The following is a 69,228-nucleotide window of genomic DNA, read 5'->3' on the forward strand; positions in this document are numbered from 1 at the left end:
CCCCGGACATAAGGGAATAATCCTGTTTTCACCACCCTGCCCTCCAGCAGTGTGGAGCCTCCAGGAGCCTGTGTAGGGGTGGGCCGCGTTCCTTCTTGGGTGGCCAGGGCCACTTGGTAGGCTGAATTCTGCCCGGGGCGTTGTGGGTACCCCCCCCCTCGCAACACCGCTGGGGAAAAGTGTGCTTAGCCTATTGCAGTTGGAGAATCCCTTCCCCAATCTGGTGGTCCTCCTGACACCACCACCCCAGAGCCGGCATCTGGTGATGAGAGCCCTTGGTGGTGGGCTTTGGCTGGGTCCAGGCCTGCAGCCCCGGTAGGTCTTGTCTGGTGATGAGAAGTGGCTGATTGCTAGTCCCCGGGAAATGGGCCACTCCCTTGCCTGTAGTTGTACCCCTTTTGCCACCTCTGCCCAACACCCTGGAGGCTCCCAAGTTGGAGGTGGTTTGGACTTTGTAAGTTCCTGAAGTATCTGGCTGGACAGGTCAGGACCTGCTGGCTCTGGAGGCTCAGAGGGGCCTGAAGACCAGGACCACAAATCTCGGTGACCACTGGTGTGTAAGGCCCAGGACTGGGCCTGGCCTTCCCCTGTGGGGAAGCCTGTCTGTCCTGGGAGGACCCTACTGCCAGCTCCCATCCCTGCCTACCCCCATTTCCTGGAGGGTTGATCCTCAGGTCTCATCCCTGGCTCCACTAGGTAGTGTGAGCTCCCTTGGGACAGAGTCAGGAGTTCAAGGCTGAGGCTTAGGGGTTCAGAGCTAGGCTTGCCTGGGCCTGAGGGTACCAACCCAGGTGTTTTTTTTTTAGATAGACAAATTGAGAGGTCCAAAAAAGGAAGTGACTTGCCCACAGTCACACTGCCAGGTAGAAAGAGAGCTGAGCCCAGGACTCAGATGTCCAGGCTCCTGCCGCTCAGCTCTCTTCACTGTTCTCCACTTGGAGCCTTGATGCCTGGAAGATTCGTTTTGGATGGAACTGGACTGGAGTGGGTCGGCACGACCCCTTCACTCTCCCTGACCCCCACTATCGAAATCCTTCCTCAGGGAAGGGCACTTTACAGTTTGCACAGTGTGGTGCTTGGCTGTTGCCATGTCAGGTGGTCCTGGAAACTCAGTTGGGGTGAAGTGTTCAGGTGGGGATAATTGGCTCCATTATAAAATTCAGGAAACTGAGGCCTTTGAGAGGTTGGACAGTGGCAGAAGAGGGCTTAAACTCAGGCCTGTGGACTCCTTTGTCTAGGCCTTTCCTGGGCAGACCTTGGTGCTTGTGGACAGGACTCTTTCCCAACTTCTAGTTTTTGTTCTCTCAAATTCTGCTGACCCCAGTGATTGGGCAAAAATCCAGAGGCCTACCCTCCCACCCTGAAGAATGTCAGAGATGGAGAGGTCCTGGGAGGTCATTCGGGTTCAGACAGGGAAGCCACTGGCTGGAAGTCACGTAGTGATTCTGGTCCTTGCTAGGACAAGAGTTGTGGCCTTTTCTCGCTTTTCCTCTGTGAGACCCTTGGGAGGACAGTGAACCATTCTACCCTCCACCAGCTCCACTGGCCCAAGAGGAACGGCAGTTGCTGGTGGTGGGGCTGGGGCTTGGGCTGGGGTGTAACAGCCAACATTTGGTGGAGACATGGGTTTGTCCCAGGGGCTGAAGAATAGGCAACCTGCAGTCTTAGGGGACAGAACAAACTGGTTCCAGGTAGAAGGAAGGAAGCTGGTGTGGGAATGAGGTCTGGCCTGGCACTTCCCTGGGCAGGTACTTCAATGCGGTGCCTCTCCATTCATTCATTATTCTACCATGGGTTAGTTTATTCATTCATTTGTTGCTAGACCATTCATTTATTTTTCCATTGTCCATTCACTATTGGCTAGATATTTCAGTAGTCTATGTGCCTGCCACTCACCCATGCATCCATGCATCCATCTATCCATCTATCCATCCATCCATCCATCCATCCATCCATCCATCCACCTTATCTGTGGCTCACCTAGCCCCAGTTACATGGATGTGAGCTACAGGTATACACCTCCAGGGCTTGAAAGCCCATGAGGAAGAAGAGGTGAGTGTGCAGGTGCATAAAGCACTGGCCAGAGCAGCGTTTCCTGGGTGTCTGCATGAGTCCCCAGGGAGAGTCTTCTGGAGAATAAAGAGGCTCCGAAGCACCAAAGGAATTGTCACAGTGGTGGACTAGGCTTCCAAGATCAAGTACGATTTGAGTCACATGGCTTCAGTGGCTTTCAGCACATTTTTTCCCTCTTTCAGCCTTCTTATCCTCATCTGTGAAATGGCAAGCACTCCCTCATGGGTTTGGGTAGTGATAACAGTGCAGTGTGTGCTCTGTCTCCCGGCCCTGGCCAGTGTGTGGTAGGGGCTCAGAGTACACACACTGAATTAAAAGGATTGTTAGTTACTGTTGTAGGTCCTTCCTTGTAAACCAGGGTGGTGGTTTTAGAATGAGCCAAATGATCTGGGGACCCTTGAAAGCCCCGCTCTATTTTGGCATTCCCTGTTGAGACTCACTGTTTCCTGGACGCTTAGAAGAAAAATAATTGAGGTCCTTTCTGGGCCTACAAGACCCTTTGTGGTCTGGGTCCTGCCCGCTTTCCAACCTTAGCCTCCCGGCCCTGCCCCCATTCTCACTACCTCTGATCACTCTGGTTTCTTTCTCCACCTCAGATTTACAAAGCCTGTTGGCAGGGTCTTTGTATATTCCCTTGCCTGGAATGCTGTTCCCTAAGTCTGTGCATGGCTGGCACCATCTGAATATCTTCTCCTCTAAGGGATTTCCCTGACTGTTTTCTCTAAAATTCAGTAGTTTCTTATTGTCACTGTCTGTCACATGGGCCTCTTTTTTTGTTTTCTTTTGCAGCTTTCAGCATCTGAAACCTTTTCATTTATTTGTTTGTTTGCACTTCTTGCTGTCTACACCACAAGAACGTGCTTAAGAGCCACATAAGCTTCTAGTATGGTATGGCCAAGGACTTAGTAGAGGTGAGACGAGGCTGGGGAGTCCATGTGTGGCACAGCCCTGGTGGCCTGGCGGTGCCTGAGAGATGCAGTTACACTGAAGTCTGTCTCCTCCTTCCCCTAGGAGGCCCAGGGTGGTTGTTAGGAAATAATGAAATGATTAAATCATGGAATCTAATCGTCCCAGCTTCTTCCAGTCTCAGAACCTTAGCATCTGAGCGGCTTTCCAGCTCAGAACCTTTGACCCTTGGAGTTTTCACATGATCCAGGCTTGGGTTTAGAATCTTATAACACTCACTGCCTTATTATTCAGCAACACAGTGTTCCCTTTGGGCCAGACTGCATTGTACAAGGTCTTATAAATATGAACATATTTAATCCTCATTGTAATTACCCCCATTTTGCAGATGAGGAAACTGAGGCATGGAGAGATTAGGTAACTAATTGTCAGAGGCATTGCTGGGACAGAAACCCAGCATCACAGGGCTCCTTGACCCTTCAGCTACAGAGGGGAAGCTCAGCCTCATCTGACCCCTGCACAGAGCAGCAGTCCCCTCCCCACATCCTTAAAAAGGGGTCTCTGATATCTGTTAGGAATTCCCCTCTAGTGAGCTCCCTCCTTACTGACCCCCAGCTACCTGTCATCAGATAGTACTCACTGCCAGGAAGATTTTCTTCTCATAGAGTGTACAGTGCTGCACCTCCCCAGTGAGCAACATCTGGGAAACGATGTTACAGCTACAGTTCCCGGAGCTTTTGACCTTGCGGTTTCGTGCCTTTGGTAGCTTCTTTCTCTGCACAGGGTTGGGAACTCCATGGGTCAGGCAGCCTTAGCACTTACTGTTGAGCGGAATGAACGAACGAATGAATGAGTGAATGAGCATACAGTGACTGCATGAACACTGTGTTCTTGAGCTCTTTGTCTCTCAGAAGCACCATGCTCTCACTCTTTGGGACATCGGGACAGGCCTGGTGTCCTCAGGGAAAGGAGACATGTCCCTCTGCACTAACACGTATATGGTGATGTTTGTGCACCCGACCTTGGAGAATCATCTGGGACCTAAAGCATGTAAAGTTGGAGAGGTGGATGCAGATCATCTACTCCATCCTCCGTGTGCCCACTTAGGAGGCTGCACTGGGCAGGGAAAGGAGCGAGCCTTGCTTAGCCCACGGACTTCCTGCTCCCAGCAGGCTGCCACAGCCTTTGCCTGGGGTCAAGAGCAGGGGAAAGCCCTTGTTGGGGCAGCTGCTTCCCCTCAAGCACCCGTTTCCTGGCCTCTGCCTTGGGGTGACAGTCCTAGAGGCACGAGGCTGTGCCTCACACTTGAGGGATGCGGAGGAAGCTGGCGGTGGAAGTGGGTTGGGTGCTCTGGTGGTGGGGATGGCTTTCTGGAACCAGGGCCGGAGGTGGGCCTTTTTCTGAACTTTGGGGAAGGGCCTCCGGTTCCTTGTGGGAACAGGCTAGCAGTCTAGGTTTTGGGGTTCTGCGGGGGACACTGGTGGAGGTGAGCATGCTCCCACCACACTCAGACGTGCACATGCCCACACACACAATCAGCTGTCGCACTACTACCCCTGACCCTACACTACCCCACCTTTGCCAGTTTGGGTTGTTGCCCAGCTTTTCCTGAACATGGCCACAGATGCCTTGACCTGGACCTCCAGGAGCCAGGCACGCAGGAGGCCTGTCTGCTGAATGTGTGTCCACACGCGTGACACACAGACCACACAGGGACACGTGCACACATCCTGCTACCCCCAGAGCCACATGCCTGTAGTACACCCCCGCACACCCTTCCAGAAAACGGTGCCCAGCCCTGTGCCTGCTCGGGGGTGTGTTCTCACACTGCTGATACTCATCCTGAGCCTCTGTACAACCCCCGCCTTGCCTGCCTGTGCATGTGCGTGTTTGTACACATAGGCGGGAGATGCACATGCATGCTCATTTGCACCTGTGAGAGTGTAGTTTCACATACAGCCTTACACACAACCCCGCATGCACACCTGTGCACCCCTCTGTGTACCCATACCCTCTCTACATCTGCTTGAAGGTGGGCAGGCACTTCATTTCTCTCTTCCACTCTCATACAACAGTGTTTCTTGAGCATTTACTATATCCTAGGCCCTGGCCACATTCAGAGGCAGAAATAAAGAAAATGGATACAGTCCCTGCCCTTTCAAAGAAGATAAGATATCACAGAATTGTTCACATGCCTGAGTACAGTGAGTGCCGGGGAGGAGGACCTGCTTTTCCGTGAGAACTCCCTACAGCATCGTGCTTGAGATTTACTGTGATGAACGACCGTGATGGTGGGGTGGAGGTCAGAAATGGTGGGAGGAAGTGACCCCTGAGCTGTCACCTGAAGCTGCCCAGATGAAGGGCATTGGAGGCAGGAAAACTGAGGAAGCAGAGGAGGTGGCAGTGCTGAGACTGTGATGAGGTATGAGCCAGAGGAGGCAAAGATCTCAATAGCTCTTCCCGGTCCTGTCCTCCTTATCACCAAGGGCCCCCAGTCCTCCTGGCTGCTCTCTGAACAGCAGGCCTCCCCTGGCTCAAGGCCTACCCTACCTGTGGACTGAGCTCTCTGGACCTGCCCCTCTGGCTGCTAGTCTGGGAGGGCCTGCTGCGGGTTCACTGCCCAACACACCTGTAACTGACTGGAACCCTCTGGAGGCCAGGCCAGAGCTGGAGTTCAGCAGCCGGCCTTCTTATTAAAGTTTGAGCTGACCCCAGACCTGGATTTCTCCCCACAGAAGGCAGGGTCTGACTGGTTATTCAGATCTGCGTGAAGGCCTTTGCTTGTTGGGAGAAGCTCCCTTATACCAATGGCAGTTATGCTGACACCAGCAGTCCTTCCTATGCCAGGTACCATCCTAAAGATTTTGACCTAATGATTGTAATTCTCACAACAGTCCTGCAGAGATGCCATTATCACCCCCAATTTACAGATAAGAACACTAAGGCTTGAGGATTTGTAACCATCCCAAGGCCCCGAGTTTGGCTGTCTGGTTCCAGAATTTGTTAGTTTTGTTCCCTTAGTGGTGACATTGCTCCCTTGGGGGTTCAGGGTCCCAAGCTGTGATTTAGTTGAGCCCCACCATTTTCTAGAGGGAAGCAGGCCCTGAGAGGAAGTGGACTCATCAGAAGTTTCCATGGCCCTCACCTGGGCACGGCCTGGGATTCGTATGACCCGCACTTCATTCCTGACCCCACCAAGGAAGAGATTGCCAGAGAGGGATTGCTGTCTGCGGCCTGGGTGGAGTGCAACAGAAGGGATGTGGGGTGAGGACCGCTAAGTGTCCTGAATGTGCGCTTTGTAAAAGTCAGCCGGCTGTGCCTGGGCCTCCTCACTGTCCCTGAGTGGGAGCTGTGCTTCAGGATGTGCGCAGCTTCTTCCTGATGGGTGATTCGGGGCTGAGTGAGATGCATGTCAAGCACCTAAAAGGGAACATGTTCACGAACTGTCAGCTCATCCCCATCCCTTCATGGCAGGAGTTCCCATGGGATGAGAGCTAGAGGTCCCAGAAGCTAGAAGTAGAGAGGGGCCGGGGTTCAAAGCCTGTAGAAAATTTAGAACTAAGTGTTGTTCTAGAAGAAAGCACTGAGGAAAGCACTCCCCAAGAAGGTTCACTGCCTGAGTTCCTGGGTGGCTAGAAGTGGGGGTGGTGGGTTCCTGAGGGTGCAAGGATGGGGCAGTGGGAGGGCAGGGAGGGAAAGGGGCTGCCTCCCGGCTTCCCCTGTGGAAGCAGACAGCAGCCCCCTCCCACTTGGGTTAACTGCGTCACAATGAAAACAGCCCTTCCCAACCCTGCAGGGCTGCGGAAACCAGCCTAATTGGATCCAGGACCCTCGGGAGCCGAGCTCCTCACAGGAAGTTCCCAGGCGGTGTTTCTGAGTCTGGCCTGGCCAGGGTCTTGGGGGCAGGGGCAGGGGCGGGGGTGGGGTACAGCAGCTGGGAAGGGCTCTGCGCTGTATGGGGTGGGAGTGTATGGAGGGCAGAGGGCCATGGGAGGTGGGCTTTGAGCTTGTGGGAGTCTCAAGGAGCCTCAGATTCTGCCTCCTAGACTGTGTTTGCTTGTTCCCTCCAGGCCATTTCTCTAGCCCCACAAGGAAACCTTGACCACATTCCTCCCCTGCTCAGGGCCTTCCCGTGGCCCCCATGGCCTTTCGGCTAGGCTCCATTGCCTGCACTCTGGCCACCAGCTCCCACTTCCCCACGAATCCCTCCCTGCACTGTACTAACTCCAGGCCAAACAGGCTGCCCTGTGCTTCCTGCTCCTGGACCTTTGTACGCGGAGTTCCTCCTCCTGTACGTGCATCCTCCTAGGCACGTTCCCTGCCTTTGCGCACGCTGACCCTGTGCAGTGCACGCAGCCCCTGCCTTCCTGCTCCTCTGGCAGACTTGTCTTCGGGAATTCATGGAAAGACCCTCTTGCCATTGACTCTCCAAGATACAGAAGGGTGGAGAGGACCCAGGGAAGTGTGTAACAAGTGACCCCACGCCTGGAGGGAGAAAGGTCAGAAAGCGGCCTCTAACCTGCGGGGCCAAGCGAGTGAACAGGGAGTGCAACCAAGTCGCCCTGAAGCTCCGGCTTTGCCCTGGTCGAGCTTACAGCTGGCTTGGGGGACCTGACAGGCCATTCACCCAGTGCAGCAGCACCTAACTGAGAGGCTATTCCTGAGCGTTCCAATAGGGTGGCGTGGCCCCCAGGTGGGTGGCAGAACCTGTGCAGGGCACTCGTCCAGCTTGTTTTGAAGGTGGTGTAGGGAGGCGTCAGGATGCATGTGACCAGCAGGACCTTCCTGGCAAAGGCCTTGGGTGTCCGGCTGTCAGGTTAGTACTATACCTTCCAAACACTGGGGACCCAAGAAGGATTTTCAGTAAAAAATGAGTGACCTGGGCAGGCTGGGCTGTCCCTTGCCTGTCCTCCTTGCTGGAGCTGCTGGATGGGATGGGATGGGACGGGACGGGTGGGATGGCTTGAGCGTCCCTTCCTGACCATGCTTTCCAGGCTGGGGCTGGGGGTGGGGCTTGTGTTTACTGTGGGATTCCAGCAAGTTCCTGCCCTCCCTGAATGACTCTCTCCTGGGTAAACTTGCAAGCTTCAGACCAGAACTCTATGTAGGGCTGAGGCAGGGGACTGGGGTGTCTTGCTTTGCCAATGCTAGCTGAAGCTTTACTTTTATTTTTAAAAATACCTTCAAAAAATCACATAGCTACCCCGCAAAAAGTCATAAAATGGGGAAATTCAATAAAAATCCACATCACTGCCTACACCGTGCCCAGAACACCGTCCCTATTAGCACTGGGGAGTTTTCTAACCTCTCTCAGCACCCCATTTGTATAGAGGTGTCATTGCTCTATTTATACATGTAACTTTAAATCTTCCGCTTTCCCCCGACATTGTACTATTTTCTAGATGACTGCAGTGTTCTCTGATTCTTCTTTTTAATGGGTTCAGTGTCCAAGTAGAAAGTCTGGGCTCCAGAGGCCAGCGCTCTGTATTTGAGTCTCATTCTCCCGGGTGACTTGGGGCGATTTCTCTAATCTCTGTGCCTCAGGTCCTGATAGGTTGGTGCGCATGTTAAATGAGTCGGGGCAGCGCCAGTAGCACTGGCTATACTTAACAACTGTAGACCGTCGCTGAGTAATATGATTTACAAAGCTGTCTCCCTGCTGCTTAAAATTTTGTCTGTTCCAGGTTTTTGCTATTGTAAAAAACCACTGAACCAAACAGCTTTGTGCATATAACTTTGTCTATCTTTGGGTTATTTTCCAAGGATGGATGGCCAAGAATGGGATCAGTAGGCCAGGACGTCTGAACACTTTCAGAGCTTTTGACACATTATGGCCAGATTGTTTTCAGAAATGATTGTTCCAATTTACACTCCCACCGATAATACATAGGAGTGCCAATTTCCCCATGCCCTCACCAGTATTGGATGTTATCGTTTTATTTCTTTTTGCTCTTTTGACAGGTGAAGTTCATTTAATTTTGACTTCCAGGGAAGCAGAATCGCGGGCTTGTTTATTAGCTGTTAACACTGTTTTCGGGCTGCTAGGCTTTACAGAGCAAACACAGCCCCTTCCCAGATCACTTAGGAAGAGAGAGCCCAGATACAGGAAATGGCGAACAGGGAACAGTGAAATGCAGGGAATCCAAGAGCCGGAGAGGGTGGAGGGCAGGATCATGAGGGGAGCGAGCTTTCTTCTGCCAGGCTGTGTCACTTGCAGTTCCCTCCACCCAAGCGCCCATTCATTCATTCATTCATGCACTTAAAGAGATACTGTGCTGGCTTAAAATGTAAACAACTCAGTCCTGATCGTTTCCTGACGTGAGCTGGGTCCAGCAGCAGAGATGGATGAGAAAATGGACAGAAAATGCAGCAAGCAGCACTCCAGTGGTAGAAATGCAGGGCGCGGGGGGACAGGCCGAGGGGTGGAGGAGGAGCGGGCCATGCAGACTTCCAGGAAGAAGTGGCCTGCAAACTGGGAGAGGGGAGAGGTTGGCATTAACCAGTGAAATGGGCACAGCAAAGGACACCAAGGAGAGGATATAGCTTACTTGAAGCTGAGGAAGCAAGAAAGGAAGTGGAGTGTTGTAGGGGAGAGAGACTGTGTGGCTGGGCAGAGCATAAAGGGGACCAACACACTAGGTCAGAGGTTAGGAGGGGTCAGAATGTAAGACCTCAAGGACCCTAGAGGGAAGTAGGGAGCCATGGGAGGTATCATGTAGGGCAGCATGATCTAACTTAGCCTGTAGACCTGCCTATCATGGGGACTGCAGTAGAAAACAGGGTGGAGGATGAGGGCGGAAGTGGGAAAACTTGGGAGGAGGCTCCAGCAATAGCTGAAGCCAGAGCTGAATGGTCTTAGACCAGAGCAAGGGATGGGGCAGCGCCTTTCCCCCTGCCTGTGGAATCCTAACGGAGTTTAAGGTACCGGTCACACAGCACCTCTGCCAGGCGGCCCTGTCTCCCACTCCCCAGCAGGCCACGCAAGCCTGGAGCACGGGGCTATACAGGGCCTGGCACACAGTGGGCACTCAGGTGTCACCATCAGCCGCCCCTGCCCTCCTGCTACTGCAGGCTGCCTCTGCCTTAGGCTTCCAGCCACTTTGTTTCACTTTAAGAATAAATTTATTGTTTTCATTATAAAAGAAACTTAATATTATTACTGAGAATTTGGAAAGCACAGAAACAAAGACAAAACCTTAAACTAGCGGGGCTGCCGCCTCTGTGCCCGGCCTCCCTTTGGGCGTGGCTCTTGCCGCCTGCTTTCTCTGACGCATGTTTTATTTTTGCCTCCTGGTAATCATAGTGTAGGACTGTTCTGGGCCTTGCGCTCTCCCCTTTGCTTTGTTGGGAGTGACTTCCCATGTGGCCACAGGGCCTGGGCACGTTTTTGGTGTGTGTGGGATGAGCTGGGCTGGGTCCGGGAGGGCTCTTAAATTGCACAAGTGCCCACCTCGGTCCAGTGCAGTGGCCAAGGCTCCTATAACCCATTTGCACTGCCCACTCTCTTCGTGACATCTGTCTAGGTCTCTGCCTCCCCAGGTGGCAGGACCTGGGACATGGTGTCCCCCTTTCTCAGTCTTTTCTCCCTGCCCCTATGTGGAGTTAGCTAGGCTGTGCTCAGAGGCCACCCTCCTGGGCAAGGGTGACCTGCTTTTAAATCCAGACTCAGCTCTGTAACCTCAGGCAAGTTACTGAACCTCTCTGGGCCTGTGTTTCTTCATCTGTACAATGGATCGACTGTAACAGTAAAAAATGGCTATAAACATCCCCCCACAGTTCCTAGCTCATTGTAAGGAACCACCTTGAGCTAGATGCTGGCACCAGAGAACAAGCACCAGCCCTGGCTGTGAAGAGCTCAGTCTGGTGGGGAAGGATACCCAGGTACAGTATGAGGAAAAAAAGAGAACCAATCAAAGTGTAATTGGCCCTGAAGGATAGGACCAGATCTGGTGGTATCTTAACTCCCACTCTTAACTAGCTGTGTGACTTTGGGCAAGTTGGTTGACCTCTCTGACCATTCTTTTGTTAAGCGCCCATTTGACAGTGTCATTGGGAAGATTCAGGGAGCTGAATCATACTCAGCATATAGGTATTGAAATCAATGGTAGTTGCCATTTATTATGATTATTGTTATTGTTATTCCCATATACAAGGTGCTGTTGGGAACACAGAGGAAGTGACTGACTGGGGGTTCAGGGAAGGCTCCGTAGAAGAGGGAACACTTGAGCTGGGTCTTGAAGGATGAGTAGAAGTTCACCAAGTGGGAAAGGACACTCTAGGTAAGGAGCCTGTGATTCCAGGTTGCAATCTGTGAATGAGGGGTGTGTTCTTTGGGGGATTGAGGCATTGTGTTCATCCCATTGTCCCTGCGCCCCTCACTGCTGCCCTGCAGCTGTGCCTGGGTTGGGGGAAGGTCCCTGCCACCTTCCTTCGGCAGCTGACTCTATCCTAGTGGTTGGGGCCTCCCACTCATGGCAGTTGCTGTGTGCCCGTCAGTCCTGCTTGTGGCGACGGATCTGTGTCTGTCCCCTGTGTCCCGGTTTGGTTTCGTCTGTCTGCATGTTGCTGTGGCTGTGTTTGTCCCTGTCGGTATCTAGAGACCTCCCAGGCCGCACTGCAGGAGCGCCTGCAGCTCTAACCAAGTGGCCAGGCCTGGGTGGTCACTGTCCCTCAGGCCCTGGTGCAGCCCCTCCTTGCTCTTCCCTTCTCTGGAGCCTCCTGAGGGGGACCCTCCTGCTTCTGTGGTCCCTTCAGTGCCCAGCAGTCAGGGGTCTTTGGGAACCACACGCTGCTCCGTCATCCTGCTTCCAGGCCAGACTCCAGGCCTGGGGCTTAGGGACCCACTTCCCTGGCTCGGCCCCAGCTGATGCTCCAGCCCTGTCCCCCGTCTCCCAGCAGCCCTAGGACAACTGTGTTCCTCTCCACACCATATGCTTCTCATCTGTGGGCCCTTGCTCAAGCTGTCGCTTCTGCCAGCATGTCCCCACCGTCTCACCCTTTAAGTCCAAGGCAGCCTCCTCCCTGTGAAGTCTCTCTGATCCCCCGTCTGGGTTAGCCCCAGGCTTTGGGCTGCTGACCCCTGAAGTGGGGGCAGGGGCAAGTGACTTGCTCAAGATCACACAGCTGATGACTTGGAGCCCAGATCTGAACCGGGCAGGTTGGGCTCCAAACACAGCAGGCTATTCCGTGGTGCCAGGACTGGTGGGGAGGGGTGGATGGGTTTGAGAGATTCCGGAAGTGGCCTCCTGTGGATGTGGCTGGTGGCAGGCGTGAGTGGGGAGCAGAGGGGAGGGAGGGACATGCTGTGGGTCATGTGTGTTTGGGCGGGTGAGGTGGTCCTGCTTAGGGGTGGGGTGACTAGCGGAGGGACAGGAGGAGGCCAAGTCCAGCGCAGTCTGCTGAGGCTGAGCCGCCTGTGAGATGGCCAGAGGGAGGTGGTGGTGGTGGTGGTGGTGGTGGTGACAGGCCAGAGCTGGTTGGCTTGAGGAAGCCTGAAGTTGGCTGGTACTCAGAGTCCTAGAGGGGATGGCCCAGCCAGGGGCTGAGGGGAGGAGAGAGGAGGCTCCTGCCCTGTCCTCAGGAGCCCAACTGGGGGGCATCAGGGGTGGGTAGTTGTGAAAGAGACAGAGAAGGTGAGGAATCCCAGGGTCCTGGCACACAGCACCCCCTAGTGTCCAGGTGGCAGGGAGGGCATGAAGGGCAGGACCAGAAGGTGACCCATTGGCTCTGACCCGTGGAGGCCACTGGTATGTGGTGAGGCTCATGGGAGGCAGCTCTGTTTTGCAGAAGCCTTTGGGTTACTTGACTACTCCTTCCGCTCAGCTTAGAGGGAGGCTCCTCCCACTGGCCTCCAGCCCCCAGCACTGTCCCAGGTGTGGCCAGGAGGATGTGGCTGGTAGGCATGAATGGACGGACGGATGGGCAGATGGATGGACAAGTGGGTGGCTGGCTGCCAGCAGAAGCTGCTCTCTACCAGCAGCCCAGGAGACATATCGTTCATCTACCCGTCTACCTTCTAGAACAAGGAAAGTAGAATGACAGCTTCTCTGCCCTGCATGGATCAGGGCTCTGGCCTAGAGCTCATAGTAGTCTTGCCTGTACCCCTTCTGCCCGGCAGCCAGCCTAAGCAAGCATGGACACTCAACCCCAGCCCTCCCAGCTCTTCTGTCACCCTACCCCACCCCACCCTGCCAGGCTCTCAGGCTTCTCCCTGAAGTTGGTGTCCCCTCTGCTTCACTGCCCTGGCCCAGCACGCTTCTGCTGCTTTCTTACCACTGACATCTGCCTCATCCAGCACTTCAGCACAGCGTTCAAGGCCCTGCCAGCTGGCCTCTGTGTCCCTTACCACCTCCCAGCTCTGTGGCTCTTAGGGGGGTGGCAGCTCACTGCCCCAAATTGGCCATGTGCCATTACAGCTCCATGCCTCTGTTCATGCTGTCACTTCTGCTGGGAATGCCCCTCTGCCCTGTCTGTCTGTCCTGAACACACTCTGACTGTGCCTGTGGCCTCATCCCCCACCCCCTGGCCCCAGGCAAGGTCCCAGTGGCTTAGCCTGGCCCTAGCTACCTGGCCTTCACCTCCTGCCACTCCCAGGGGCACTGGAAATAGCACCTCAGAGGCTTGCTGGGGGCTCAGACTGGATGAGCGCCTAGCTCAGAGCATGTCCAGCCTCTGCTGTGCCCTCCTTGCGTCTGACACAGAGTGGGGGATCCCAGGGCCAGGGCCACTGACTGGGTCATTAAATACCTGTACCAGCCAGAGAAGGATGCAGGGAAATCAGGCAGGAGCCATGTGGATGAGATTAAGTGACCCAGGGAAGTCCCCTCTGGTCTGTGAGCCTGGCTCCCCAACTAGGGGAAGGGATGACCCTGCCTGCGCAGAGGCGGAGAAGTGGTGGAGGATGCTGTACCCCAGCCTGGGACCCTGGTGCTGCCACAGCTCCCTGACCAGGGTGGGGACTCTGGGAAGCTTGAACTTGGCATTGAACTAAAGAGGAGGAGGACAGAATGGCTCCCCAGAACTGTATCAGAAGCAGCCCGGTGCAGTGGCCAACTAACGAGGTGGGGCAACATGTTTCACCCCATTTTACAGATGAAGAAAAGCACAATGTGGTCTCCTATGTCCCATCCATGTGGCCAGCAGCAAGGGACCTTCCTGATGCCCTAATTTGTTCCTCTGTGAAGTAGGGGTAAAACTTTCTCCGTGCTTGGTATCCTCCTAGGGTTCTGGACAGAAGGCCAGTGAGTTAGAAGAGCTTTGTAAATTGGCACCATGAGAGCATTGTGTGGGACTGGCTTTAAAGTAACTCTCATTATTACTCCTTCATTTGTTCGTTCTGTCATGCAACTCACATTATTGATAACCTTCAGGCCTGGATGCCTGAGATACCCAGATGAACGCGACAGGTGTGTCCAATCCAGGCTCCTCTGGGGCGGCTCCCCAGTCCCTAACCCCTGACTCACTGTCCTGGAACCTCCTCACCCTGGCTTTACAGCTCAGTACCTTCCACGTTCTTCCCTATGACAACAGCAGGGAAGGAACAGGTCCTGAGACTGCTGGGTGAGCAGATGCTCACCTATTGGGTCACAACCATGCTGTCCTGAGATAGGGAATGGCCACAAGTTTATAGCTGGGATGCTTTGTCCTTTCCCAGAACAGAAGAGAATGGTGGACCGGACTTTGAGTCAAGCTGATTAGCATGGGATTCCAGCTGTCTGCTAACTTACTGTGTGACCTTTAACAAGCCACTCCACCTCTCTGAACTTCAGTTCCTTTAGTTACAAAACAGGGATGACAGAAGTACTTGCCTTTCAGTCTCTATGTGCCTGAGACAAGGTAGGCACTTCTTAATGTGCTCACTGTTATTGTTTTGAGTTTTTTTCTGGGAGGGGAGTCTCGAGGCATGGAGAGTTGGAGAACTCCAGGCAGAAGGTGTTCCTTGTGTTGTAGTTTGCACAGGGAGAGGGAAGGGCATTCTGGTGCCTGTGAGTGGTAGAAGCAGGAGGCTGATGGAGGACAGGAGCTGTCTGGTCTGCCCAGAGGGGAATTCCCCGACCCCGAGCCTGGCCAGGCTGAAACCAATTCTGCCCTGGTCTGGAAATGCCTTTTGCATACGGATATTGGGCTATTTGCACGTGAATATTTGCTTTACCAAGGACTAGGTTTGCAAACCAAATTCCTAAAGGAACCAGCTTGAGCAAGTCTGATCTCTGGCTGACCCATGGTCTTAGACAGGTCTCTTCTTCCTGTCTTCATCTGTAAAATAGGATAGTACCTCTTGTGCGTACTTTTCCAGTAAAGATCACAAGAGATAATTTGTGTACAAGTTCTTTCTTAAAATGTTCAGATTAGATTGTATCCTGATGGAGGGTTTTCTCCTGAAACTCTAAGCCTACAGTTCCAATAGGGGCTTCTCCAGCTTGTAGGACCAGGAAGAATTTGAAGCACTTTATTGTGGGCCTTCCTCTCAAAATACTGTAAGCAGTTTCACTCAAGCAACAAAACCAGGTAGGAATTTCTGTAAGAGAATTAAGAGAGGTGCAGGAGGGAGCAAGGCTTAATGGAACACGTCTGTGCAGCACGGTCCGTGTAAGTCACTTCTTGACTTACTCGAGAGTCACAGACTCAAACCCTCTGGAAGACTAGGGTAGCTGCAAGGCCATCCTTCACACTGCCCTGGTGGTAAAGACCTCACACCACACAGGCCTGCCATGGAACTTGCCAGGGGTGAGGGCCACTGGTGGGATCGCCACACATTTTCACTAAACAGCCCCCAACTGCCCTAGCCTCAGGCCCCCACAAACCCCTCCTGACAAACAGCTCTGATGTACGTCCTGGTGGTCAAATGCTGCATTGTCCACCCATGACTTTTTCTTGAAGGTAACTCTCCAAAAGATGATTTTTTGAGTCAAAGGGCAGTAGTTTGGGTCTCTATATGTCCTGCCAAACTTCCCTTGGGAAAAGCTGTACCTGGTGATCCCAGTTTGCCCCCTGGACTCTGAGGGGAGGATGCCTTCACTCGAGGGAAGGACAGGGTTGGGGATGGACAGTTGCTTCTGCTCTGTGGCCATTTGCAAAGTTGCTCCAGGATTCCCAGTTTGTCTTTGAGTAGGGGAGGGACTTCTGTGTGGAGTCCATGGGTTCATGGGGTTAGCTCTGCTGCCCAGGACCTCCTGGGGGTGGACATCAGCCTGCGCCAGCTAGGCTTGGGGGGGGGGGCTGGGAGCATTCTGGTCTGGGTGTTGATCTTTGCTCTCCAGGGCCCCTGAATTCCAGACCTTCTGGACTGGAGATGTGGTTCCCGAGCCTGGTGGGAGCCCGCTGTGTCATGGGGCTGAGGGTCCCGGGCGGGGCAGCAGTCCCGACACTGGAGCTGATGTGCGTGAGTGGGCATAGCTGATGGGAACTTAACAGTGAGAGTCTCTCTCTCGCTCTCCCCTACAGGATGGCCGAGCCTCGATTTAACAACCCCTACTTCTGGCCCCCTCCTCCCACCATGCCTAGCCAGGTAAGACGGATATTGCCAATCTCAGTACCCTTCCCCACTGCAGCTACTTTGTGTTGTGTGTGTGTGTTGATGGACCGGTGGCCCAGGAAAGCCCCCTCAGCCCATCTCCTCTCCTGCCGGCAGCTGGACAACCTGGTCCTGATTAACAAGATCAAGGAACAGCTGATGGCGGAGAAGATCCGGCCGCCTCACCTGCCGCCCACGTCGGCCTCGTCTCAGCAGCCGCTGTTAGTGCCACCCGCGCCCGCCGAAAGCAGCCAGGCTGTCATGTCGCTGCCTAAGCTGCAGCAGGTGCCCGGGCTGCACCCGCAGGCAGTGCCGCAGCCGGACGTGGCACTGCACGCTCGGCCGGCCACAAGCACGGTTACAGGTTGGTGGTGGGGCAGAGAGGAGAGTGGGCGGGGTCAGGGGTGGGCGGAGACTGAGCCGGTAGTGGGGCGGGTGGGGCCTGTGGTGGGTGGAGATTGGGCGGGGCGGGGCGGGTGGGCGGAGCAAGAGCAGGCCCGGGGGGAAATGGGCGGGGCTACTGAGGACTGCGGAGAGTGTGGGGCGTGGAGGCGGGGCTAGGTGGGGAGTCACGAGGCTAGGACCTGGGTAGGTGAGAACCGGGGCGCAGGGAGGGTAGTAGCAAGGAATGGCGCTAAGCTTGGGGCTCAGAGCTGGTGGGACTAGCCCCAGGACTTCCTGTCTCTGTACTGGCAGACTTCCTCCAGTGGACCAGTCAAGGGCTAGTCTGTCCGCTGGGGGCTCACAGGAAACCCAAATCAGCATGAAGAATTTTGGGAATCCACAGAAGAAATTTGACCAGATGTGGTGGAAGAGAGGCTTCCTTGCAAGTCAAAATATAAGGAAATTTTGCCAGCCAACAAAGTCAGAGAGCAGGAAGGGGAAACAGCACATGCAAAGGGAAATGTATGCGAGAAGCAAGAGAAGGACTGGTTTGGGGAAGACCGAAGGTGATGATGATGGTACTGTAGCTAAGTCCAGTTAGCACCCGTGCTTACGGATGTCATTTTATTAGGAGCAGCAGCCTTGTGAAGTGGGTGTTGTTAGTGTTAGATTGAACAATGGGCCTTTTTTGACTTACAAAAACTGCAGCCTTATGTGCTTCACCCTAACGTCCCTGGACGGAGAAACTGAGGCAGAGAACAGTAAAGCCACGTGAAACCAAGCTTTCAGAGGGAGTAGGAGACAGGGGCAGGCAGTGTGCCTCCAAAGCTCGTGTCTTAACCCTTTTCTGGACATAGTTTTGCCAAGGCTGAGAGGAAGCAGGCACCAGATAACCAAGGGCCCTGCGGGCCACTTTGAGTAGTTCGAACTTCCCTGGGGCTCTGGCGGAGCCGTGGGAGGATTTTAAGTGGGGGAGGGAAATGTCAAGTTCGGGATTAGAGAGCTGAGTCTGGCTTTAAGGTAGAAACTGGGTGCATGGGAAGAGGGGCGCTCCGTCTTGCATAAGGTGGGGCTGGGGTGCTGTGGGATATCCTGGGGCGGTGTCAAGGGGCTGGAGTGTCTGAGATCCCCGTTAGACCTGGCTTTTTCAGGAAGCCACTGTGGCCTCCCTCGGCCACCAGCTGGATATCTGTCTCTTTCCTCTCTCTCCTTTTCGTAGAGATACCCAAGATATGGGGCCTGGTGATCCTCCCCTGCTGCCCTAGCTACAGTCTCCACATCTCCTGTTGTTATGATTTTATTAAATTTATTTTTTCATTATAAAAGTAATATTAAAAAAGCAATATAAGCATATTAAGGGAAATTTGGAAAAAGAGAAGCTAAGAAAAAAATAATTCATAATCCCCAACTCCTCCCCCAGCAGCTTAAGGAGCCTTTTGGTTCATTTCCTTTGTTTTCCATATTTTTTGTTTGTTTTTTTAATATGCGTGTGTGTTTTTCTGAGCTCGTGGTAGGGAGGGCTGTGTCCATGATTTAACTTGCTTTTCCTACTTGCTGATCTGTCATAAACACATTTATTGTATTTTTACTGTAAAGGTAATAGCATAGCCATTATAGAAAATTTAGAAATGGCGGACAAGCTGAAAGGAGAAAAATTAGCCTGAGTTCTTTAATTGTTAGAATGGTTATATGTTTTCTCTATAATTTACTTTATTTTATCCTTTAATCACAGATATAAAAAGTGGATGAATTCACCAGGTAAAAGATTCAAATAATACAGAAGCAGATAAACAAAGCATGAAAATCTCCCATTATCCAAAATTGCCCCCCGCCCCAGAGAGAAACGGTTAGCAGTTCAGTGTGTCTCTTCTCTAATCTCTTCCTGTGCCTTGGCACACACATATGTTGTCCATGTATCTGTACATAGCTTGAATGTGTGTGTTTAAAACGGATGGGTTCGTAATGTCTGTGATTGGCTTTTTTCACATGACGGCGCATTTTGGCGTTTGCTGTCATTGCATTCCAGCTCTCGTTTGGGTGGCTGTGTGGTCCTTCATCCAAGGAGGCCCCGCATACGTTTGCAGAGCCCCTGCTGAGGACAGACAGGTTATAGCCAGTGTTATTTGACCACAGAGTTGTAGGAAGGCCCTTGTACATAGTGCTGTGTGCTCATGTGTGACTATTTACGGTAGGTGTCTAGAAGTAGAATTGATTGCCTGGTCAAAAGTCAGGTATGTTTAAAGTTTTGATGGCTGTTGTCAGACTGCCCTCCGTGAAGGCTGCACAGATGTACATTTCCACCATGAGAGTGAGACACAAAACATACTCCTGCTGACTCTGGATATTGGCTTTTTTTTCAACGGACAGGTTTTTGGTTTCTCTGTCTCTCTTTTTTCTTTAATGTGAGGTACATGATAGATACTGTCTTGATCTTTTTATCTAGTAAGAGTGATACTACAAATGTTTTTAGTCCCTTCATTTTTTGGTTTTTTTTTTTTTTTTTTTTGGTTTTTCTCCGGTACCGGGAACCGAACTCACGACCTTGCGCTTGCCAGGCAGGCGCTTTTGCCGCTGAGCTAAATACCCAGCCCCAGTCCCTTCATTTTTAAAAGCATAACTAATTGTAAAAGTTTTTAAAAGTTCCTTATCAAAGAATCAGAAAGCCAAAAAAAATCAGACAGACACTCTTTTAAATTACTACCTTTCAGGCTGGGTATGATGGCTCATGCCTGTAATCCCAGCATTTGGGAAGCTGAGGCAGGAGGATCGTTGCGAGTTCAAGGCCAGCCTGGGCTACAAAATGAGCTCAAGACCAGCCTGAACTGCATAGTGAGACCCTGTCTCAAAAAGACAAAAAAAAGAAAAATTACTACCTTCCATAATCACACTTTGGCACGTTTAAAGTTTTTTCTCTGCATACATTTGCAGGTTTTTAAAACAAAGTTAATGGGAAGTTTAGTTGCCTTTAAGTTTTTGTTATTATAAATAACAGTGTTGAACATCATCGTGCTTAGATTTTTCTGTGATTGGAATTATTTCCAAAGTGTCTCTCTTAGCTCATTCAACTTAGTCGCAAATTATTTGGTGCACTTTACACATATACACGCTTTCATTTAGTTATGCCTGGGAAGTAATGTGTGAATAGGAAGGGAAGCTCAGAGATGCTGGGGTCACACAGCTGGGTAGCCTGGGCTGAGCTGGCCTCTGCAGCTCCCGTCACCCCTGCCCCAACCTGGTATTTTCACAGGTCTGGGGCTCTCCTCCCGGACCCCGGCTGTGAGCACGTCCGAGTCAAGTGCAAGTACGGGCACCGGCACAGGCACGGGCACCAGCACCCCGTCCACACCCACCACCACCAGCCAGAGCCGCCTCATCGCCTCGTCCCCCACCCTCATCTCAGGGATCACCAGCCCCCCCCTCCTGGACTCCATCAAGACAATCCAGGGCCACGGCCTGCTTGGCCCCCCCAAGTCTGAACGTGGCCGCAAAAAGATCAAGGCAGAGAACCCAGGGGGTCCCCCTGTCCTTGTTGTCCCCTACCCCATCTTGGCCTCAGGCGAGACTGCCAAGGAGGGCAAGACGTACAGGTGGGGGTCTTGGTGGGACAGGGTTCAGGGGGGTTGGGCAGGGAGCTGGTTCTAAGCATTGGAAAGAGGGGCCCTGGGGGCTAGGGATAAAAGCTAACTAAGGTCTAGAGGGGTATGGTTTCCTGTTGAGCCCTGCCCAAATCTCAGGCCATGTTGGGGGCCAGGGGTGGGAACGGGGAGATAGAGCCTTCAGAGGTCATTTGGGAGTCCATGTCCTCCCTTTAAGCAGTGCCCTGTCATGTTAGAACCATCTGAAGAACTTTCAAAATGTGTCAATGCCAGGACTGCACCTTCAGGAAGTTTGAATTAATTTTGGGGGATGGGGACATGGGGGAACCAGACATTGATTTTTTTGTTTGGTTTTGGTTTTGGCATTGGTATTTCTTGAAAGCTCCCAGAGGATTCTGACTGCAGTCAGGTTGCAAAATACTTGACATGTTAAAGCCTCCTTTTCCTACAGTGGGTGTGTCCTGTGCCGGCCCTCCTTGGGGTCCTGGGCCTGTCTCCTGTGAGTGTAGACCTTTTCCCAGGCTGCTGCAGGTGTTCCCCAGATGTAGGAGCTTCCAGCCCCAAACTGGAGGGTGCCCAGGCTGGGAGCCTGCCTTCTTCCCTGATGGACCTGTGTCCCCTGGGCTCCTGACAGGCAGGCTCTGTTCCAGATGCAGGGTCTCTCTGATGTGAGGCTCCCCAAAGATGTAGAGCAGGGTCTGGGGAGGTCTTCCAGGTGTGAACCTGCCTCTTGCCTGCAGGTGTAAGGTGTGCCCGCTGACCTTTTTCACCAAGTCTGAGATGCAGATCCACTCCAAGTCGCACACAGAGGCCAAGCCCCACAAGTGCCCGCACTGCTCCAAGTCCTTTGCCAACGCCTCCTACCTGGCCCAGCACCTGCGCATCCACCTGGGTGTCAAGCCCTACCACTGCTCCTACTGTGATAAGTCCTTCCGACAGCTCTCCCACCTCCAGCAGCACACCAGGTATGTGGCCTGCCTGATGTTGCTCTACTACAGCCCGTGGAGCTCAGCACCTGTGGCCTGGTGCATGGAGCTGGTACAAGGAGAAGCCAAGACCTTCTCTACGTGCCTGTTGTCCCCGGGGTCAAGACCAAATTCCTTTGGTTGAGTTAGAGGCCTTGTATGATGTGGCCCTTGTTGACCTCATTGAACTCAGCTCTCCCTACCACACCATCTTGTCATCCCCAGGTCTTTGTACACGCTGTGTCCTTTTCCTGAGACACCCTGTTTCTCTGCCCAACTTTTCTCCATCTGTTAGTCCAGCTTCCTCCCACAAGCGCTCCTGTGCCCCGACCCAGGTGGCCTCTGTTCTCACAGGCCCTGTGCATGTGCACTAGAGCACCTGTGGGCTATCCCCAACTGGCCTGTATATTTGCCCACTTTCCCTGATATATTGGGAGCTCTTAAAGGCAAGGGTTTGGTGTCCTCTATTTCTGTATCCCCACTGTGTGACATATAAAAGCATTTTGGCATTTGTTAAATATTTGTGGAATAAATAGAGCTAGCTTTTATAGAGCATATGATTCATCTGTTTAACAAATATTTCCAGAGCCCCTGTACTGTGCCAGACACCATTCTAGGTGCTGCGGATACAGCCAGGAGCAAACTAGACAAAATCCCTGCCTATTGGGGCTTACAGTCTAGCAGGCTGCGAAAGGGAAACTCAAAGATATGCATGCTTTAAAGGAAGAAAAGTCCTTGCAGAGGAGTGTAGACATCAGAAAGACTGGCTCATCAAATAGAAATACCGTAGGTATTTAAGAAAACAAACAAAAGGTTTGCAGAATTGCAGTTCATGTGTCGGAGGGGAAGAAACAATTTAGTTTGCTCACATGAAGATTTTCATTCATGACAGTGTGGTCATATGGTTGCCAGAATCAGCATGGTCAAGGTCAGGGAGAAAACCGTGTTGCTGTGGAGTTTGTAACTGACTGACAAAGCTCGAATTCTTTTCTCTTTGGGGGATCTTAATGCCATATAGAGGGACCCCCTTTGTTGCTGTTGCCTGCATGGTCCTTGTACTCTTCATCCCAGGGTGCGCAGTGTTTTACCTTGTCTATAGCTCTGACTTCGGGGCCTGTGGTGTAGCAAGAGAAATGGCTGCAGGGCAAGTCGACAGTCTCTCTTCTCAGTGCTGAGCCTCCTAAGGTGTGGACCTGACCACAGAAGTTTGTCTCAGCAATGTTCTGATTTTGTCATTACTTTGGTTTTTAAAAATATAGCCAGTTTTATGCACACAGATGTATGTGATAAGGTATCGATTCATAAGCAAAGTCCCAGTTGCATGATTCTTAGAGCATATGGTACAGAGGCTGCAGGCTAACTTCTGCCAGGAGACTTTGTCAAAATTTTAATCATTTATGTGTTTGTGAGGGGGTAGAAAGAATTCTGCTTAGATTGTCAGAGATCAGGAACTCAGAATCATCCAGTTCACTCTGCCAGATTGTGTAACTGTAGGGGGGACCCTCTTTTTGGAGAATCCTCATGTTTATCAGTGTTCCTGGAATAGCAGAGATTAATTAAAAAAAAAAAAAATCACTGTTAAGACAGCAGCTCCACAAGCCAAGGAACAGGTCCAGCATTTGCCAGAGGCCTGGGGAGGCCTCATTCTCACATAAAAGTACCAGCCTATCAGGCTTGTCCTGCCTAATTAAATGAGATTTGTCTTTAAATGTGACATTTCTGGCACGGTCATGGTTACAAATTTGATTTACTCAATTATGTCATGTTTGGAAGGAGAGCAGATTCTTACTGAATCTGTACCCAGAGCTAATGATTGTGAAAAGAAAAGAGATCACATGAAAGCGCTTCAATGTTTGTAAACAATTACTCTGAGTAGTTTTATAGGCTACTACTGATTATATGTTGTTTTCAACAGAATTATTATTTGAAAACTTTCTTGCTAAATTTATTAGTTTATGTTAATTTTTTTTTGTTTATTTGTTTTGAGACAGGGCCTCCTTATGTAGTCCAGGCTGGCCCTGAACGCACTGTGCAGCCCAAGCTGCCCTTGAACTCGTGGTGATCCGTGGTCCTCCTGCTGGGGTTACAGTTCCTCCCATCATGAATTGTGAGGTGTTAGTTGGCACAAGGGACTGTTTAATGGATATTTTATTCTACTTTGTTAAATATAACATCTTCAGTTGAGGATCAGAGATAGAAACCAAAGCGAAAAAATTTTCTCATATGGCCTTTAGAAAATGGGACGTTAATCACAGTGAAATCAGTTTCATCCAGTCCTGCGTTAGTCAGCTCACTTTGCTAAGCTGTTTGCTTCTGGACCAAAGACTCTTGCATCCTGCAAGGCCTGTGGGTGTCTGGTCAGAGTAGTGATATCAGCTTGGAAGCCTGAACCCCTCATTTCTTCCATGAAGCACAAAGAGCCAGGTGTATGTGCCCTGGCTCTTTCTGAGGCTGTATTCTCTTAATGGTCTTTGCAGAAGGCTGTAGCTCCAAGCAGAGGGCTTAAGGCAGATGTGAGGGGAAATGAGACTTGTCGATGAGGCTAAATGATTCTGGTCAACTTAGTACTGTAATCAGCAATATCAGAAAGGAGGAGAATGGAGTCCCCTATTAGGTATAATGCATAATCAATTTTTCAGATTAAGAACATACTATGCACAGCAAGTGCATTGCCTCCGTATTCAAGGTCTTTTAATTTATCTCATAAAACATAGTTTATGGTCATTACTAATTAGTGGATATTTTAAACCTCAGGGCGTTTTTTTTTTTTTTTTTTTTTCAGTGCTGGAAGTTGGACTCAGGTCCTCATGAACACTATACGTGAATACATGTGCTCTATCACTGAGCTACAGTCTGAGCCCAAGACAATATTCTCAGTGTTTTTTGATCCTTCTTCAGAAGTACACTAAATATAGATACATATATGATATACATGTCATTTATTTATAATGTGTGACGCCCTTTCTTATACTGCTGATTTCATAGAGTGGCTGTCACTTTTGTGTTCAGCTAATTTAAAACTATGGAGAATACAAAATAGGACCAGTTGTTCTGAGTATCCCTCTTTTTCTAACTCAAGGGATCAAATTTGTGGCACTGCTGAGTGGCCACATGGACACTCCAGGAGTACTTGCATGGGAAAGACACCTGACAATTTTATTATCCTGAGCTAGGAGCCTGGATTTGAGAAAGATGACGGCAGAATAGGCAAGATAGGGGCATTAGTCTGGTTGAAAGTAGATGCAGTAGCAAGTAATACTAATTACTAAAAATTCTGGCTTCCTTTCCCCCCAGAAGTAAACTGTTTAGAAATACCATTTAAGAACATTGCCTCCATCCCCCCAAAATTAATAGGTCCTTTAAGAAGGATGTTCCCAGACTCAAGGATTGCTCTACATTCCTGTAGGCACAACGTTTTTTCTCTTTTGTGTGACTGAAGTTCATAATGGCAGGAAATCAAAAAGCAGTATAAAAGGATTCTATCAACATCTGTTTTTTTTGTTTTGTTTTGTTTTTTGTCATTTTGAGACAGGGCCTTGCTATGCAGTTCAGGCTGGCCTTGAGCTCACTTTGTAGCCCAGGCTGGTCTCGAACTCCCAACGATCCTGCTGCCTCAGCCTCTCAAGTGCTGGGATTACAGGCATGTGCCACCACGCCCGACCCTCTATCAACATTTGGAAGGCCATTTATAAGTCAGTAGGCTACATATGGTTAAGCCAATGTGTTCTCACCCACTGCGAGAGATGAGTGCCCCAAATGCCCACAGTCCCAGAGGCCATTGACAAACATTCAAATGTGAAGGAGCAACCAAACTCTGAATTCAGTGTCTTCTGTTATTCAGCAGAGAACCTTTTCTATGTTTCTGCCCCATGGCAGAGAACCAGACAATCATGTAATTAATCAAACCTATCTTGCTAGTGTTACTGCTGCTAATGAAGGGATGGAAGAAGTGATGTCCAAAGCAGACCCAGCTGTGGCCAAGTGGCAGAGGCAGAGTTAGAGGACACGCAAGGTCCAGTCTAGGAGTTGAGAACGAGGTGACCAGGACCGCTGTTGGGGTGACATAGTTCCATGGCACTGGTGGACCAGGAGCATTTCTGAGGGGACCTGCACAGAGAAAAGAAGGCACAAAACATAGAGAAAAGTAGGTGACTTGTGAAGTGTGGCCCAAGTCCAGACTTCAGGAGGCTCAGCCCACTAAATAATAAATGCCACATGTATTTATGGAGAAAATAAACAGAATATTTCTGTGTTAGTTGGTCTTTTCATGGTGGAAAAATAGCAGTGGTCTCCTGCAGTTAGCATATGTGTAAAGGTCCGCACATGCCTGCAGATGTTGCTATGCAGACATCATGGGTGAAACTGTTTTGGGAGGGAGTTAGTAAATTATTGGAAAGAGTGTTAAGTTGTATCTATTTGTGGAACCTAGTGCCAGACAGCATGATTCTGAATTTGTTTGTTTGTTTGTTTGGAGGTGTGCGGTGTGCTTCGTGTTTCTCTTCTCCTGGTTGTGTGACAGTAGCTACATGTGTAATGATAACCATAGCAGGGGACGGTGCCACTTTGTTTGTTTTCTGACAATAATAATGGTGATAATAGCGTCACCAGCTGTTCCTTACAAGGAGCTCCCTTGTGCCTCCCTCTGCCCAAGGTGTTTTCCCATACAGGGTGTCCACAAAGCCCTTGTACACTGTGAACTTTTGTTTTTTCATGAGAAAATGAATTTGAAAAATGCCATGGAGAGTGAATTGTCTAAAGGAACGTTAACTTTCATTGTATCTACTGTTGTTTTACTCGAAAAGCACAAGATGGCTAAAGCCATTTGGTAGTGATTACCTGAGAAATAAAAGTCAACTTGGAACATCATCATCATTATTGTAATAACAGCCCTTATTCTACCTAGAAAATCCTTAATTTTATTTAAACATCAATAAATTCCCTCTTTATAGTTTTATAAAATCATTTACCTTAAATAGAAATTAGTATGTTACAAATTAACACCGCATCTGGGTGTGGTGGCACACCCCTGTAATCCCAGCACTTGAGAGGCAGAGGCAGGAGGATCACTGTGAGTTTGAGACCAGCCTGGGCTACAAAGCGAGTTCAAGGCCAGCCTGAACTGTGTGGTGAGACCTTGTCTCAAAAAGACAAAACAAAACAAAACAAAAAACAAAAACTAACACTGCAAAAGTATTTTATGAACACTCTTTCTATGAAGTCATCTGATCGTTATACTTCTTACAATATTATTATTGCATTTTAAAGAGGAGGAAACTGAGGCTCGGGGAGGCAAAGGTCACTCGCTGCTCAAGGTCACTCAGCTAAGGTGGCACAGTGCCACTGTGCCTAGGAGTGTCTGGTGTTGCAGGAAGATGGGAGGGGCAGGGATGTTGGCTATGGAAGGAGCTCATGTGAGGGTGGAGATGTCCTGGGTCTTCAGGGGCCCTGGGTGGGGCTGGGCAGTGGGGCTTGTAATCAGGGTTTGCAAGGGAAATAATTTAATACAGGACACATAATTGACAGGATTATTTTATAGTCACCCAAAGAGTCACATACAAAAGAGTGTAGGAAATCTGTCCACATATTAGAGACCCAAAGAATCCAGCTGGAGGCCTGGATCCCATGGCAATGTCCTACACGAGTCTACTTGAAGACCTAGAGGCCATGGCAATGCCCCCTACGGTTTCCCTGAAGGCCAAGAGCCCACGACAATGTCTCATAAGTCTGTTTCCCGGATCTGCATTGGGAAGGCCCAGAGGTCAGGGTAGAAGCTTGACAGTCTGCACCAGCAGATGAAGGATCTGTGCCAATAAACTGGAGCCAGGAAGCGATGCTCAAAGTAAGGACCAGAGCTCCCCCAAAGTGAACCGCAGCCGTTCTCGGCAACAACGAGGTCCGGAGCTCCTCTGACAGTGAGAACAGCTGAATGTATATCAGGAAAGCCAGTGTGACAAGCTCCTCCAGGAGAACCAACAGCACCCACTTCTTCCTCTCCACTTCTTTTTATGTTGCTGGCAACAGTCCTCAGCTGGGCCTCCCACACCAGCGCCGCGCTGGTTCAGTTCAGCTGCGTGTTACAAGTTGACCACCAGTTGTCAGTCCAGCACAGGGCTGGAGCAACAGTCGGGGGGCAGCAGATTCAGGAGTTTCGCACTACCTGAGGAAGAGGGCCTGCCTCGGGCCAGGCTGGCGCGCCCCCTAATGGGAAGAGGCCCTGGAGTGAAGACTCTGCCTTGTGAAGGCAGGGCTTGAGCTGACTGGGAATTCAGGAACTGTGGAGGAGAGCCCATGGCCAGTGGAGCAGCAGCCTGTCCTTCTTGCTTCCAGAGGCCACGCCATGAAGCCCCAGCAGAACCAGTCCCACGCTGTGTGCCGTGCACAGCGACAGCTCGAGGGGCCGGGGCAGGCCCTGGCCTGGTGGGACCCGCGCTGTGACCCGGGCAGCTGGAGGAGGTAGAAATGCCGATGAGCAGCAAGGATGAGGTGCAGGTTGGGGAGAACCATCTGGGTGGAGTTTAAAAGGGCTGTGGCCCTCCTGAGTCAGAGGAGCAGGCATGCTGGGCAGGGGAGGGGCAGGAGCCAGGGCACAGCGTGGGCCACACACGTGTCAGAGAATGCTCGTGAGGTGCCCGGCTGGGAAAGCAGTGGCAGGGGCTCTTCGAATCTAAGGTCAGAATGGGAAGGGCCTTGAGAGCTGGGGCAAGGCCTTGGGACCCTGTGCTGGAAAATAGGGACGGTGGAGGTTGCCAAGCAGGGCCGTGGCCGGGTCCGAGCCCGTGGCTGCTGCTGTTATCGAGGTCAGGCAGCATATACCGAGGTGTGAGTCCAGGGAGGAGGCCGTGCAGATTGTCTACTTGGACAGCAGGAGGCCAGGGGGCAGTTTGCTGTTAGGAGGGCTCAGCTGGGTTCCTCAGGCAGGACCTGAAATCCATGAAATCAGTCATTTGGTCAACAAATGCTTGTGAAGTGTACCTTGGGAACAGGGTTTGATTACATGGAACGTATTTCTATTGTCAGTGAGTCACTTTAGAGAGAAGAAACTCTTTCGTGCTCGCAGTCTGTCGTCGCAGTTTACTGAGCTGTCTGCGCTCAGCCTATGCCGTGCACTGGGGTGGTGGTGAGGGAGACTGACGGAGGTCTTGCCCTCAGGGAGGCAGCCAGGAGAACACCGACCAGACACCGACAGAAGTACCCGTGCCCAGCTCCCGGGAGTGGGTGTCCTGCTGCTCCAGGGTGGGCTGCAGGGCCTGGCCTCGTCTGGGAGTTCAGGGCAGGCTGCCCGGGGAAGGGACTTGCATCCTGAGCACGGGAGTGTGGGCTTAGCAGGTGGGAGGTGAGGGAACCGTGTGCTGGCGCAGGGAACAGCGTGGATAAAGGGCAGGAGGAGAGCCCAGGATGCCAGGATGCCAGCCTTGCTGATGGGACCTGGACACAGCGGGAGGAGAGGAGTCTGGGGGAGGCTGTCGTGGGGTGTAAAATAGAGCAACGTGCGTCCTGGGGACCCTTAGGTCTCTCTGCCATCTGCTCCTGACCAACTTCCCCAGCCCTAGAGGGGAAGGAGGGGCTGAAAGGGAGGGAGTGCTGCACCAGATGGAGCTGGAACCTTCCTGTCCTTCCCTGGTACACACTGAGCAAGGGTCTGGGGTGACGTCCCTCAGCGTGTGACCCCGTGTAGGGGAAGTGCAGGTAGATAGCGGCTCTCAGGCCCGGGCCAGCTCCACATGGCACATCTGGGTACAGATGGTGGGGCTGCCCCTGCCCTCAGGATTCCCCGTCTAGTAGAGCAGACACGCACAGGCAGCCCTGAGCATGTGAGAACCTGCACTGCGAGGAGGAGCTGTGATGTGTGGGGGTTGTGGGGGAGCAACTTGCTCGGGGAGACTCCTCAGACCTCGGCTCTGTGATGGCCAGGAAGGAGGTGCAGCAGGGCGGAGGGGTGATGGGGAGAATCCTCGGATGTAGTTGCTGGATAAGCATGCTCATCAGAATGTGAAGAGCCCGAAGGTGAGGCTGACCCATCCGGATGAAGGGCTTGAATGACACACAGGAATTTGGACGCTTTGGAGCCCCGTGCGACCCTGAGTGCTGGGCCTGGCTGGAGAGGCCTTGGCTTCTTTGAGGAGTTGGAGGGTGGCACAGAAGACCCTGGCTGCCAGCTTGTGAGGCTGGGCATTGTAGGGAGGGAGAGGGCACCGCTCGGCCACATCTGGGTTCACCCTTCACTTAACACTCCTCAGCGAACGAGGAAACAAGTTCTGTCCCTGCTGGCCTTGGCTGCCTACTTGATGGACACAAGATTTGCCAGGCTGGTGAATCAGCACCAGGAGCTGCCCAAGGCTGGGTGTGGCATGCAGGGCGCCTGCAGACCCTGGAGCACCACTCGCTGGTATCACCGCTCCGTCCATACTCCGACCGCACCTGGGCTATTGGACAAACACTAGCTGTCATCAGCCTTAGCTCCAATGTCACCGTTTCAGTGGGGCCCTCCCCTTCCACCCTGTTTAAAACTGCCCTTCTCCTCCCTGGCGCTCACGGGGCCCCACGCCCATTCTGTGTCTTCCCACAGCACGCACTACCTTCTCGTGTGACTCACTCACCTTGTGCCTATTGCTCATTTCTACCAGGCAGTACTTTCTGTCTGCTTAGTTGGTGATAGAGTCCAAGTCCTAGCATGGTACTGGCATGCAGGCAGTGATGGGACCAAGGCTGAGTGAACCAGTAACAACACTGGCAAATGACTGTTGAATGCTGCCTGTGCCAACTAATAAGCTGCTTACACACATGACCTGATGTTGTCTTCACAAGGCCTGCTGAGATGGGGGACTGTGTTTCTGTACCCATTTTGCAGATAAGGAAACCAGTGTTCAGTGATTTGCCCACCCAGCTAGTAGAGAGTGGATCCAGGATGAGAACCCAGGAACTGGGGGCACTGAAGGAGCTCCTGGCAAGGCCTGGGCTGAGTTTCAGAGCCACACCTCCGTGTTCTCTGTCACTAGGATGATTGTCACCCTCCTGGGCATGTGCCTGACATGGAGAGAAGACAGGAAATAAGGGCCGGGGCGAGTTCACCGGAGGTGTCTCCTCAGGGAAGGAGACAGGATGGGCAGGGAAGGTCCCAACAACGCTGTGGGTCTGTTGTTTTCAGTGAGAGCTCTGTACGGTGGGAGTAAGAAGAGAGGCACAGAAAGGCAGTCCAGGCAAGCACCGCAGGGCTAGCTGGAGGCCGCACTGGTCTCCGCGTCGTGCTGGGAGTGGGCCGGGTGCAGCAGGGCCCTGTGGGGAGGAGCAGGGAGGCTTCAGTCAGACGGGCAGTGGAGACCAGAGAATAAAAAAGGTGGTGACCTTTGAAGTCCTCTTGCTTGGGCTCATTCTCGGCCATGGGGGTGAGGGCGTGGGTGGGGACTGACTGGGCAGCTGAGGGGCAGAGGTATGGCCCAGTGAGCCACGAGCTAGGGGTCCATGTGAGGGACCCCCCACCTCACTGGGCTGCCCATTGCAGAATCCACACAGGTGACAGACCCTATAAGTGCCCACATCCTGGCTGTGAAAAGGCTTTCACTCAGCTCTCCAACCTCCAGGTAAGTGCCTGCCTCCTCCCGTCCCGCAGGGAGCATAAGAAGGTGGTGGGTTAGGGGGAGGACCCCCGCCTCGTGACCCCCTGCTGTGCTCCCCACAGTCTCACCAGCGCCAGCACAACAAGGACAAGCCCTACAAGTGTCCCAACTGCTACCGGGCCTACTCGGACTCCGCGTCCCTGCAGATCCACCTCTCAGCCCACGCCATCAAGCACGCCAAGGCCTACTGCTGCAGCATGTGCGGGCGGGCCTACACCTCGGTGAGTGCCTCCAGCGCCCAGCCGCTGCCCCATCCTCTTCCTCCTAGCATCATACTGACTCCCCACTTGTCTGACAGAGAAGCTGCAGCCCGAAAGGGCAAGTGACTCCCCCAGAGCACGCACGGGGAGTGGCACAGCTCGGGCTGCAGTGTCATCCTTCCATGTTTGGCTGCTTAGCTGAGCTCCCAGCCTCCTGCCTGCCTTTAGCCAGGGTTCTAGCGGCCCTGGGCTTCTCAAGGCAGGCGTAGGGGCCTAGGACCCTGCTCTGCTCAGACACGTTTTCTGCTGTGGGACAGCTACAGTTCCTATTATGGCCACAAGGTGGCACGGCGACTTGGCCCAGAGCCACCCTCATCACAGCAGTCCTTCCCCACCCCTGCTTATGCAGGAGACTGAGGCTTGGAGGGGTCAGGTGACTTGTCCAAGGCAGGTCCCACTGCTAGGAAGTGACTGGAGTGGTCTCAAGCCCAGGCCCACTGCTGCGTTGTCACTGGGAGCACCAGCCAGAGGTGGGGCATCGTGGCGAATCCAGCACGCAGGGCTGAGGTTCAGCCAGTGCACCCCTCATAGCCAGCTTGGGAAAGGCTGCTGGCCTGGCCCTGGAGAATTGTAGGTGGGCACTGCTGAGTGCTAAGCTGGTTCCGGTCAGCTCCTCAGACAGCAGTCTGTAGGGTCAGACGTGGCAAGGCAGCCAGCGCTCATCCTGATAGCCACGCAGTGTCTTTAGAACCACGCGCAAGCCCCAGCCAGCCCCTCTCAGCCCCTGGAGCTATGGCTGCCAGCCCCCAGCTGTCCCACCTCTCGTGGCCGCTTGTGGGAACTGCAGCCTCCCTGCCTGCTTTTCAGTGGTGCCATGTTCTGCATCTCACCCCTGCCCACAGGAGACCTACCTGATGAAGCACATGTCCAAACACACGGTGGTGGAGCACCTGGTGAGCCATCACTCGCCCCAGAGGACGGAGTCCCCTGGCATCCCGGTGCGAATCTCCCTCATCTGAGCCCACCCGAGGCGCCGCCCCGCCCGGCCCACTGGCAGACCCGATCCAGGCAGCACCAGGCCCCGACTCCCACTGGGGGCCTCCAGGAACCGCTGAGCTCTCTCACGACCTTCACAGCCTGTCAGGAAGCTTGGGCCACAGAAGCCCTGCCTGGTTCAGCTCCTGGGGCCAACTGCAAGATTCTGGACTGTTTTGGTGGCATCCAAAGACGATCTCAGAGCACTTTGAACCTGTCTGTTGGGTTTTCTTTTTGTTTCCCACCCTTCACTTACTTCACTGTTTTTTTGTTTTTTAAGTTTGTTTTGGAAATAACAAAAAAAAAGAGATATTTATTGGCCAGGGTGTTGGTGCTGCTAAGACCGAGAAATTAAAAGAACCGGACAGATGGATGCAGAGAACCAGAGGGCAGCGTGGGACCTTCTCCAGCCATGGCCTTGGGTCTTGAGGGAAAGCCCAGGCCTGGGGTTCTGGACAGCAAAGGGGACCCCCAGGAGGGAGGCGGTAGGAGGCAGCTGAAGCGAGCCCTTCAGCCCTGGGTGCCCGGCTCGTACTGACGGAGCTGTGCTCTGGGCTTCACTGAGCAGAGGGTGTGGCAGCTGTCAGGGCTGTCCAAGCTTCGGGAGGTGGCAACAAGAGGGGCCGGGAGATCTGCAGGACCAAAATGGTGCAGTGACAGGCTGGACAGCAGGCCCAGGAAAACGGGGGAGGGGGAGGGCTGGGTAAGACCTGGCCCCACCCCCACTGCCCCAGCGACCACCCCAGTCTACCTCGGTGCTGGCCAGGAAACCTATCGGCTACCTCTCCGCCACCCCAGACTGTGGGCAGGGGGATGGGGAGGGAGTGGGCCTGGGACTAGGACCCCTTCCAGAGTTTCCTCAGATGGGGGCAGTGCCCAGGGAGGGGCTATTTGTCTTCCCTGCCATGGAAGGGGAATCCCCAGCCCAGGCACCAGGCCCCTCAGCAGGGAAGGGATCCTCCAGGAGGAGGGTCCCAGGAACAGACCCTGCCCCCTCCAGCTGGCCCCCACAGACATCCCCAATCTGAAAGCCATGTGTGTCCGTGTATATAGGAACCATGTACAGAGCCCGGAAAAGCCCCTCCACTTCCCCCGGGAAAAAAAAAAAAAGAAAACTAGACAGAAACTCATCTATATATTCTGTATCTGGAGTTCCGTTTTGAATATTAACTGTGTTATTTTTATACACTTTTTAAGCCTTAACTCGCCATTGATTTACCAGTTTAACTTTCCTGGGGTTTCTATTCCCACGGGGTTCTCTGCCCCCCCCCTTTGTTTGACTTGTCTGATACTCAGTATTGTAGTTTTTCGTCCGCATGTTACTACCCTGTAAATATGCTGTTATACATACTGTTAACACCCCTTTGCTTTTTTCTATGGGACCTCCAGGCCACCATATTTAGAACTAGTTACCTTATTAAAAAAGAGAAAACAGTCTGTTGGCTTCTCAGTCTGCATCTTGGTGGCAGGGAGGCGAGGGCAGGTGCCCATCCCACACTTCAGGAGAGAGGTTTGCATTCTATTAAAAAGGTGGGGAGCAAAGTAAAAATCCACCTTGGGGGAAGAACACTAAAGGGGGCAAGAAACAAAGACATTACAACCCTTCTGCTCTTTGTATTTCTCTGTTGTGAAGAATAAACTGTACCTGCACCTGGGTGCAGCGGTGTGTGGTGTGCTGTGTGCGGGGGTGGGGCTGGGCCACCTTCCCACAGCTCCTCGCCCCCCACCCAGACTTGGGAAGGAAGGAGGTAGATGGCCGCCTGCTGTGGGCCGGCCTCACCGCGGTGCGGAGCCGAGCGCTCTGTGCTGAGGGTCGTGCTGCATGCAGTTCAGTGGCAGGGCCATACATTGAGCAAGGATGTCTAGTTCTGATTCGCTGCTTCACCGGTGAGTCTCACTTCCCAAGGAGCACCCTCTAGGGGGCGGTCATGAGTGCCTGCTGTGTAGAAGCCGTTCTGGTGTGTGGGGCTGGGGGACAGGCCCAAGAGGCCTCCTTCGCATGCTCTTATCCCCTTGGGAGGGGTCACCATTTTGATTGCCTGGAGGGTGATGCAGAAATTAGGTTTACCAGGGCTGTCCCTGTGGGGGCACCTTGGGAGACAGAAGTGACCCCACTTGGAGTCACCATGGAGTCATCATTGGGAATGCGTTCCTCAGAGCCCTCACAGTCCTGCGTCCAGGCTTCTCTGCAGGTGACAGTGAGTCCAATTCAAATGAGAATTTACTGGCTGATGGAACAGCACCGTGGTCCAGCCAGCTTCAGGGACCCGGGGATGTAGCTCAGCTCTCTACCTGGCTCTGTTCTCGGAGTCAGAGGCATCCTTGGGCTCCTGTGGGGTTGACTCCAGCCTCACAGCTCCCAAGTTTCCAGCAGCCATCCTCTGTCCTGTCCGAGGCCCAGCGGAAGTCGCCTTGAGTCTTCCTGGTTCTGAACGGGTTGAGGTGTGCGCTGGTTTGGCTTGGACCTGGGGCCTGTGCTGTACTGGAGCAGAGTGAAGCCCCTATCTGATGTAGCTCTCCCCAAAAGTGTGCCATCATCAGAAAGAATGGTCGTGGGGTAGTCCGGTACCAGTAAGTTTTCAGTAATGTCACAGGCCTCATCGTTTTCTCTGAATTGATCTCCCATAGCTTGCCAGGAAGAGAGCGGCTCTAGCAGCCATACTGGTGTCACATGGCCCTATCCCAGCCACACCTGAACGGTCGGAGGAGGACACCTGACCCAGTGACTCCAGCCAGCGGTGTGCGGTGGCTGCCGAGGCTCAGGACAGCGGACTGTGCACACCGGCCTCTTTCCCACCGCGCATTGCCTGAGTGTTGGTAGCTCACCATCAGCCATGATGGGACCTATACCACTGCAAGTGGGAAATCAAGGATTTTCTCTGAAGAGTCAGTTGCTAGACATTTACTAGCACACCACTGGGTGAAGCTACCCCTCTTTAGTCGGGTTCTCCGCTCCATGAATCCGGAGCAAGGTAGTTAGGAGAGGGTGAGCCGGAGTGGCTGAGTTGGGTCAGACATGTGCAGAATAAAGAGGCAAGGACACAAAGAAATGGACAGAGGAGCCTGAAAGCTAGTGATAACCTCTGTTCCCAACTCCCAATCTGCAGCCTCTGGCCATGTGTAATTTCCTTTTCTGGCACCCATGAAATTATGTTCCTAGGGATACAACTTGGAGGTACTTAACCTCTCTGGGCCTGATTTCCTCTTAGGTAAAATAAGGCAAATAACAGTAATCAACGTATGAGGTGGGTATGAAGACTACGTGAATTACTACATGTCTAAGGTTCAGCACTGCCTGGCACACGGTAAGTACCTTCCAACACGTACACGTTGTTACTGCTAATTGCTGTTATGTGACTTAGCTCTGGGGGATTCATGTTCTTTTTGATCAGTGTCTTAGTTACTTTTCTTGTTGTTGGGACAAAATACCTGCCACCCACAGAGTAAAGGAAGAAAGGTTTATTTAGGTCACAGTTTGTAGAGGTTTCAGCCCATGGTTGGCTGGCTCCAAGGCAGGGTGGCATGGCAGAGAGACATTGCAGAGGGGAAACAGCCCCTGGCAGAGCAGGCAGGAGGCGGCAAAGCGGCCGCGAGCCTGCCTTTCCCTTTTACCCCATCCAGCCTTCAAGCCTTTTGGGTGGTGCCACCCGCATCCATGATGAGGCTTCTGTCTTCAGTAAATCCATTCGGCCACACCCAGAGCTATGCTAATGCTAATCAGTGGACTAATTTAGTCCTCCACACCCTGAAACCAAGAATCACACACTTAGGATCTAAGGCCTAGATCCAGTGAGCTCCAAAAGCTCCATCATGAACACATGAGGCTTTGGGGGACATCTAGGTATAAACCAGAACCATCAGGGTTCCCTAAGGTAAGTGAAGACGTGGAGGAATTTCTGGGAATGGCATGTGAGCTGGCCAGGAAGGTGGGAAACCCGGGACAGGAGAAGAGTTTGCATGCAGCAGTGACACTCGGAACTGAGAGTCTGATTTTCATCTGTTTCCCTGGAGGGTGTGTGAGCACCCTGTCCCTGTGGGCCCAGGACAGGTGCTGGGAGCGACGGTGAAGGTCATGGAGGTGGCTGCAGAGGGAGCGTTTTCTCCCTTTCAGTTCTGCCTCGTTCCTGAGTCCCTCTAGAGCCTCTGCCCCTTTCTTAGGCCTGTGGGCTCCACAGAAGGAGCCATTCTGTAGAGACTGATACCCTGCTCCACCTTCAACTTCCCTGAACCCCTATCCCTCCTCAGGAAGGTCCCGAGTGCAGCACGCGGCTGCCCGCAGCTGGAGACGTGGGCGCTCCTGATTATGCCTTTATTCCCCTATTAAACAGGAAACCACTGTTCTCTGGTGACTCCTTTGTCCCCTAAGAATCCGCAAGAAAGGAAGCAGGCAGAGGAGAAGGCAAGGTGTGATTTCTAGCATGGCAAAGAGGACCACTGATGTCTCCATTTTGCATGTGAGGAAATGCCAGCACAACTAAGGAGCTGGCCCGCATCACACACAGGTAGACGAGGGGCAGGATCACATTTAGACCTCGCCGGCTGGTTGTCAGCTTCCTGTGGCCCTGGGGTTGTGAGGGTTTGTAAATGTTTCAGGGTAAAGTGGAGAATAAACGTCTTCCCACCAAAGGAAGGTATATGCCAGCTCATAGCCAGCAGAGATCTCTTCTTGGGCACAACGTGTCTATTCTGTTTCTCATCCAGACTCCAAAAGGCCTGAGTTTTGCTCTCCTACTTCAGGTAGAAGTCACGACTTTTGAAGGAGTGATTCCTCCTATAGCAGCACTTCACCGGCGCCTGAACTTGTTTATAAAAATTACCAGATTGTAAAAACCATCATGGTTGGGCCAGGTATAGAGCTGGAATAGCCACATACTTGGGAACAGAGGAGACTGCTAAAAATACAAGGCCCGTGTGAATACTACACAGAGGATTTAAGAAGCTCACAGTGAAACCCCACTCTCTCAGAGGCTCAGTTTCAGGCAAAATAGCTGGGGCTTCCTGCAGAGGCTGATTAGTTCTGGCTTCTACGCAGAGCCTGTATTCTCCCTAATGGCAAAATGAGACTGGAGGGCAGGCATGGAGGAAGGAACCTACATTACAGATATGGTGAGGTAGCCAGACTTTGCTCTGTCATCTTGAGGCCACAAAATGTCACTTTTGCAGTCATTGACTCTCTTGACAGAAAAGGCCATAAAACAATTTTGGAACCCTTTATTATAAAATTACTCAAAGGTGGGCATAGTGGCACATGCCTGTGAACCTAGCACCTTGGGAGGCTGAGGCAGGAGGGCTGCAAGTTCAAGTCATGTCTGGGCAATTTAATGAGATCTTATCTCAAAGTAAAAAATTTTAAAAAAAGGCCTGAGGATGCAGCCTCTGGGTTTGATTCCCAGTACCAAAGAAATACAAATAAAAATTTAAAAATAAAATTACTCAAGACAAGCACATACAGTCTCCCTGCTTATGGGCAAGAGAGGGAGAAAGGGCCCAGGTCAGGGACGCCCCCTGCGTCTCTCCCTCTGGTTCACGTCCCCCCCACACACAGCAGCCGGATTGGTTCCCCATCGCTGACACCACGACGACCGATGACTGTGTGTGGGAGACACAACCCTCTTTGTCTCACAGGCTCCGCTCTTAAAGGAAGGGTTGAGGTGAAGCTAAAACATCGGCTCAGGCGGCATCGGCCAAATTCAGTAAGGTCGGAGGTCACATGTCCACAGACTGTCTGCCCTGGGTCCTGTTGCTGCTGCACTTGGATCGCCCGTCAAAGTGAGGGCCAGGCACGCGGGTCCTTTCATCCGACGTTTCCCTGGCCTCCCGCCTGCCGCGCAGCTTGCAGAAGGGGCTCCCTGGAACCGGTCACAGGGTCTCTCCCTCCTGTAAGCCCCTCTCCGCATGTTCCGGTGGCAAAGCCGCCGGGTTCGGCGGCGGCTGGGCTGGCCCCGCGATGGCGCTAGTCGCGCACCTCTGCGTACTCCTTGCGCGCCCAGAGCAGGCGCGGATGGTGGATCTCCGCCCGCCTGCCGATCTCCGGACTCCAGCAGAACTCGGGCGACAGCACCTTGGCGGGCTTGTACAGCCAGAAGAACTTATTGAGGTGGCTCTCGTCGTGCCAGCGCGCCTCGAGGCCGCGCGCGCGGTCCAGCCGCAGGCCCTGCGCGCAGTGCGCCGTCAGCCTGCGCAGCGCCGCCACGCTGCCCCCGAACACGGCCGCGTGGTAGTAGAAGTCGCCCTCGTGCCGCGCCAGCGCAGCGGCCGAGCGCGCGTCCCGCTCAAAGGGCAGCAGCCACCGCGGCCAGCGGTAGTGCCAGGCGTGCAGCTGAGCCACTGAGTCGGCCAGCACCTCGGGCCCGAAGGAGCCAGTAAAATGCTGGTCCACGTCCATGCACAGCACGAACTGCGCCTCGCGGCCCAGCCGGCCGCCCAGCGCCTCATGCAGCGTGCGCATGCGCGCCATGGACACATCCTGCCAGCGCCGCTCGCGCACCACGAACTCCACGCGCAGCTGGCGGCCGGGGCCCAGCGCCAAGCGGGGCACGGCGGCCGGCTGCTCGGTGAACACGTAGTAGACCACACGCTGGCCCACCATGAAGTGCTTCTCTGCCGACTCCAGGAAGCGTTTCAGGTACTTCTCCAGGTACCTGCCGGGTGAGCGCTTCCAAAGTCAGGCTGGTTGGCCACCCCGCCCCTTGCCACCCCCCCATCTGAGTCCTGCCCACCCTAATCTGCGGAAGTCCAGAAACCTCAGCCTGACCTAGAACCGCTGAACCGTGGTGTGCCTGCAACGTGTTTGCCGCTCTTGCCCTGAAGAGAGGGGGCGCTGTGTGCCAACCCCTGGACGTGAGCTTTGCTCTGACTGCCCCGGTCCCTGCGGTACCAAGACAGCAAACCTGCTGGACCTTGATGGCTGGCAGCTTGTGCCCCTTTTCCACGCTGAGCCTTTGTATAAGCGGTCCCGGGATGTGAGGAGACCCAGGCTAGCTGCGTGGAGAGGCTGGGTAGAGGGAGAAGCGCCCCACTGGTCCTCAGCATTTATTCTACCCCTTGAGACCCAGACATTTGGGAGCAGCAAGGGGGCCTTTCTGAGGAGCCTCCTCTGAATTCCTGACACTCAAAATGGTACTGGAAGAATAATCAGTCATTTTATGCCTGTAATCCCAGCACTCTGGAGACTGAGGCAGGAGGATCACTGCAAGTTCGAAGCCAGCCTGGGCTACAAAGTGAGTTCAAGGCCAGCCTGAACTGTATAGTGAAATCCTGTCTCAAAAAGACAAAAAAAAAAAAAAAAAAGATTAATCAGAATAATCAGTCATTTTAAATGACTGAGTTTGTAGTAATTCTCATAGATAACCAGAGTGCTTGGAAAATTCTATTACTAGACGTTTAGATACTAGTATGTCAAAATGCCAAATATTTTGAACATCTTTTCTGTAGTTCTAAGCCAACATGTATTATTTCATTTAAAGAGCTCTAGTTAGTTGTGCAAGCATATATAACTGGTAAATGGTAGATGTAGGATTGGTAGATGTAGGATTGAACCTAGCTTGTCACTGGAGTCTGGGCCTTTTCCTCTGTTCCTGGTAGAACTGTGGGAAATGGGAATTGGAGATCTTGGAGACCTCGGCATCACAGGGGCTTGGAACTCAGGACTTCAGGATCCTGGGACTTCAGTTCCTCAAGACTGAAGCCCCTAGGGCTGGTGCAGGAACACTCCTTGGCATCCTTAGTGGAAGTGGGGGGACTGAGGTCCTGGGAAAGGTCAGAGTTCAAGTGGCACAGTAGCTCTGCCCACCTGTCTATGGATCAGCTCTTGGTCTTGTTTGTCCCCTTGCTTCTGAGTTACCCTCCTGGCATTTTTCCCCTACTAGAGTGTCAGGGACAGAGTTGAGAAGCCTTGAACAGTTGTCTGAGGTATCTGGCGACAAAACTTCTCCAGCCTTTCAGATGTATTTTCCTGGGTGGAGAGGAAGCCTTCACTACCTTCCACAGCAGACTGTCCCAGCACTAGAAACACGCCCTTTATTGCCCAGGACGATACGCTCTGTGCCTTAGGGTCATAGGTCTGATTGCCACTCCTAGCCAAGAGTCTTTTTTGCATTGCCTCTGGAAGGTGGCCACTTACCCTGGACCCTCCTCCTATCCACAGTGGGGAGGTCAGTGCCCCTGCCATTTCTTCTCTGCCCACCCCTCTCCATACTTAGAGCCCCATCCATTGCCTAGGCCTTTCAGTTCCTTACTGACCTCCTCTCTTGCAGTGATTCTATCCTCCACCTCCTCAGTCACTTGCTTCTGTGGCCACTCCCTTGTCTTGGTATCATCAGTGTCCTGCAGCCCCACTCACATCACTGTGTGATCCCCTCGCTCTTTCAGCTCACTTACTCTGCTCCCACCCAGCAAGTCCTCTAACCCTGCCACTTCTCAGGACCTGCCACCTCCCATCCTCCTTTACCCAGCTCGGATTCCCTCCCTTGCAAACCCTTTCTGCTTCCTAGTCCCTCTCCCTTCACCAGATTCCCAGGCACACCCTCACCACTCCCACTCTGTGCCTGTGGCTAGGCTGCTGCCCTCCAGCGGACACCTTATTCCCTTTGTCTACCCATTTGCTTTCCCCGTTTTCTTCCCACTCTCACCTGAGAAACTCCATCACTTCCTCACCACAAATCTAGTGGACCAGCCCCGACCCCTAGGCAGACTTCTTCGAGGACACAGCCCTGAGCCCCTGGTGTCTAGGCAGGAAGGGCAGGGAGAGGGCGCTCTTGTGTTCGCTCCCCTTGGGTGTCTGGGAGGAGGGGCACAGCCTGTAGCTGCGCTTTGGGATCCTGTGGTCCAGGGGGACAGGCTGTCAGACATCCCTGCACACATGCTTGCTCCTCCTACGCTCTGTCTGGATAGCACCACAGCTTTCCCCAGGCCTTACCTGCCTACCGCGAAGACAGTCAGCCCAATGGTGAGGTTCTGCCGTCTAACCTCTCGCTGGGCTATGTCAGGGTCGAAGGTGCCATCCCAAATAATGGGGGCCTTCCAGGAGGTACAGGTCAGGACGTCAGGCCGGTTCCTGGCCAGGGCAGGGATGGAGAGACAGCTCTATTCACCCACCCACTCAGTGCATGCACACTGCCACCTCTCCAGTGCTAGGCCTTAGGTACCCACGTTGGACCAGTCCCTGCCTCTAAAAGCTCCTAGCTCAGAACCAAGTCAGAGAGTTAGAGGACGAGGAGACATGTGACCTGGTGGGACCCTGGGGCTGTTGGGTGCAGGAGCTGCATCTGTGGGGTGCAAATGGGGAGGGCAGGGACATGGGCAGAGCTTTCTAGGTTTGTGGGAGGACTGGTAGTTTCTTACCAGAGTCGAAGATCACCTGTGAAGTTGTCTTTCAGCAGGGCCATTGTGGCTGAAGGGCAGACATCAAGGGGGATCAGGAGTTCCAGATTCCTGTGGAGTGGGGCCAGCAATAAGGGCACACTCAGAAGGGACAGCCTGTGAAGACACTTGCCTGGGTTGAGCTAGCCACCTACTCCATCCCTTGAGGAAGCACTCGGGAAGATCCACCTGAACTGTGACCACGTGGTCCCACCTCAGGTGCTGGGGCAAGGAGGCTGTACCTGACAGGGAACCAGTACAGGAGCAGGACTAAGAGGCCAAGTGCACACACAGTCATCTGCCAGAAGATTCTCTTTCTCACCCTGGGGGGAAAGGGCATTGGTAACTCACTTACGTATACATACATACACACACACAGGACAGATCATTTACATGCTATTAGTGCTTCATTTTATTTGTTGTTTTTAAGTGAGAACGCACCCTGTTCACATGGTACAGAGATTCAAAGGGATGAAAGAGTATATAGGCAGAAAGTCTTCGCTGCTCCTCCTCATGGAGGCAGCCAGTGTGATGTTTCTTACGTGTCTTCCAGAGCACATATAAATGTGGTAGCAAGTGTGCTTTTCCTCTTTCTCTTGCACTCCTGCAGATGGCAGCACAATGGGTATACATTCTGCACCCTGCATATCTTGCTGTTATATCTTCAAGATAATTCCACCTTTGTACTTCAACTCCTCACCCTTTTGCCCAGCTGCCTAATATGCTATGGGTTGGAGGTGGCATGATTTCCCTAACCAGGGCTTGTCTGTGTAGCACTGAGCTTGTCTTTGGACAGCAGTGCTGCAGGGCATGACCTTGGGCAGGTTTGGAGGACAGCATCCTTAGGGGTTGGAGCGCTTAGCCTGGGTGAGGGGAAGGCTGACCCTGGGCAGGAGGAGAGGCCAGAAGAGGCTATAGGGGAGTTTGAGGCTTGGTAGCTGGGAGTAAAGAGATAAGTTGCTGGACTGGGTACGATCAGAAACTGCGTGTCCATAGTGGCCAAAGTTCAGGCTAGGCTGGAGTTCCTTCCCCTGGGCTCAGTGGCCCCATTCCTGGCTTAGAGAGGTGGGCCGTGGGATTTATCTACAATAGGTTGTTTTTCAGGAAGGTCCCTACATGTTGCAGGTCTCCTAGAGAGAAGCGAAGACCACAGACACTGGGCCCAGATCCCCACATCTGAATCCCAGCTCTGCCACTTCTAAGCTGTCTGACCTCAGGCAGGGCCTGCACGTCAGCCTCCTCATCTGTAAGATGGGTGCCCGGAGTACTGTCCACAGAGGCCGTCATAGACTGTGAGTTAACATGGGCCTTGTACATTGTAATAGCTGGCAGAACTTTAGCTGATGGTAATTCTTCTTCTTAACAGACCCTCATGATCCCCTGGAAACCTCCTAGCTCCACTCCCTGCGCTGTAAATGCTTCCAAACTCTGGCTTCCTCTGGTCTCTTTCAAGAAGGCTACTGGGATCAGACCCTCAGGCCCCTGCCTTTCCTGGTTTTCCACTTCTTGCTTCCTGACAGGACGTGTCTAGGAGCAGCTATGAGAACCACCTTGCAGTTGTGTTTGCATCTACCCGGACACCATCTGAGACCCGGCACCTCTTTCTGTTCACTTGGCCATGCCAGAAATCTGTGTGCACTTTGCACTCGGACCATTCTCCTGTACCCACTGTCTGCTTTCCGTCCCCATGTTGGGTTGAGTTGGCTTCTTTGGTCTCTGCTCACCTCCTGTTCCTCCCCAGAGCTCCCACAGGGACCCTGCCCGGCACATCTGTCACCAGGACCACTGCCACAGAACCTTCCTTAGTTCATTCATTCCCTATGCACCCTCTGAGTCAACTCATAAGCTGTCACTTCCCTTGCCAGTGTTTATGTCATACCAACAGGTAAATCCTCAAAGAAAAAATATATGTAGTAGGCAAATATATGGAAAAACATTCATCCTTCCTAGTAACCAGAGACATACAAATTAGAACAAGGTGGCAAGTTTTGCCTAGAAAATCAGCACTTTAAGAAAACAATGAAAACAGCCAAGCTGCTTGCATAGAGGCAGATAGGCTCACTAGCGAGAGTGTGAATTAGGAGGGTAACTTTGGAAAGCTGGAATCGAAAGCTTTTAATGTTCATCCCCTTTGATTCAGTAACGCCAGTCTCTGGGAGCCTGTTCGTAGGCAGTGATCTTCAGTATAGAAGGTTTATACATCAGGATACACTTCCGCTTCCAGTCAGTTGTGCATGCACACACAAGTGCAGTATAAGGGGGAGATGAGGGGCAGGTCAAGGATTGGGAGGTAGGTGAGCAGACCTGTCTCCAGGGTGTGGAACCAGAAGACGTGGGTACAGTGGGAGAAGCGGGATGAGGAATGGGTCCCATGACAGACCAGGAACAGTGAGTGTCGTGAGTAGGGTGCACACTGGTGTTAGGAGGTCAAGCTGTAGGGTGGCACCAGAGCCTTGGTGTACAGGGAGGAGGTGCCCTCTAAGGTAGGACCTGAAGGATGAGAGATATGCAGGCAAAGGAGGCAGTGAGGGGGAAGGGCAGCCCGTGAGGCCAGGTGAGCACAGGTGAGGAGGTTAGAGGCTTGGCAGGTAGACAGCACTGGGGAGGAGTAGAGTGCTTTGAGCTGAGGCTGTAGAAGTCAGGGCCACCTCTCCATGGGCCATGGGGAGCCCCGGATGGTTTCCTCCAGGGTGTTCCACAGTCAGATTTTCACTTGGAGAAAAAAAGTACTTGTGCTGGACTGTTGAGCCTGGATGTGGTGGGCTGGGAGGGAGGGTGTGGTTGAAGGTAGAAAGGTAAGTTAGGGGTAAGACTGCTACCGGCGGCAGGAAGCAGGGTGCTGGTGATACAGTAGGAAGGTTAGGTGTTAGGCCGTGAGGGCTGTAGAGGAAGAGGAATGGGCCTGACTTGGCTGTTGACTGGAGGGATAGTGCTGAGGGGCTGGGAAAGGAGAAGTGGTCTGCTTGTCTGGTTGAGGGTAGGAGCTGGAGCCCTGAAGGCAGGCAGGCTTAGGAGAGAGTGCTGGATTCGCCAGGAGGGGCACAAGGGACAGGAGGCCAGAGCCCTGGCACAGAGAGCTGAGTGGGAATAGGAGAGGCTGAGTGTTAAATGTGTGAGAAGTGTGTGTGTGTGTGTGTAGGTGACTCTCCCGAGAGGAAAATACTACGTGGAGGACAGAGAGGATGGTAACTGGAGGAGAGGAGGGGCTAGAAATGGGTGTTTTGGACCCAAGGGAGACCGGCTTGCTGACTGCTGCCTGGGAGACATCCACAGAGAAGTGTCGGAAGTCCCAGAGACAGACAGTGTCTGAGCCAGTCAGGTGTAACTGGAAACGGTCTCGGTGTCCAGCCAGAGGGCCCTGCTGAATAAACTTGTCACCAAGCCTTCACAGTCACATGCAAAAATGCTGACTCACATGCCAAAGGAGAAAAGGATCAAAAAGCAATGTGCACCATGGTGAGAATTAACAAGAATGAAAGACATGCGCCAGTGAGTGAAAGGAAAGACCTAAGTGTTTGTACGATAGGATTCCACCAGAGAGTTTTCTCCTTTATTTTTCTTTCCAGTGAGTGTAATGTACTTACTTAAATTGCTGTTTTAATGAAGGAAAAATGAAGAGAAAATAATTTGCAGAAAGAGTTACTCTGTGGTTTCCTGTTGACTGAAAGATCAAGTCCACATCTCTTAGCGCTGCCTAAGGAGCCTTCTCAATGTGTTCCAACTTTAGCGCTCACCCTACGCCCACTCCCCTTGCTTGCCTGCAGGCGTGGGTACTCCACAGTGGACTGTCCAACCGTGCTCTTGTAGCATTGCTGAAAAAGACAAGGGAATATGAACAACCTCTGTTCATTGGATCAATGCATTAAGCATATCTATGTAGCGGAGGGCAACATGGCCACTAAGGATGACGCAGATGTAGTTGTGCCAGAGTGTCCAGGAAAGGGTATTAGGCGAAGAAGGAGTAACAGCCCCCTTAGAGACAGATGTCATATCTGTGAGGGGGAGCTCCTGTGCCCATGCTCTTAAGGCATGTGTATCCATGCCCTGTAATTATGTAATCAAATGTGAGCCGCCTAGGTAACTTAAGGTAACTTAAGATTTTATATCAGCTGATTTTATATCAGCCACATTAACATGTTCCTGCCAGCTTGAACCACTGGGGGTACAAATGGATCTAATCACTTTTATGGTCTTTTTACTAGTAAAATTTAATCAGAGATGCCTTTAAGCAAGACATACAAATTACATCAGAGCAACCTGGCCGTAAGACATATGAATTACGGCCCCATCATGAATGTGTTAAAAAAGTAAAAAGGAATAGGTGAGATTGATCTTAACCTTTAGCGGGGAAAGTATTGGAGATTGAACCCAGGACTTTCACACCAAGCTACATCCCCAGCCCTTTTTAAATTTTAATTTTGAGACAGGGTTTCACCAAATCACTAAATTACACAGACTAGGCTCAAGCTTGAGATCCTCCCCCATCAAGCCTCTCAGAGTGCTGAAATTATAGGTGTGCTGCCCTACTACCACTGGCATATGTTAACCCGGCATAGCCGAAATGGCACACACCTGTGCACCTGTCCTCCTGGCCTTTTGCCGTGTTTGGTCCTGTACAATGAGCATGTATTCCTTCTGTTAACTCATTGTGTACCTCCCATTGTGTCAGTCATGCCCGCTCCCAGCTGTCCACATCCGGCCCTCCGGCAGAGCCTGCTTGCTTTGCCAACCGCCCTGCTTCTGCTCTTGTCCCCTACAGTCCATTCATATGCCACATGCATCTCTTCTTCAAAGCCTTCTGACCACTTCTCGCTTCTCTTAGAGTAGGCTCCGTGCTTGTTACTCTGGCCTTTGCCCACCTCTCCAGTCATATCCCATCCTGTCACTCTTGTCCTTGTCTGCTGGCGCTGCTCACCCAACCTCCCAGCACTGCCTGTTACTGGAGCTCAGTTCTCCGCACCTCCTCTTTCACCATGTGGCTTTTCTGCTGGTGACTGCAGCCCAGCTCTCTTGCTGAACACTGGGCTCAGGTGTCATGTCCCTAGAGAGCCGTGTCCACCTGGTTGTGCCACAGATGCCTCAAACTCAGCGCCTCTCATGCTGCAGTTTGCATCCCTTCCCCCAAACCTGTCTCATCATGTGGATCGTGTGACCCTTTGTCCCGCCACAGTGGCTTAATCATCAGTTTCTATTGCGGCTACTTCCTTTTTAGTACCTGAGCCCTCCCTCCTGCCCACACCCACTGTTCTGTTTGTCACTCCTTGTCTTATGTGGATTCTGGCAACAGCTTCCTAACCTGCCCCCAGTCTCTAATTTTTTCTTTCTCCCTTTCTCCCTTCCTTCCTTCCATCTATCCTTCCTTCCTTCCTTCCTTCCTTCCTTCCTTCCTTCCTTCCTTCCTTCTTTCCTTCCTTCCTCCCTTCCTCCCTTCCTCCCTTCCTCCCTTCCTCCATCTCTGTCTTTCTTTTTGACATAGGGTCTCACTATATAGTTCAGGCTGGCCTGGACTCACTGTGTAGCCAAGGCTGGCCTCCAACTTACAACGATCCTCCTGCCTCAGCCTCCTGAGTGCTGGGATTACAGGCATGCACCACCATGCCCTGCTTTCTTAATTATTAAGTTTATTGGTACAATTTAGCTATACATAATGATCATATTCATCACAGGGAATTTTACCTGTACATGAGATATCTTTTTTTATTTTGTGGAAAAAAGGTAAAACAAAATTTCGTAACAAAATAATAGGAGAATAACAATAGTTAATACATTACATGTTACCGTCTTTATAGTAGTTGCTCAGGGTACAAGATATGGACATAAAAATTTCTCCAATCGATATTAGCACAAACCTTCCTTTTTAATGAACTGAGAGACACTAATAGTATAACTGCCTTGCATTTCCCCCCTTTTCCCTACTATCCTTTCCCCTTTCACCTGTCCTAGTTGTTTTCCTTTTGAACCATTTCTTCACATTTCACAATATCGATTGTACATTTTAGATTTTATTTCCTCTTTGTTTTTCACACTGTACATGAGATACCTTGATTCCTCTTTTTTCCCATTCTCTTCCCTTCTCTTCACCACTCTTCCCTCTCCTCCTTATAAAGCTTTGTTTCCATTTTATCCTTTTTCTTGTTTTTCTCCTTCCTTCATTTCCCTCTCTAAAAGGAGAGTTCCCTTTCCTTTTGAACAGTTTCTTCCTATTTCACTATATCCATCATACATTTCTGTTCTTATTTACACTTTCACTTTCTCACACAAGAGAGACAATGGGATATTTCCATGGTGTCTGATTTATTTTACTTAAGAGAATGGCCTCAGGGTCCATCCATTTAGCTATAAATGTGTCCAGTTGATCATTCCTTATGGCTGAGTAGTATTCCATTGTATAAAAAAAACCCACATCTTTTTTATCCAGTCATCAGTTCCTAGTCTCAATTCTGTGCCCTCTGTCATGATGTCACTTAAGCTTACATGACTGTGTCTCCCCAACCTTTGTCCAGGTCATTTTTCCCATCCTCTCATCATAATTCCCTCCTCCCTCCTTTATGAAGCCTCTTTGAAGTCTCCCCACCCGACCCTGTCCCCAAAGTGCTCTTCTGAACCTTTGCCCAAGCCCTGGGTAGCTCTTGCAATCTACGAGTTGACTGCCCACCGGGCTGTGAGTCTGTTCGGTAAGACCTTGCACTCTTCGTGCCAAATCCCACAGCCGGCTCCTAACTGGTCGTATTAATGATCATGTGTTTGGTAAATGAACCAAGGTGTAAAGAGAATGCTGTGACTTCACTCTTTCCCAAACTCCCTTTGCTTAAAACTCCACTGTCTTCAAGATTTGGGCCATTAATCACAAACACTTAATTGAGCCGAACCTTCTGCCCGTGTTGCTGAAATCTGACCACAGCCCCTAGCAAGAGGAGATGGACTCATCTCCACCTTGTGAGTGAGGAGACTGAGGCGCGGGAAGATTAAGGCATCTGCTCAGGGTCACAGGCTGGTAAGTGGTGGGCTGCGCCTTGAGTTTAGGTCTGACTCTAGAGCAGGGCCTCTGGTGCGGCATTTGGGTGCGTACGGCCTGGCCCCAGCCCAGCGCTGGGTTCCTGGCTGCTCCCAAGGTTCTTGCTGGTGTTTCTCTTGCTGTTCACTGCAGACTCCTGGAGGGTGGGCAGTGGCTGTGCTTTTCTGGCCTCCAGAAGCCAGTCTGGACTGGCAGCTGGCAAGACTGGCTGCGGTTCAGGGGTAGAGAAAAGCTAGCTACTTCTTTCTGCCCTTAGCGGCTCTGCTTTCTCAGCCGGTGTTCCCCCTCCCCCATAGGGTAGGCAAGCCAGCGTTTATCTTGGGCATTGAGTCTCAGCCAGGGCAGCCAGGCGGAGCAGGCTGAGTGGCCCAGGTGAGCTCAGTCAGGTGAGGGAGGGTGCTGGGTCCCAGGCCAGCTCTTTCCATGTGTCCCACATCCCATCCAGGACCCTTATCCATGGAGGCGCTGCCTGACCCACTACCCCACATTCCTTGGTCCAGTACTTTCACAAGGACCTGTCTGCCAGTTCCACCTGCAGGTGGTTAAGCCTTACCTGTGCCGTGCTCCTTTTGCTTTCAAAAGGGTACAGATCAGCTATTAGTCCTCAAGGAGGTGCAGGTCCCGGACAGTCAGTCTCATGGGGATGGAGAGCTCAGGAGGGGGCAGCGCATGCCCTGGGGCTTCACTCTCTGCCTTACCAAGGCAGTCTATCCCCCTCACCCCCCCACACTTCAGGGGCTGCACGACCTACTAGGGTGCGGTTCCTGTCCTTCACATGGGCCATTTTTGTCACCTCCCTAGGACCTGTGGCTCCACTGCCTCTTGGTGGTCTACTGTTCGGCCCACCAGACAAGACCTTAGATCAGCTGTCCTTCCCCTTCTCTCCATCCACTCGCCCTAGCAGTGCCCCCACTCACCTGAGTCCCTCCTTGAGGGCCATAGGAAGAAGCCAGTGGAACAGCCTGCCACTCTTTCTCTGTTCAGTCAGGGAAGAAATGACCTGCTTCCAGTGGTGGTGACTGGAACAAAGCAGCTCCTTCCTGCCCCTCATCTCAGGAACCACACCCACAAAAACAAGCAGAGGACTGCCCGGCAAGGCCACTGCTGGGGGTGGGGCCTAGTGGAGGAAGCTGGGCCCCCCAGCCAATCAGCAGGAAGGGGTGGATCTGAATTGCCCAGAACCTGAGCTTTGTATTGATTTCTTTCCTCCACAATGGCCTTTGAGCTCTTCAGGTGTTTCTGAAAGTGCCCAGGCTAGGGTGTGTCATTCCTACTCAGAGAAAGTATGGCTCCAGAGAGTCCCAACTGGAGCAGAAGAGCACTGGATGGACACGATGACCTTGGGCAACTCACTGCTCCTCAGTGACGTGGGGTACGTCCACCACGACAGTGTGAGCTGGTTAAGATCAGGGCTGTGCAAGAGTTTTGTGCAGCTCACACTGGGCAAGTTTTTCAAAAGTGTAAGTGGCAGCTGGGCGTGGTGGCGCACACCTATAATCCCAGCACTAGGCTGAGGCAGGAGGATCACTGTGAGTTGGAGGTCAGACTAAACTACATAGTGAGACCCTGTCTCAAAAAAGAAAAATAACAACAAGAAAGTGCAAGTGGTATCCACCAGAGTCAACAGTTAAGTTTTGTGGAGCATGATCAAGATTTTAAAAGTAGGAAGAGGGAAATATGTATTTAAAGACATGCCCTTCAAACTTGCAGTAGGTTGGGACCTGTCACCCGAAGTGGAAAAATAACATGAGTATTCACTGTACAAGTCACTCCCTCATATTCACCATATTTTTAATAGTTTCGGTTCCCTCCCTCTTCATCACACACTTAGAACAAAGCTTGGGTGGGGCCTGGTTTTCATTTTTTCCCACATAAGGAGATTTGGGTCCAGAAAAAGAAGAGACCTGCCCAGAGCGCCAGGCACCGCCATAGTCCTTAGCGAGAGCAGCACAGGAAGACGCCCTTGCTTCCCCCACACCCCGCAGGGCTCTCTACCCAGGCAGCCTCCCTCAGGACACCTGGCTTGCCAGGCCTTGGTCCCATGGGTGATAGATTAGTTTCTCCTTCCCCTGGTGGTAGTTAAATTTTAACATGTTCTTTAGAAAGGAGTTACCAAGATCTAGGTACTGGTCCTCAAAATTATGCCTCATCTTTCTTTCCTGAGAGCTTCTTTTCCAATACAGGTGGGGCAAGGTATAGAAACCCACATTCTTAACAGTTGCTTAAATGAAACCCTACCCAAGAGAGGCAGCTGCCTCCTCTCTATCCCGTGAGGCGGGTACAGGTTTTGCTTCACGCCAGAGGACACGCTCATCTTCAGCACAGCGTCTGGGCCCAGTGCACAGCCCACCCCAGCCACTGCAGCTCACAACGCACCCAGCCCAGCTGGCTGGGACCCGCCCACCTGCACTTCCATGTCCCGGCAGTGCCCTTGCCATGCTGCTTTGGCCTGAGACGCCCTTCCTTCCCTTTTGTGTAAGGCTGAGGGTCACCTCCTATGTCCTAATCCTAAAAAATGCCTGGAAAATCTGTAAGTAAATCTATCCCAAGGGCTCTTCTGGACACTGGGCAGCTCCCCACCAAGGCATCTGTTGGAGGGTGGTAGAATCTGGGTTCTGGCCCACTGTTCCCCACCACGTGTCCCAGATGGGAATGGCGGGGAGGTGCTCTGGATCTTCCGTACGGGGAATGGGGCTGGGACACTTCCAATGACCCGGCCGCCAACTGTGAGGGATACACTGCTACCAGTTAAGGTGGCCATGCCTTGTCTTTACAGGTGAAAAGTAGCCACTCCAATCCAAAGAACAGGCATCTCTATAGGAGAAAGGCACAGAAGAGGCAGATTTTACAGATTTATTTTTAAAAAAACAAAACATTAAAAAAAGTCCTTCATTTCCAATCCTGCCTGGGGGTGTGGGTGGGGAATAGAACAAGCTGAGAATGATGCCCACCCCTTCCAGGGAGAGTTGGACTCTCCCCCAGGAGCTGGAGGACAGGGCAAGTGAGGGGCAGCCTTCACCCCCCTGCCCAGCCTCCTCCTCAGCCAGGTTAACTGCTGCTAGGAAGTTTTACAAGCAGAAAAACATGGGAGCCGGAGGTCAAAGGTTGCCTTCTTCACACATCCTGCCTCTGGCTGATCTCTCCCCTCGGCTCCTGGGCCCCACCCACGGGGCTGCTGGGGAAACAGGCAGGCTGTCCAGGAGGCTCCACCTGGCTCTGCCCCTGGGCTACACGCGCAGCCCACTGGCAGCTTCCTTAATGCTGCTTGTGAGACAGCAGGGCAGTCAGGGACATTACAGTGTGGGGAGGAGCTTCAGAGACCTCTTGGCATGTCTGGAGAGAAATCTAATCCCCACAGAGGCTGCCCTTCTTTTCTATTCCCCATCCTCAGGCCGAGTGGAGTCCAGGACAAAGCACTAAGTGGCTGTTTGCTACAAAACACCTGGAGATGCCACAGGGCAGCTCATGGCCTGTCAGTCCAGGCTCCCACACAGTCACACAGTCACACACACAGCGTTAAGGCGTCTATGCCAGCAGGCATGGCCAAAGTGGGTCCAGCTTCTCTCTCCACCTGCAGAAGGTATACGGGGAAGACCCCCCCGCTGCTGCCAGAACAGGCCAAAGGGGGAGAAGCTGGCACGGAAGGTTAACCAGGCCTGGAGAAGGAGGTGGGAAGGAGGAAGGCAAGGGCTTTCAAGGCCTCTACCCAGGCCTGCTGGCTGCCCTCGGAAGTAACCCAACTCACGTTGGGGAGCCCTGACCATAAACCCCCTGGAAAATGGGGGACAGAGAGAGGGGAAGAGAGCGGGGCTAGAGTATTGGGACTTTGGAGGAAGCCAGTGCTATCAATATTTACAAGCATAAAGCCCCATCTTCTATGCCCCCCGCCTCTCTGCGCCCCCAAAGAAATGAAAGGCCCCTGAGAGCCATTGAGGAGGTACCCGGACCTCCCCACCAGCCGCGCCCCTACAGAGAGGCCCTTCCCTCTGACTGGCCCCATCTCTGGGCCCCTCAGGAATGTCTATCTGGCTGTGCCCAGGCGGGAGCCCTGGGCCGCCCGGCTGCCCCGCCAGCCCTAGGAGTCCTTCAGCATGCTGATGCGCGCGTAGATCTTCAGGGCCGGCCCCAGCTTGATGTTCATGGCACTCATCAGGTGGTCCTCCTTGAGCAGCAGCAGGGCTTGCCCATCAATCTCCTGCGCACGGAATTCCTCTGCGATCTCCTGGCAGCCTGGGGGTGGCACCGAAGACAGCACCAGTTAAAGTGACAGCATTCATCTGTGGCAGCTAGCCGTATGGGCAGCCTCTTCTCTGAGGTTTATCCCTGAGGACAGCACTGCTGTTCTTATCTTGCAGCTTATCAGTGGCTAAGTGACTTACTCAAGGGAGTCCTGATCCAGACCTCTACCTCCTCAAACTGCACCGACCCAGGTGGCCAATAAGGTGGCATGGAAGTGACAGTGTGTGATTTCTAAGGTTGGCTCGTAAAGCATACAGTTCCTTTGGACTATTCCTTCGGATTACTTTTGAATAAGATGACCACCCTGCTAGACCTCTCTCTGGCAGCTCTCTGGAAAGGCCCACATGGACAGCAACTGAGGGCCCAAGTGCCATTGAGTGCTACTGAGCCACACAGGTCACTCGCACGAGGGAGCCACTTGCAAATGGGTCCTCCAGCTCCAAGCCTCTAGATGACTACAGTCCTGGATGACGTCACTGAGACCTTGTATGAATCCCTAAGCCAGAGCTGCTCAGCCGAGCCACTCCAGCTTCTTGCCCCATGGACCCCTGAGATAAGTGGTTACTGTTTAAAGTCACTAGATTTTACAGTAATCTATATCACAGCGATAACTAAAAAAGACGTTGATATCTGGAAGAGGGATGCTGTCATTAAAAAACTAAGTATGTGGGCGTGGCAGTGGGCAGCAGTTGGATGGATGTGAAGACATGTCAGTGAACAGCTAAGGTGCTTTGACACCACAAGCAAAAGCCTGAATGCCTTTGTGGCAGTGGCTGGGAAGCTTAAAGGAAATTAAAGAAATCACTATTGAAAGAATGGAGGAGACAGGAATTTCAGTTGTATCTTGTTAAACAGAATATTTAGCAATATTGCTGGTAACGTGCTGAGTTAAATGTACACAAGAAACTGAGTGAACTAGTTGAGAAGATTTCTTTTTTGCTTTTTTGGACAGGGTCTTGCTATGTAGTTCAGGCTGGCCTGGACTCACTGTGTAGCCCAGGCTGGCCTTGAACTTGTAGAGATCCTCCTGCCTCAGCCTCCTGAGTGCTGAGATTACAGGTGTGTGCTACCATACCCAGTTCTAGTTGAGAAGATTTTCAGGCAGAATGCTGAACGCATTGCGTAGCTTCTTTTTGCTGCTCAGAGTAAAAAAGGGAGAGCTGGGACTATAGGGTGGTCCATGCCTATAGTCCCAACACTCAGGAGTCTGAGGCAGGAAGATTGCTACAAGTTTGAAGCCAGCCTGGGCTACCTAATGAGTTTAAGGTCAGCCTACACTGCAGTGTGAGACCCTGTCTCCAACAAAAAAAGCAAAGTAAAAAAGGGAGAAGAGAAAGTGAAGGAGAAGCTATTTAACACAAAGGAGCCAGTATTTACTGGCTCTGGCTTCCCAGCTTCTCCAGATGAGAAATGATGCTGAAATTATGAAATGGTTTCTAGGCTAAGAACTAACCTAGGGAAAAGTCAACCCTTGGTTTTTGTGTCTGCCATGGCAGACTGTCCACATTTCCACCTGACTCCCTCACAGCCTACCCCAGGAGAGAAAAAGTCGACTTCATTACCACCTCTACATTTCACACAGGTCACCTGCCAATGGTGTTTAGAACTAAAGCTGTGGAATACCACTTAAGAGCATGTGTTCTGCACTACAGTATAACCTCTTAACGGCAGGGGCCTCATGGTTAGCAATCTCTGCATCCTACTTCCTGAGCCATTAACTGAACTACTTGATCCTTCCTGGTAGGGGGAAGAGAGGTCTCCCTCCCTCTCATTCCTTGCTATTCCAGGCCGGCATGGAATTTCCAAGGGCCTCACCTGGCAGAGAGCGGATGAATTCATAGACGTCTTCTACGTTCCACTTTGTGGGCTCACTTGGTAGGAAGTGGTGTCCCATGCCTACCAGATCCCGCATGTGCATGTCAGGGAGCTCCAGGTCCCGCTGGCCTTGTCGCCGGCGGGAGGTGGAGGAGCTGGCTGAGATGGGTGATAGGGGTTCCTCATAGCTTGAGTTATCTGAGCAACGGCTGGAGTCTTCCTGGCTGTGCGTCAGCTGCAATGCAGCAGTAACTGAAAGGGGTACAGTGCCTGTTGACTGGGGGCAGAGAGAAACAGCTTTCTTCAGAATGGGGGCACAAACAGCAGCAACGAGTGAAGGCAAGTATCTCTCCCTTCTCTGCTTGGTCCACTATTACATCCTGGAAGTTCCGGGATCAAACAGCATGTTCTGTGCTGTCTCCTTTCCGGCTCTGAACTGTCAGCCTTTTCCAGAACTGTTGCACATACCACACTGGATACAATGATCTGGTTTTATGTCTCCCTTTCTTTTAGATGTGACATTTTACTGTCTTTTTTTTTTTTAATGGTACCGGGAATCAAATTCAGGACCTTGCACTTGCCATGCAGGCGCTTGTGCCCCCGAACTATATCCCCGGCCCTTAGATGTGACATTTTAAACTAGGGCTCTATGTGAAATAGTAAGGCCTTGTCTCAAAAAATTTTTAAAAAACAGGGCTGAAGGTGTAGCTGAGAGGTAAAATACTTGCCCAGCACACATGTATCCCTGGGTTCAATCCCCAGTACCACAAACAAAACAAAATTAAACTAGGCTATGATTTCCTTTAAGAATATTAAGACTATGTTTTGAGAGCCTTAGTACCTAACAGTGTTCCTACTAGAGAGCTGTTGCTAAAAGTATTGGGCACATGGAGGAACAAAGCCCAGGCTTTGCTGGTCTCTCACCTGCTTCTTGGTATCCTTGCTAAGTGTTGGCAGACTGGCTTTGCTGGCCCGGCGGCGGTTGTGGGTTGTGGCCCCTGCCTTCTGCAGCTTGCTCCGGTCTGAATGGAAAAGTCCCACTCGCTTGGTGCATCCCACATTATACCTGTCAGGAGACACAGGTAAAGTTAGCAGTTGGAGGGCTCCTAAGCCCCTTTGTCTGACAAAATCTAAGTTCATCTACTGGTTCAAATCCTGACTCCATTCACTGCTGGATATGCAACTTTGGGCAACCACTTAAGTTCTGGGCCTTACCAAGAGTTGGGGAGACACCACTTGCCTTCTGAAACAGATCTCACAGGACCCGGATATAGCTCAGTGGCACAACGCCTGCCTGGCAAGCGCAAGGTTCTGAGTTCGATTCCCGGTACCAAAAACCAAACCAAAACAACAGGTCTCAAAGTGACCTGAAATAATGTTGGTGACATGTTTAACACAAAAACTTGCAGCCAGCATGGCTGACTGATGGCTAACATACTCTAAATACTACCTCGTCAGAACCTTGTCTTGCGGAGAATGGACAGGCAAAGCTTGACAAAGGGGCCCTGGCTGCTTCCAACATACAGCCTCATAACAGTGAGGCTGAGGACAGTGATTCTGCCTGAGCATGCAGAGAACTACTGCCTGGACCTAGAAATTTCTTCTCTTTTGTGGGCTCAGGACTCCAAGATCAGTTACTTCTTCCACTTGGTAAAAAGACCACATGGTATGGAGTTCCTTGTGACAGTGGCTGCTCAGGTTGACTTGGGGGACAGAAGACTACTAATTCAGAGGAGCCAGAACATCTTGAAGGTGGGGTGTTTTGCCAACTTGAACGGAGATGGGCCTTATGGGGAAAACAAGGAAGCTCCCCTGCGGACAATCAGGTAAAAGTTAATCATTTGGCCAAATTGTCACGATGCCTTGCTAACCTGAAACAAACATCTGCGCTCAGCAGAACACTTTGTCTCTGTTGTTGCTCAATAAACCTGGGAATGAGTCAGTTCAGGACTTCATTTCAGTGGAATGCCCTGACCCTCCACAAAGATACTGTCTCTTATGTTCCTTTCTGTAGCAGGGTTTGCTGGCCCAAATCTGGCAACATAGGACTTTAAAATCAGATGATTCTAAATCCCTAGGTCTGTGATTTATTAGCTGTGTCATCTTAGGGACAACTACTTCTTTATGGCTTAGATTTCCAACCACGTATTATTGTTGGATAATAATAACAACTGCCTTTGCGGGGCTATTGTGAAATGAGACAATGCACATTAACTGGCACCCACCACATAGCAGGTTCTCGATAAATGACAGCAATTATCATCAGTCTTCTAAGGTGGATGAAAGCTCACCTTGAGAACACTGTAACTAGTGCTGCAGTTCTAGGCAAAGCTTCTGCTGGAGGGCTTACTGTAAGGTGGTAGCTGCCAAAGGGAGCAAGGAGAATGGGTGCCAGTGGGACCCAGTAGGACAGCCCAGTTCATGGGTTGCTTCCTTTCCTCAGAGTCTGCTGCTCTCTCTGATGCACTCCTATGGGTTTTGGTTTCACAGACCCAGTGCCTTAGGGATGCAAAACTGTATCCAGGCAGCTCAAGGAAACAGGATGCTCGATAAGCCACACCTATGGTCTTCTGGGGTGGATGATTACCGGAAGGAGAAAGAAGGTATAAGCAGGATTCTAAGGTGCAGTCCAAGGTAAAGGAAGGTTAGACAAGGCAGTAGGCTGAAGCCACTCACCTTTTTGCACAAGCCATGGAACAGAAGCGCTTGGACCGCTTGAACTTGTAGGCAAAGTCCACCCGGCCACAGAGCTCACACTTGAGTTTGAGGGGAGTACCCTCCTCTTTGGATTCTGAAAAGTATGGAAATAGGTAAGTGTAGAGAAGGATAAATTCTTGTAGGTCTTCGAACAGCCCCACCACAGGCCTTCCCTGCTGTATCTGCCTCTTTATGTTCCTATGGATGTGACATACAGCTTACAAAATGCCAAAACACTTTCACTGCTGTTTTTGAAAAGTCTGTGTCTCCCCACTGGGAAGTTCCCAAAGATGCCTTGTAATAACCTTTGTAAACCTGGCATTTTTTTCAGGTCCTATAAACCTGAGGCATGACATAGGACCAAATCAGCAGCCTTCACAACCATGCAATGAAGGAGGAAGCTCACAGGAAATACTCTGGGTACTGTCATGACTGAGTCTTCAGGATTATCCCACCCTACTGATTCATCTAGCTGACTGCAGACCTGGGTCAGAGAACCCTGCACAACCCCCCGGCAGTTAGTGTACAAAGTATGGTCCTTGCCTGGCCACTGCTATGCCTCAGAGCTAGGCCAATCTGAATGCAGCCTTCTGAGTCAGTAACAGAAAGACAAGCTGGCCTGGTGCTGCCCTGTATTCACTTCTAGAATGTCCTAATGATTTCTAAAAGAAGTGCAACTCTTGCAATCCTGTGATTAGCTGGAGAAGCAGGTGATAAATGGTTCCCCATTGCTCTCGTCCCTGTTCTCCATGGACAGAGGAGGTACTGGGAGAAATGCTCACTGGATGGAAATGTTTGTCAGTCCTTGATCAGAGTTCCTCCACAGACACTGAGAAAGGGAAGGTGTGAGGCCTGCTATCCTGGCAACTGGAAGGCCTTCAGACAGGTCGAGGCACATACCTTGCAGGTAGGGTTCCTCCATCTCCGAGTCAGTGGTGGTGGTATGGTCCTGCTGTGAAAGTTTCTCAGGCAAAAACCCCTGTGCATACTTCTTCTTGAGATTCCCCACCAGCAAGGACGAGCGTCCCACCTACAGCACAGGTGACATGGAGGCCACAAAGGTTAGGCGGAATGGCTCCCTTGTCATGCAGCCTCATCACAATTACATGTATAAAGTATCCAGGCAGATACCAGCCCTCCTCAACTCCCCCGCCCAAGCCATCATTCAAGGTACCCTGCTCAATGGCCTATGTATCTCATGAGGGAAGAAACAATGGACATTGAAGCACAAGAATGGTTTTGGTCTGTGTCCAGTGGATGGCTTGGGAGGCCAGAATGAGTATCTATTTTTCCAGGTGTCTCATGCCAGAGAAAGGAGGAGATCAGGTTTCCCACAGTGCCAGATCAAGTGCCAGGCCCTGGAGCAGGGCTGAGTCTATGCGTGAGTGTACTTACGACAGAGAGACTCAGCACCTCTTTTTGGATTTCTTACTGTTCTCTGCCTTATCACTGCCCCTCTGAAGCCAGAGGTATAGGCAGTCGCAAGGGAGAGCTAGAAAAAAACATACTTGGGCCACAAAGCAAGTGCTCTGTGGCTGCCAGGATTCTAGATTTGCTTATTCACCTTTTTCATCCTCCCTTTGTGGCTGTTGTTCAGGCAGCGTAACGGCCATGTCACTTGATGTGTGACTCTAGGGCACTGGTGGCATGCCATTCAATCTGAATCTACCCTGTGAGACCAGCTGGTTCCTGGAGTTACTCCAGGAGACAAGGGGAGGACTTGGTCTAATGAGGGAAGACATGCAGCAGGACTAGGGCTATTTACAACTAGGTATCCCTCTGGATTTGCCACTGGCCTTGGACAACCTCCAGAGGGAAAGAGGACAAGAATCTATTTGTCTTTGGCATTTTTGAAGGGCCAGTCATCCATCTCAGTTAATCAAGCCCAGTCTTCTGCTAACTGATCAAACCACCTATGGATCCAAAGAATGAGCACAGAACAGATGGCAACCTGGAGAGACAGGTCTCCAACAGCTGGATAAAGTCTATCAGAAGATAGGCTAGTATGCACCTGGCTATAGGCTCTGCGCGCCTACAGAGCAACACCATGACTCCCACAATCAGCGCTGGGGGCTTTGCGCACATAAAGAATCTTCATGATTCTTTTACATTTCCTTTAAGTCTTAGGCTCTCATTGAAGACTCCAGACTGCATGTTTTCTGAGGACCCCTCAATCTCATTCACTTTCCCTTTCAGGGGGCTGTGCCCCCTGAAAACAGAGTGGAGGCTATGATCCTGCTCCCTCATTTTCATTTCCAATACATCTTGAAAAAACTGTACTCATATGCAGGTTCCTTTTGTTCTCTAACTGGCCAAAGTTTTGCCATTGAGAGGTTTTAGCATTCGAAGCTTGATGAGGTTTAATTTCCCCAAGTCCATTACCTCTCACTGAATACCCCACAGTGGACTAACTCTTCTAACCGAAGGATCACAGGTTACCAGGCAGGGACACACTAAGTGTGCAGAAACTCCTAATCAAGGTTTCCTGCCAGACACTCCTGATAACTGAGTGCCTCTAAACCTTGGTGAGATACTCAATCCTAGGGAAAAAAAAATAGTTCTGACATTTTTTGGGGTTGGTTAGCAAGGAAAGAGCAAACTGTCCACATTTTCAGAAACTGTACATGGAAATGCAAAAATATTCTAATACACATCCAAAATATACTTAAAAACAAAATAAAACAAAAAAAAAGAGGGGAAAAGAAGTAGTCCGTACCGGGAAAGGCTCCGCCCCCTCCTGGATCACAAACCCTTCGATAACATGCGTCAGGATTTGGGGTTTCACAATGGCCTGTGGTGGTTTATTCTCACCATTCTGGGGGGCAGTGCCGGCGATGCTGGAGGCAGAATTTCCGTTCCCTGAGGTCATGCCGGGGCTGCTGAGTTCGGTCAGTGCATGAACAATGCCCTGCCCTGTCTCTGCACAAGGGAGAGTAAGAAAACAAAGCAGTGGAAATCAAAATAGAGGTCGGGTCTGAGGAAGGGGTACGAAGGACTCAAAGTGCACTTGGCTTTTGCTGTACCACCAAATGACAGTGCCAACCAGGCAGTCCCCTCTCCTGACCTATTTAAAAGTGGTACAGTTTCAATGGACACATCACTAAATGTGAGCGTAATCACTTCTGCAAGAACATAGCTAATCAGTTAGCAGTGTTTCTTAATTTCCCAACAGTGTTAAGAACAGTTAAACCAGGTTAAATAGGTAAGAATTCTGTCTTTGGTGAGATAAAAACTTGAGCAATACTGATTTGGACAAATTAACGTTCAGCTTGATGGAGAAATTTAGTATTCAAGGTGATATCTAAAAAAGGATGCTAAAGTATGTGTAAGGCTTTAGAGTGTAACGGAGTTTGGCAGACAGAGGTTCAAAGAACCTTCTGTGAGTTTCCCTGGAAGGTGAAACATCAAAACACTGAACCCAAGAAATTGATGCCAAAGGGGCTGGGGGTTGAATGATGAGTAGACATTATCATGTGAATCTGGACTATCCAGAGACTGGTTATTTGGGGTCACTGCATTAAGACATGCACATATTCTTTTCTACCATGGAGGTTCCTGAGTACAGTCAGAATTTCCTATGCTGCTTCTGCTGGCCCCCTGCTCTCAAGCCCCTACCCTAGTGTGCACCTCCATAATTTCATTTCCTCCTAGTTAGACCTTCAGCAAATCATAGACCCTCCGTCTGTGAGTAGCCTTTGTTAAGTTCTCCATGAGGTGCTAGGCGTCCTATAAGAGCTAACCCAGTGCCCCCTAAAACGTTTGATGGGTGCCTTCCACACCACACACACCACAGCAGACCTCCTCTCCTTCACTTCCAAAATCTCTCCTGAACTGCTGGGATACAGGCAGGTGCTACCTCACCTGGCTGAAGATGCTCTGAGTTTGTGCTAAGGATCAAACTATCACCATGGAACAGGAATTCACAGTGCCAGATTATTTCCCCAGTGTGGTGAAACCAAAATAGACACAATATAGAACAGGTTTATTACTGGGTTTCAATACACCTTTATTCCCTTAAGCTTTTTCTTATTAGTAGTAACCCTGAAGCTCAATAAACCTCATTTTTCAGTGAAAAAGCATTATGACACATATTTAGTGCTCATTTCTCCATAATTCAACTATGTAATAAATTTCAAAGCTGAGCAGAAGTCATTCAAGAGATGTGACTGATACACATTTAAAAAAAACTTATCCCAGCAAGTGAGAAAAATTCTCGTAAGTGTCTACACTCATTTGAAAAAAATTAATAGCTCTGGCTTTTCAGTAGAGATGGAAAAATCCCCATTTTTGGAATTAAGTGTTTCTAAACTGTGAAGGTATTTGGAAACTGAAAAAAAACCTCTCCTTTACAATCTATGAACAGGTAGGAGAACTGAGTTAATCCCATAATCAATCAAATAAGTTTCTGCTTTTAAATTTTAAATATTCAAACCTATATCTTTACAATTAAATTTGTTTTGCTTTCTAATATTTTAAATGTGCAAAGAAACAAATGCATACTTTATTTAAAACAGTAGATAGATAAATGTTAAAACAAAAGCTTTACATGAAAGCTAAAGTTATATGTATTTTTTAGGTGATATTTGTTTCCTCCTCATTAGAGCCTAGTGAAACACTCCCTATAATGAACTGTAGATCACAGAATCACAAGATCAAAAGGTAGTTTCAATCTCTTACCAATGTTTGAAATGCTTGAACATTCTTTATGATACCCCAGCCTACTGACTTTCTAGCATTTATTTGAGTGCCTCTAATGACAAAGGAACTCACTATCATTTAAGCATATGTTAAATTACTTTGGGAAGTACAGTTAAAAATTCTTAGCCGCGCATGGTGGTGCACACCTGTAATCCCAGCACTCGGGAGGCTGAGGCAGGAGGATCGGTGCGAGTTCGAGACCAGTCTGGGCTACAAAGTGAGCTCAAGGCCAGCCTGAATTGCGTAGCGAGACCCTGTCTCAAAAAAACCCAAAAAACCAAAACCAAAACCAAAAAAATTCTTCCTACTTATAAGGAGCCCAAAATCTGTCTTCCAGTTAATTTCTACCCACCCATTAATCTTGGCTTTGCTTCTCAAGAAGAGACTCAGGCCAATTACCATATACTGCTCAAAGTACACAACCCTAGACCTGGCTTTGAGATTGGTCTCTGTCGCTAAGTGAATTATAGCAAGTCATGGTCCCTTTCTGAGACTGTTTCACCAGCAGTAAAATAACTGCTAATACCTACCTGTGTTGCTGTGTGCAGTGTTAGCTTCCAAGAGATGCTCAAGAAATACTCGGGGTCATGAAGGGCGCCACTCATGACCTCAGCTGTCTTCTGTTCTCCAGGCCAACCCCCTCTTTTTCAACTAACTATTCCTTATGTAACAACAGTGCAAGTTCTTCACCATCTTATGTCTTCTTTGCCTGTATCTTTTAATGTCAGATCCGGTCAATACAGAACATAATCTATCAAGTGTAATCATCTAGGAGATCTGATTAGTAAGATTTTTGTTTTGTTTAGCTGTCATAGTCCCAACTGAGACACAGGTAGAAGGAAGTGGCTCCCTTGTTTCATTTTACAATCCTTCTGAAATAACGGCCTAAGATAGAAGCAACTCTCCTCTGAATTCTAAGATTGCTCTCATCTCCTGTTGATACTCATCACCAAACTGCTCGTGATATCCTTCCTTGACTGTAGTCTCCCTGTCCCATCCCCGTGACCTGTGTCTACTGTACCCTGGCATTAAATTTTGTTTTTTTTTATTTTTTCTCCGGTACCGGGAACCGAACTCACGACCTTGCGCTTGCCAGGCAGGCGCTTTTGCCGCTGAGCTAAATCCCCGGCCCCCCTGGCGTTAAATTTTGAAGTCAGATACTTTTTCTCGTGTCAAACACAGATATATTCACCAGCTTAGAGGCTTCAGAGCCAATGCTATCTCTGGAAAGCAGACTTTTTGGAATCTGAGTTAAAAAAAAAATCTTAGAGGACAAACTAATAAACTCTTCATCCTATCATTAGAAGTCTCACTCTTCATTATAACCCTGGGGCAGATTACAGGAAAGACAGAACCTAAGGGGGCAGAAAGGAGGGTATTCTGCAAATAATAAAGCTTCACAGCTGTTTTGCTTTGCAGTTATTTTGTAGGCCAACAGCTCATCATCTGCATTAGTAACAAAGGAGTTTAGGGCTATTTCTGGAATGACCAAATACAACCTCACCCCTGCCAAGCTCAGCACACTGAGATTAATTTAATCTGCTTCTTGCTCTCTCCCAGACTGCTTTTCGGCGTGGCTGGGGCAAAGCAGCTTAATAGTGAAACTTGCAGAAACCTGCCCTGCTGGCCTACAAGCCAGATAAAAGAAACAAAGAAATATTCAATCTCTGGAATGTGGTTCAGTACTCAATTCTCTTGACTAGTCCCAAGTTTGAAAATGCTGCTGGGGGATTCCCACAGGTCTCGACTGCCTTTATACAACCAGCACCTGAAGTGGAGGCAGGACACGGAGCTGGAGGGGCTGGGAAGTAAAGCTGAGCTCCAGTGGGAAGCAGGGAGGGAGAAACTTGCCTTGAACTGAAGTTAACCACAGAGGACCAAGTATTTGGGTCACAGTGAACAAAACAGAATGTGCTGGCGGGTGTCACAGAACATATGTCTCATTCAGGTCTCATGCACAGTTTTGGCAGAAACAGCTCTTAAGCAGGATAAAATAGGAAGGACCACCTCATGAGAAACCTGCTTCAGGGCTGGTTATCTCTACTAAGCAGAGCAAGGGGCTGTAACTCAGTCACCCCTGTACCTCAGGGGCTAATCCAATGCCCAAGATGTGACAGATGCCTAATATCTGCTAAGCTGGAATATATGGAATCCAGTCTTTGTCTTCACTGTCAGCATAGAGTACAGGTGTTCCTGATAAAAAAAAAAAAAACAAGCAATGTGGTACCCGCTGAGATCTGCTGATTGCTTTCTAAGCCTCTGTGGCTGGAGAGAGGTTAGGCTGGTGACTGCCTACAGGCATGGCATTCCTGGGTACTTAGCCATGAAGAATAGCTATTCTTTGGCCCACTTCTTCCTGACACAGTGGGGATTTCCTCAGAAAAAGGAGATACAGCATGAAGTCTTACCCTAAGGGTGGAACTGAGCCCCAGAACTCTGGGTTCCCTATTCCATTTTGAAACATTTATAGTAGATCCTGAAACCTGCCAGGAGGGATGAGCTCTAGAGGCAGAAGTAGGGAGGGCCTGGAAAAATGACTGCCCTCACGACTGGTTGGTAAGCATCCAGAGAGGCTGCATTTTCCAGCTGGCTGAAGACAGAGGTCAAGCTGGTCCCAGCTATGCAAAATCTGAGTACTTATGAGCCAGTTCTGATGCTCTTTCTATGCACCGGGAAGGGAAAAACCCCTACCTGTTATGCTGGAATACAGGTTTGCAGCAACATTTGCTAGGGGCAATGGAGATGGCCTAGCACTCACTGTTTGCCCTGTTTCATAGGCCTGTGGGGCCTGATTATGGAGGAAACAGAACCGCTGGTGCTTCTCCTTCTACTTTCTGCAGCCTGTTTACCAGCTGATTCCCACTTTCTCTAGATATGAGAAGAAGGAATATTTTAATTTAAAAGATTTCCAACTATCCTTGCTTGGCTGCAGCAGGATTAAGACAGAACTAATGAAGTTAAAGAATTTAAGGGAGTAGAGTAGGTGATAACATGGATTATTTTCTTATGGCAAATTCTGCTCAACAAATGACAAAACAAGGCTGCCTATCAAGAACAGAGCACCTGCTGTGGGCCCAAGCATCACAGTAATGCTTACTGTGCCTAAGGTTAGCACTGCCAATGAGTGACAGGGTGGCTAGGAGGTCACAGCAGGGTTCCTAAAGAAGTGTACTCTAGAGAAAGCCCCAGTGGAGCAGCAGCTGACAGAGGTTATGAGCCTTATCCACACAGGCAGCAGGTCAGCCTGCCCAGTCCCAGCAGCAGGATGGCCTGCCAAACAGTATGCTCAGGGTATAGTACCCTGGCCTATAGAAAGATCAAGGGCCACCCTTACAATCTCTTTGATCCTACTGGACGCCCCCCCCAAGGAAATTAGTAGGACTTTCAAAGTGTGGAAGCGGAAATATTTCAAGAGCACCAAATTCTTGACATCCCTTCCTCCCCAGGACAAGGAAGGGAAAGGGAAGGAGAGGGAGGCAACCTAGGGCTCTATCCTCGGACCCTCACAGAGTCCATCAATTAAAGAAATTCATTTGGTAAACAATGTTATTTAAAATGCAACCGTGGGCCCTAAGGTCATTCACACCTTACCATGAATCACTGCACTTAAGAAAAGCAGACTGCCCAGTTTAGGAACAGAGGTGTGATGGGAAAGGAGGGGATGGTGGGGGGGTGTTTTGAATGACGGGGCATTATTAGACCACACAGAATCTGAGTGAAGGCCCCTGAATCAAAAGTCTAAATTTTCTAGAAGAAGCAACTGAAGTCTCTGGGATGAGCTGACTTATCTAATGTCACAAAGGTAGATAGAGGCAGCAATGAGAGCTTTAGATTTCCCCGGGTGTGCTGCTCAAGTGGAGTAGTGGAGGGAGGGCTGTGGTTAGATTAGCTATGGATGGCATCAGGGCACTTGGAAAAAGTGGACAGGGAATATAAACTGCCTTCTGCAACACTCTGAAACAGAGGCCATGTATCATATCATATGGGGTCTGGAGCATTCAGGTTAGGAAGAGAGGGATAATCTTGGTCAGTGATTCCTAGAACAGGATTCCTGGACTAATAGGAAAAGGATCTCTGAGCATCGTTCATCAGAACGTCCCAACTAAATTCTGTATTTCAAGACAGCTAAAAATGAACTAGCACTGGTAACTTCAACAGAGCTAGACATGCTATGATTTAACACCATGTTCCCCAAATTTAAAAGCTATCAGTTAAGATGACTCCTTTCTTTCTCAAGAGTTTTTACATTAAATTTACACAGTGATTACACATTCATCTCTTGTGTAGATTGTATGTGTTACAGGTATGCATTTTAGAATCAAGGTGAGAGTGAATGTCATTTGGAAGACAGCACCATCTAGAACACTCACAAAAGGCCCTCTGTGGTATGAAAATTGTAGGTCCCATCCTACCCTAGTGTCCTCTGCGTATCAGAAGCAGGAGGGATCAGAAGAACCAGTGCCAAATGTTTATTAACCTCCTCAGTGCTGCTAAGGACAGCGCTGTCAGACGTGTAAGACCCCCTGGCCTGGAGTACACTCAAGGTGTGGTAGTCACATAGGCATCACTACCAGCCTGCCCCGAGAGCACCTCCTCTACCTGCTGACAAGAGCAGTTTGCTTTCAACTGCTCCAGAGAGAAGGGAAGGAATACAGTGGCAGGAGGGCCTCTTGGGATTAGCCATGGATGGGGCATTTTGTCCAGCATAGTGGAGAACTACTCAGTCATGAAGCATGACTCCCTCAAAGTCACACCCGGGTTCACTACGGGAAGGGAGGTGGCCAAGAGAATAGAGGAGGAAGTGAGCCCTCACTGTACTGCACGGTGACCTGGTTGAATCTGGGTTAGCAGGACTGAAGAGCAGACATGCTTCTTTGCATATGAAGCATTTGGGCTGAGTACCACTTGCTAAGGATTATTGGGGAGGCAGGCTCCTCCCTTGCTGGCAGCCATTACCATACAGCTGACTTTCATGCTGTCTCTCAGGACATGGCAGAGAGCACCCTTCTGACTCACCCACAATCCCCAGCTAAAGTGTACACAAACTGAATTGTAAATAGCTGAAAGTCTTCCAAGCTGCCACTCCCGTTAGGAGGGAAGGAATCAATGGAGCGAATAGCCACCCTCCCCTATGCGGCACAGGACGACAGGAGCAATTCGGGGACTTCCAAGCAGCTGCTTGAACTGCCTCCCAGGCAGGCCACAGCTGAGCACCACAAAGAGGCTCCGGTTAAATGCAGCAGTGGTTCCTGTGGGAGCGCAGAGTGAGTTTTAACACGCCGCTGCACCAGGAATGAGCTAGCAGTGGCTGAAGGGTCAAGTGAGAGTTTTCAGAGTTCTGCTTAGCTCTCGCAAGAAGGCCAGTCTATAAGATGATATCTAATGGTGGGCCCATGGGCTCCCAGGTGGTTTCATATCACAGTCCCTTGGTGACAGTTTCACAGGCAACAAGTCTGGGACCACAGAAGAGGCTCTACAGAGACTCGAAGGTCACAGGAGATGAAAGGGAGACTGGCAGGGTGAGAAAAGCACTGGCTCTAGGCTCAGGCCTGGGTTCACTGTGATGATCTGTGTGGCTTCAAGCATTCAGTTATCTTCCAGGTCTTAGGTATTCCATCTTTAAGGAAAAGGATCATATCGCCTATCCTGCAAGGTGACAATAAATAGCAGTTTATGCATGTGACATACCTGGTACTAAAGTGATGGTGAAGTTGTGCTACCTGGCAGTTAACAATGTGGGATGAGATAGACCCCAGGCTTCAATCCTAGCCTGTAACGCCAGCAGGCTACTCTCAGCCTCAGTTTCCTAGTTTGTGACTTGGCTTACTCTGTCTTACCTGGCTGTGTGAGGATCCAGTAATATAATGCAGCACAACACAGGGGAACAGTTCTGAGCTGGCCACAGCAGTAAAACAAGGTCACTGAGAGCAAGCAACCCTAACCTCCCTGTCACTGAACCAGCCTCTTCCTGCCCCAGAACAGAGCTGTTTTTCCCATGGTCCAAACAGAGGTATCACTCATGTGCCGCAATGGTTTGGTCTACCTCAGAGCAGCTTGTCCTGACTTTATCATAACAGAAGTGCTTTTGCTCTCTAGTGAATTTCAATTCACTGTCAATAGCTATTAATCCAAAGTAGAAGAAGACAAGCACCACATCCCCTTTTTATATAAATCTCTCATAAAGAGTCTCAGACTTATCAAGGAGACATTGCAGAACCCTAGAAAACAGAAAGAAGGCTTAACTTTAAGACAAAGAACTGCTTTACTTAAGACATAATAAATTTGTAGAACTTACAGTGGTACGAGATGATTTAGCCTGTGAAATGAAATCAGTTTAAAAGGCTAAACTCATGGAACAGGGATTTTTGCCAGTTTACAAAAGAAATCTAGAAATGTTTAGTAAATGTCCCAATTATTTAATGGCTAATAACAAGGAAAATTAACCATGTTCTCCAATTTGACATTTATTTTTGAGTACCAATGGTAGGATCACTATCTTAGATAAAAGGCAGGGGGTGGGATGGATGAGGCAGTGCCAGGCCTCAGTTATGTTACCTACATAATTTTAGGTCCAGATCATACTTATCTTGTAAAAAACCTTTCTGCTAGTTTCTTCTCCTGGAAAACATTACCCCTTTTCTTCTTGTACCCTTGTCCAAGCTTTCAATACCCTATCTGCCACCAGTCAACTGAAGGAACAGATAATACTGATTACTGGAGGCTTGGAAATGTGGATTAAATAAGCTTCACATTCTTTTTAATTTAAAGTGTCACGTGCTCTGGTTGTTTCAAATGCCTTCATACAGCTGTGTAGTTTTAGAATACATATGGATGGCTTCAAATATACTAAAGATACCAGTAATTATGCATTTTTGAGACACAACAGCCCTGCAACTAGACCTTTAAAAATAACTCAGCAGTCATGAACTTAATTTTCTTGCCAACATTTTCAATATTCAGTATCAGTTCTGGTCCTCATCTACTGCAGAAGAGTTGGTCATGACATGGTATCTAACAGTTATCTTTTCTCAGTAGAAGTTATAATAAATTTCACTGTTAAGAGGAAAATTATCCCAGAAACAGACATTTAGTTATGCTTTAAAGAAAGTCATAACAGC

At 50.8% G+C, this 69,228-nt stretch overlaps 3 protein-coding genes across 6 annotated transcripts in view; 1 reads left to right on the forward strand and 2 right to left on the reverse strand.

The window, feature by feature from the left end:
- Nucleotides 1–11,113: 11,113 nt before the first annotated feature.
- On the forward strand, nt 11,114–33,941 carry Znf362 (zinc finger protein 362). Its single transcript, XM_005395109.2, has 8 exons — nt 11,114–11,258; nt 16,423–16,486; nt 16,610–16,856; nt 20,124–20,463; nt 21,213–21,437; nt 30,937–31,015; nt 31,114–31,272; nt 32,154–33,941. The coding sequence occupies exons 1-8, from the start codon at nt 11,221–11,223 to the stop codon at nt 32,268–32,270; spliced, it is 1,269 nt and encodes a 422-aa protein (XP_005395166.1). The 5' UTR covers nt 11,114–11,220; the 3' UTR covers nt 32,271–33,941.
- Nucleotides 33,942–37,648: 3,707 nt separating this feature from the next.
- Nucleotides 37,649–50,407, reverse strand: A3galt2 (alpha 1,3-galactosyltransferase 2). 3 transcript variants are annotated; one of them, XM_013519537.1, is made up of 6 exons: nt 49,579–50,406; nt 45,231–45,458; nt 41,889–41,969; nt 41,629–41,718; nt 41,204–41,341; nt 37,649–38,927 (listed from the first exon to the last, which is right to left on the reverse strand). In XM_013519537.1, the coding sequence occupies exons 3-6, from the start codon at nt 41,942–41,944 to the stop codon at nt 38,240–38,242; spliced, it is 972 nt and encodes a 323-aa protein (XP_013374991.1). In that variant the 5' UTR covers nt 41,945–41,969; nt 45,231–45,458; nt 49,579–50,406; the 3' UTR covers nt 37,649–38,239. The 3 variants fall into 3 exon arrangements, with proteins under 3 accessions (XP_013374991.1, XP_005395167.1, XP_013374990.1); XM_005395110.2 differs by having other exon boundaries at nt 45,405–45,458; nt 49,579–50,405; XM_013519536.1 differs by lacking the exon at nt 41,889–41,969 and having other exon boundaries at nt 45,405–45,458; nt 49,579–50,407.
- Nucleotides 50,408–51,499: 1,092 nt separating this feature from the next.
- Phc2 (polyhomeotic homolog 2 (Drosophila)) overlaps nt 51,500–69,228 on the reverse strand; it is a 48,283-nt gene continuing 30,554 nt past the window's right edge. For both annotated transcript variants that reach the window (XM_013519535.1, XM_013519534.1), the window contains exons 9-14: nt 60,129–60,331; nt 58,313–58,442; nt 57,392–57,506; nt 55,640–55,781; nt 54,716–54,992; nt 51,500–52,891 (exon numbers count right to left, since the gene is read on the reverse strand). In XM_013519535.1, the coding sequence (XP_013374989.1) occupies nt 52,737–52,891; nt 54,716–54,992; nt 55,640–55,781; nt 57,392–57,506; nt 58,313–58,442; nt 60,129–60,331 (1,022 nt within the window). In that variant the 3' untranslated portion in view covers nt 51,500–52,736. The remainder of the gene's footprint in view (nt 52,892–54,715; nt 54,993–55,639; nt 55,782–57,391; nt 57,507–58,312; nt 58,443–60,128; nt 60,332–69,228) is intronic.

Source organism: Chinchilla lanigera, unplaced genomic scaffold, assembly GCF_000276665.1.
Source record: "Chinchilla lanigera isolate Chin_1 unplaced genomic scaffold, ChiLan1.0 scaffold00051, whole genome shotgun sequence".
Lineage (NCBI taxonomy): Eukaryota > Metazoa > Chordata > Mammalia > Rodentia > Chinchillidae > Chinchilla > Chinchilla lanigera.

Bases quoted from the DNA above. Each gene is read 5' to 3' on its own strand.
- Znf362 (XM_005395109.2), top strand. From the start codon at position 11,221: ATGAGTAGAAGTTCACCAAGTGGGAAAGGACACTCTAG. The intron at 11,259-16,422 runs GTAAGGAGCCTG...TCTCCCCTACAG, and splicing joins AGTGGGAAAGGACACTCTAG to GATGGCCGAGCCTCGATTTA. The intron at 16,487-16,609 runs GTAAGACGGATA...TCCTGCCGGCAG, and splicing joins CTCCCACCATGCCTAGCCAG to CTGGACAACCTGGTCCTGAT.
- A3galt2 (XM_005395110.2), bottom strand. From the start codon at position 49,712: ATGAGGGGCAGGAAGGAGCTGCTTTGTTCCAGTCACCACCACTGGAAG. The intron at 41,719-41,888 runs GTACAGCCTCCT...CCCACTCCACAG, and splicing joins CTGTACTGGTTCCCTGTCAG to GAATCTGGAACTCCTGATCC. The intron at 38,928-41,203 runs GTAAGGCCTGGG...CTCACCCGGCAG, and splicing joins ACTGTCTTCGCGGTAGGCAG to GTACCTGGAGAAGTACCTGA.